Source organism: Micromys minutus, assembly GCF_963924665.1.
Source record: "Micromys minutus genome assembly, chromosome: 2".
NCBI classification, from domain to species: Eukaryota; Metazoa; Chordata; class Mammalia; order Rodentia; family Muridae; genus Micromys; species Micromys minutus.
The window spans coordinates 77592823-77664911 of record NC_137971.1 but is presented as its reverse complement, the minus strand read 5'-3'; the positions used below and the strand labels follow the sequence as shown (position 1 = coordinate 77664911).

Genomic DNA, 72089 nt, shown 5'->3' with positions numbered 1-72089 from the left:
TTTTATTGTGCATCTCTAGAAGGAATGCTAAGCTTTTCATACATTAACTACTGCCATTTTTCTTCCTGTACCAATATCCCAAACATCTGTAATTTCTTTATAATGAAATATTGAGAATCTTCTTTTCCATCTACTTGGAAGCACATTGTATATTATTATTGACTATAACACCCCACTGTGAAGTGTACTGTCAGTTTTAGTTATCTAACTGGATTTTGTGTCCATTTGACAGCTTCTATCCACCCCTCCCTTCTCTACCCTTTCTGTTAGCCACCATTCTCTCTGTTAATGTAAGATCGACTTTTTCCATATTTTATTTCTCAGCAACACTGTATATCATCCATCTTCTGTCACGTGGCATATGTCACCCAACACAATGTCCTTGGGTCCATTCTGTCACAGGTACTGCAATCTCATTTTTATGGCCGTAAAGTATTTCATTACACACACACATACACACACACACACACACACACACACACACGAGACAGAGTTTCTAGACTGGTCTATAACTCTCAGTCCTTTCTTAGCCTACCTAATGTTGGGATTACACATATCACCTCACCTGGCTATAATAATGGGCACAAAGTTATTTCAGCTACAGCTGGTGTTTCAGCTTGTAAAGTCAATGGCAGTCACATGAGGGAGGCTTGAAGTGTAGAGGCTTTATGGAAGGCAGCAGTAAGTGAAATGTAACATCATGCAGGTAACAAAGGAGGGGGTATACTGTCACCAATCACTAACAATAATACTACAAGAAATTAACGAAGTAAATTATTCACCTATAACTCTCAAAGTAATTGGAGATTTTATGTGTTCTGAACACAATACATCCTTATAAACTTAGCAAGCTCACTGCTGAGCCACTCACATCAACATCAACAGTAGCTGCAACACAGCAACAACAACCATAGAAAACACCACTGCCTTCCCACCCCACCATTGATTCCTAAGCTGGGTAATTATCTGAGCAAGTGCTGCAAAGCATTTTAAACAATCAGAGAGAAAGTATATTAACATCTACAATATAAAAGTAAAATGTTAACTCCATTAGTATAAGAGACATAGCTATTTTGATCAAGGGAATTATTAATATCAATCAAAAATGCCAACTCTAGCTGCATGCTAGGAAGAAGCAAACATTTCCTGCTTATTGCTTTTTAAAGATGATTTATTCATTTTTATTTAATGCGCATTAGTGTTTTGTCCACATGTGTATCTGTGTGAAGGTGAACTCTGGATCTGGAGTTAAAGACAGTTAAGTGGGTGCTGGACTTAAACCCATGTGCTCTGGAAGAGCAGTCAACACTCTTATTCACTAAACCATCTCTCCACCCTGTTTATTGCTCTTAATGGAAGCATTTTTTCCACCGAGATGAATTCTGCATGAATTAAGAGGGACTTGAAACTGTCCACTGACAGACCTTAAGTCTGAAAATTAACAAAGAAGATGAAATTGAGAGTAGTAAAAATCACCATAAAGTCCATTAAATCATCCATTGAATGGTATGTGGTGAATACTATAAGTATTTCCTGGCTTTATAGGGACTGAACAACTTTGGAGCAGCTGAAGTTGTGGATGTGTTTCTAGGTCAAGTTACATGAAAGATTTATGCATTTAGGTGTTAGCACTTTCCCATGAATTGAGATGCTCACACTCTGAGAAATACATGGGAAGTCAGGATGGATTCCATCCATTATGTGACAATATGTTTTCTGTCTATGTCCTCTGTGTCTCTGTCTCTATCTTTATGCATGCATGTGTGCAAGCATGCATGTTTGTGTGTGTTAGTTTTACTAAAATTCTACTGGTCCAGATGCCATAGAACACGACCTTCAGAATACATAAGAGGTATAAGCAGGCCAGTGAGTATTTTTAGTAAAACAGCTATTATGAAAGACCAATGAACAATGGATTCAATAAATGTACATTTGTAAAAGAGCCAACCCACAGCAATTACTGATTTTCATGACTTGTTTAGAGTCTATTGCTCATTCAGGCACATCTCTGAGCATTTTGGTATTTGAAAGTAGACTGCTAGCAAATTAACTAGGTAATTAACCAAAAACAAAATCATGAAAGCTAAGCCAAACCAAACCAGCCAACCAAATCAAACCAACCAACCAACCAACTAAACAAACAACAAAACCAAAACAACACCCCAAACCCAAAACAAGTCAAACATACACAAAATACACCGGGAATAATTAATTGAAAGTGTCTAAATTAATCATAAATCATCTTCCCCCATTCCATTCTGTTTTCCTTCCCATCTCACTCAGGAAAGACAGGGCACACAGCAGTGAGATGGCTGAGTTTGGGGAAAACATCATTGCTTTGAGGACGTTTGGGAATATACACATTCTTTGAAGAATGACCACATTATTTGAAAAAAAGAACGCTGAAGGAAATTGTTTGAGTTGGGGGAAGAAACAATGAAATTTGAGAACCCCTTGAAAGTTTAAAAGATGATGAAATGGAGAGCAAGGACTGATTTATCCAGGGTGAAAGAAAGGAATGATTAGGTGTTGAGCTGAGAGCATCTTGCTAAGCGGGCTGTTAAACCTTCATCCCTCCTCTCCTCCCTACCCTAGTGACAATGGCATTGGGGTTAGAAGATAACATCCTTCCTGAAAGAAAGTTGGAAGAAAATGGACATCAACCCTATAAGCATCCATCTCAAAGCTGCTATTAAGAGAGGGGGATGAACAACATGTTTGGAGTCTTCTCCATCCATCCCACTGAGCATCCAGTGGTTCCCAAGAGAGGCTGTGGTGGCTTATGCATCTCTGGACTATTTAAAGTTTCAGTGAGCTAACCCCTCTACTTTGAGGGGATAAAATATCTACTGCTGAAGGTGGCTACAGACAGTCTCTTTGTGAGGAAGAAGAGGTGGTTCTTTTTGAGGAAGAAGAGCTATAACCCCATGCTGGAATCATTTTGCTTTGCAGGAGAGCTCTTGCTTCTGAGCCCTGGTGGTCTTAGCTAGGGGTACACTCATTGAACATTTTTATTCCATTGAGGCTGGATAGGCTATTAGGGCAAGACTTTGGTCTAAAATTGTGGCAGAAAACTAAGAGTCCTTTTAGCGAGATGCTTTAACTCAAAGCAGAATGATCTCTCCAGGTAGACTTATCTCATTAGTTGAGTCCCAGGAAGATTACTGAGTGAATCTTTTCCACCTTTGGCTGAAAACTCTGCCTTTACTTCTGCCTCTGGACTGCTCATGCTGACAGGCAAGATAACCAGATGAGGATAAAGAGGACTGGATCCTCTGCTGCCTTTCGGGGTCATTTCTCCTTTCCTTGTCTGATGACTGCCTTTCCTCGTGACTACTGATGAGGCAATGACCTCACTCTTTGGGGAAGACCATGCCCTTTTCTCTCATGGTGTGGCCTGTCCCTTGTCATAGAACAGCACCATGCCCCAAATAATCAGTTACACTAAGAGGCACATACACATGAAATCTGGGAGTCATTTCCTGGTAGCCTCCTAGAAATCAGATATTTATAAGATCAATTTATAATAATGTGAAGCCCTTTTCTCCTACTGGGGGATATTTGTATTCCAGCTCAGAGCCTTAGAGACACACTTGACATAGTGTGACATAGATGGGTGACCTGTATTAACACTCACCAATAGAGCCACTTACATTTCTATCATCACTGGAACTCAGTGATAGAAACTCTAATGGGTCAGGCCAGCAGCCCTCATGCAACTGTGGCTACTTCATCCTAATGTTTACATTTCAACTGTAGAGATGAGCAGTGTATGAAAGCTGTTTGAAAGAGCTCAGATGGAAGTGAGAGCTGTATCATGACATTGGAATAGAACATACAGTGATAGATGGCTTGTCTTTTTCCTTCCAAACCCCTGATGCTCTGTCTTTTTCAAGGACTGTCACTGGATCATGGCAATGAATGATATACTTTCTCTTCTTTGGAAAAGACAGAGAGCCAGGACACAGTATAGCTAAACCCTTTATCTTGGAAGTGGCCTCATTAATTCAAAGTGGGTCCAGATGATGAGAGAAGTCTCTGAGCATTCAGCATTCTTGTACAGGAAAATATATATGACACATTTTAAACATCTCTGTTAGTAGTTTCTAGAGATTTTCAACACTTTAACCATAATCCCACTAGTTCCCATTTGGAGTCAATAATATTGTTATTTCTATCATATATACAACAGAACGGGAGCTAAGGGACTGGAGGAGGCTTGCTTGACATCCCCCAGCTACACAGTGGAGGAGCCAGGATTTGAAACTGAATCTGCATTGCCCTTTCAACAGGCACCTGCTTCTTGCATGAGTTCCCAAGCTTTATGTGTCCAGTTTGGGTGCCATATTTGCTCATTCCTAAAAGCCCTATTTTGTGTGAGTCACATTCATTTAAAATTAATCTTGATTCTCACAGTTTTAGGAAACTGTGAGAACTTGGAGAGGTGAGGATACCAAGATTAGGGATCTCTGTCCCCAAGGATAGAAGTATGTCTTTGAAGATGTTCACTACTCAAATCATGCTTTGAGGACATAGGACCAGGGAGTATCTTTTCTTTTTTTAAGCTTTACAATATAGGGTACTTGGCTGCTTCTCTGTCAGTTGTGAATTTCCTGGATCTATGTTTTGTTAGACCCCCTAGGTCAGGAGGCATGAATGTAGGGAACCAGGTTCCTTTCCCACTGGTTCTGCATTAGCCTACTACAGGAATTCTTTGTCTTTCTCTTAGTCACTTAAAAGTCAATTTATCTCCATCCCACTCCTTCTCTTCACCTTCAGTGGAAAAGGAAGGCCACCCATCACTCCACATTCAATTTTAACACCATGAAATGTGGTTCCCTGTGCTGTCATTGATTGATTTGTACAGTTTAGAGAAAGGGATGCCTTATGTGTGAGTCAACGCTCTTCACTGTTTCTCAGGCTAGCCTGTCCACAGAAAGAAAGATTTCTTCATACACTCCATCTTCCATTCAGGACATGAGCTGTAAAAGGCTCCAACCGTGGCTTCACAAAGATGTTCTGAAGTCTCATCTCTAACTGTCTTTACTTGGCATCAATCTAGGATGCAGAGCCTCTGCTTGCATTGACAATGACAACTGTTTTCTGTGAAGCCTTTCTTTTGCCCAGGATTTTGTTCTAACATCTAAATTAGTTGAAAAGAATTCCATTGACCTTAGATTCAACCAAGATCATCTAATCCACCTTTCTAGAAACAGAACCTGACCTCAGCCTCTCTCAGTTCATTCATGAATCGGTCTCCCAGCCTGTTCTAGACCCAGAGTAGCCGAGAGACAGCTGTCATTTGTAACCTGGACTTGAGCTTCATGTGTGAGAGGTATACCTATGGTGGAACTCAGCCAAATGTGAATATGGGTTGGTGAGGGGACACATGGCAGACTGTTGGAGAGAGTTGTAATTTGTAAGTTCTTGTGGCTTGCAAAGTGTCACTGAGTAGGTAAAAGTGTTTTCATTTTGGCTGGGTTTTGGACTCACTTGGGCATGATTTTGAAGCCTTGGATTCCTTTTGAAGGTCCCACCTGAACACACGTGGGCATAGCATCTGGAAGCATGTTTTTCACAACACCAGGGGAGTCTAAAGTGCAGCTGAGGCTTAGAAGTCACTAAAAGAAAAATACTGTAAAAGCTTCCTGTAATACATTGGCATTTTTCCCAAGGGGCAGTTCTTATAAGGTTGGAGGTGTGCAACTAGGCTAGGAAGCAAGGGCATGGCCTTCTAACCCTGAGCTATATTGTGAAATAGCTCCCCTATTACTGTCATCAGCCATATACAGGTGACGGAAATGTCTCAACATGGTGATAGCAAGCCTTTAACTCCCAACTTTTGTTTCTTAACTAAGGAGATTAGATGCTTGGTTTAGACAATGGTATGTGTTGAGAATTGGAGTCATTATCAGTGCATCTGTTCCAATGATCTCTGTCTCTGCTGGATGGTGAAGGTCTTCTTTTTATACTGTGGTTATATACTTTTACCTGGAGAAGTCATTGTTTACACTGAAACCATCTCAAATGCTTTAAAGAATACTGATCTCAGGAGTTCATTCTGGAATTGGAATTCTTCAAAGCTCTCCAAGTGTGAGGAATACTTGGTTTAAAGTATGCCAATGTAAGTCTACTGCAGATTTAGTGCCTATAGGAATCACATAGGAATATTTTAAAATCCAGATGTTACATCACTTGACTATGGTTATAGTTCTTTTTAAAAGGTTGCAGGTGATGCGGATGTTGCTGACAGGCGCAAAGTCCTAGTGAGAACATATTTTGTAAGAAAATCTATCCTGAGCTTTCTAAGAAAATAAATAAGAGGAACAAGGTAAACAGCTCTTTCATATGCACAAGGGTTGATGTTTAAGTCCCAGAAATCAGGTAAAAAGCCCAGTATGATGGCAAGCACTTGTGATTCCAGTGATGAGGGGCTGCGGCCAGAAGTAGTTCCTAGGCTGGCAAGTCAGCCTAGTAAAACGAGTTGAGACACAGCAAGAGACTCTGTCTTAAAAAACAAAGTGAAAAAAAAATCCTCAAAAACCAAAATGGACAGTTCCTAAAAACACAGTTGACCTCTTATCTTGATGTTCTCAGTTACACACACACACACACACACACACACACACACACACACACACACACACACACACACACACACACACAACTGCCCAACCCACGATGATAATACCGGTTATTTTTTATGGGAAGAGAGAAGGCAACTTTCAATTTTCATATCTAGAATTTTCTCAGACACTTCCTAAGTCTGGACAGTTTCAGAACCTCGGACAGAGCACAGTGGCTCATCTTAAAGGAGAAAGACAGGCTGGTAAAAATCTGTGTTGAAAGCCTTTGTAAAACAATGACGACATAAAAAATATTACTGAGAGTGATCCAGAGAAGATGTAAAAGTTTCTACTTGTTTTTGCCTTCTTCATTTTTATTTATATTTTATATGTAGTTCTGAAATGCAGCTCCGCCAGATTTCATCAAACACACAAATTGGGTCATGAAGAGGAACCACAGGGTATTATGCCTGGATGATTTCGGATTCCTCATTAATGGGATTGGAGTATGACTGTGGCCTAAATATCAAGTTTGGATGAGGAAAAGGCTAATGGGACCAAAATGCTAATTCAGGACCAGGAACATGGAGCGTCAATGACAACATGTCAAGGTGGCCTGCTGAAGGGGCTTTTGGAAGCAGGCAGGCCTGGACTCAAATACCAACTCATGAGTTACTTATTGTCATCTTGAGTAAATATTTAATTTGATTTCCATGAGACTCTTTTTTTTTTAAACCGGAAAATGGAGTTGAATGCATAAGGATAGGTCACAAGGACGAAGGTGAGGTGACCACAGCGGTCCTTTGCTTGAGGTGCTCAGTGGATTCCGTCCAGGGTCTTGAGCAGGGCACAAAGCCCTGCATGAGCTGGCTCTTGCTACCCTGCCCGGCCTTGTTTCATAACATCCCTTTGCTAGATCATGATGCATCAGCAGTTCTGGTATGCTATCCACCCGGTGATCAAGGTCTTTCCCTTTGACTGTGGCTGTTTTTTTTTTTTTTTTTTTTTTTTTTTTTTTTTTTTTTTTTTTTTTTTTTTTTGTTACACGTGCTCCAGGTCTTTGGCCACCTTCCTAGGTAGTGCTTCCTTGAATGGGTTATCTAATGTTTGTGTGTGACCTGGATGGCTTAGTACTGCTGTTATCAGTGCTCATCCCTGCTGGCTTTAATCCAACCTGCTTTCTCCAGTATTATCTCTCCCCATGGAGAAAACCTGCCACAAGAGGCTTATATGTCTTCTTCACTAACAAATTACTCACTAGAATAGATTTTGACATACAGCATAGTTTAATAAATATCAATCAAATAAATAAACGACTAAAGAAATGCCCAGGGCCCAGTGGTTTTGAATGACTGAATTCTATTCTTAGACATATTTAAGTTGATAGTCTGGTTTTGGAAGTACTGGGGACTTATATGAGAAATTTCTAACCACGAAAGTTTAAAGATAGCCATGAAAGGTATATGATGCATTTTGGATTTTTAGAAAATGTGTAGTGAGGTTATTGGAAGCCATGTTTACCAACACTTAGGCTCTATGTTCTTGAGTAAAGGTAATTTTTTGGTGTTGGGTTTTAGTTGTTTTTTTTTTTTTTTTATTTTGATCTTTGGATGATATAATTTCAAAGAGCCTCACTGTCCCACTCAGAGTTCAATGACAGTAAAATAAAACTCCAACTTTTGCTGTTTATTCTGTAGTTGCTTTTGGTCTCTCAGTCTATCCTTGATTTATTCTACATTTTCTGCTTGGGGATCTGGTATCTACAGCTGAATCACCTGCTCTCTCTTGCTCACAGGCTTCTGTTTGAGGGTTTAGCAGTGGTAGACACCGACAAAAAGCTCAGGGAACATCACACAACCTTCCCCTCTGGCATCTTAAGTGTGACAGCAGTATGTAAGAGCTCCTTCCTGGAAAGCCCCTTTGCCAAGATGCCACCTCACATTCTACTACAATTCTACCCTTTCATTCAGTGTCATGGTAGGGAGTGAGGGGGCTTCCCCATTATTTCTCAGGTGTCCCAACAGTGCTTTCTGGTTTTTAAATCTTGCTCAGACCATTGTAAAACATCTCATGACAGCAGTCTCTACAGTCTGAGTGTGGTTTGGCTCTCTATGATGCAGACTCCTTTTTTGAAATGGAAACAGGGAAGCAGACTCAGAGCGGCCCCTGAAGCTCAGCTGTAGTGTTAATAGACAGCTCTATGCAGGTTTCTTCTTTGGATTCAGTACAAACCCCTCCTGCGGCTGTTTTAACTCACTCGCTCTGGTTACATCTCACTCGGAAAGAAATACTGTGTCACTGTCATTGTGTAGGTAATAGAGCTCATGCACAGGGTGACATGCTGTGCGGAGAGTTCACGACAAGGTCTCTCCTCTCTCTGTTGCCCTATTTGCTCTTTTGAAACTGGGGAACTCTTTTCTTTTCTTTCCTTTTTGGCACCACAGTAACACATTCTCTCAACAAACTCATGATATTCACAGTATCTATTTACTCCTGTAGATTCAAGCCACTCATCCTTCTTGTTGTGTCTGGCAAGTATTTGGATTAATTGCACACCCTTCAAGGAGGCTGAGCCATCATTTAGCAGAATGTATTAATAAAAGGATCATTATCTAACAGTTCAGCCTCCATTGGCTCACTTTTATCCTGACTCTCTGAGCTGGTGAGCAAAATTAATGAGGATCTCTGTCCATGGCTCTCAGATACTGTGACCCTTTCAGCATCTCCCCCACTCCCTTCTGTACTTCTCTTCAGCTATGTCACTTTTAGTCTTTAGGCTGATGCAAAGATGGATTCTGACAATAGTTTGTGGGTGGCTGTCAGAATTGATGGTGGTTTGTGTGGGAAAATGCATAGAGAGTTTGAGAGCTGATAGAATCAATTTAAAGAAAAGTTCCACTTTACAGAGAAATGTCAAGCTTTGTGTTTTAATTATGATGCAGTTATAATATATCTCATGCTTGGGCGATCTGGGCTTGAAGAGCTGTAAAACCACACAGAGTTCCCAACTCTAGAAAAAGGGCATAAAAATAAGGTGACCTTTTGGAGGAAGACCCAGATGGTCCAGTGAGAGACAGTGAAAAGGGTAACAGAAAGAGTGATCTAGGCTTCATTCTGGACATATGCACTCACCTCTTTGTATTCAGCATCCTCACCTGTAAAGTGCTGTACATGGGAAGCTGTAAAATCCTGATACTGATAGGCTCCCTATGAGGTACTTACTGGAAATGTAATCAGCTCCCATTGTGAAGAGGAAATTGAGACTTAGAGAGATTGAGAACATCGTCCAAGGTCACACAGCTTACAGTGTCCCACTCCAAATTATTGGTGTCTTACCCTGAGAGCAGCTACATGCCTTGCAGAGAAATGAAAAATTATAAGTAGTAGTGCTTTCCTGATTAGGACAATTTTTCAGGTTATAGCCTTGAAGACATACTGAAGTCATAATCTGGTCAGTAGTACAGTTAGGGCCTGAATCCATAACTGCCTGATGTGGAAGTCTGAGCACTTTCCCATGTGCTAATTCTATTTATGATTAGAGCCTTCTTTGCCTCAATGATGCACAGAGAACACAATCACAATAGAACCCAGATTTATATCTAGTAATGAGTAATTTAGAATCACATGAGGCAAAATTTTGTGGTCTAACCTTCTGAAATACATATGACCATGAAGAAGGTACGTAGCATTCTGTTTTTTCTTTTAACCTAGCCTTTAATAGCTGAGTCATCTCTCTAGCCTTGAATTCTGTTTTTATGCTAATATTTAACCCAACATAAAAATAAAATGTTCGTTTAAAAACTCTTATCAGTTCCAACGGAGAAATAAAGACAGCAACCTTCCCACCAAACCTTTGGCCCAAAATGTATTCTGCCTATAAGATGTGCAGGGACAAAGATGGAACAGAGACAGAAAGAGACCAATCAATGACTGGCCCAAATTGAGACCTACCCTATGGGCAAGAACCAATTTCTGACACTATTAATGATACTCTGTTATGCTTGCAGACAGGAGGCTAACATAAAACTGTTCTATTAGAGGCTCTACCCAGAAGACAATAGAAAGAGATGCAGAGACTCACAGCCAAATATTAGATGGAGCTCAGGGAATCTCATGGAGGAGTTGGGAGAAGGACTGAGAGGCCCAAAGAGGATAGGAACTCCATAGGAAAACCAATAGAGTCAATCAACTTGAACTCTTGGGGACTTTGAGACTGAACTACCAACCAAAGAACATACAAGAGCTGGACCAAATCCCTCTACACATATGTAGCAGATGCTCAGCTTCATCTTCATGTGGGTCTCCCAACCTCAGGAGCAGGAGGTGCCCCCTGAATCTGTTGTCTACCTACCTGTGGATCCCATTCCCCTAACTGGGCTACCTTGTCTGGCCTCAGTGGGAGAGGATGCACCTAGGCCTGCAGTGACTTAATGTACCGGGGGTCGGGGAGAATATACCCAGAGGGAGGCTCCTCCTTCTCAGAGGGGAAAGGGAGAAATGGTAGGAGAATCTGTATGAGGGGGTCCTGAGAGGAGAGGGAGGGCTGATATTAGGATGTAAAGTGGGTAAATATATACATTTAAAAACTTTTATTGGTATTTTAATATATGGGGACTATTATACTAAATGAAATAACTTAGATCTAGACAAACATTATATAAAACAATAACAAAACCCTTTAACAAACAAACAAACAAACAAACCAAAAAACCTATTGAGCCCATAAAAGTAGAGAATGATATCAGAAGATTGGGGAAGTGGGGGGTGGTTGTTGACTAGGGAGTACAAAAATTCAGTTACACAGAAGAATGTTTTAAGACCTGTTCCTCAGAAGTTCTCTAATCCAAATAATGTAAACTTCAGAATAGACACGAAGGTAAGTTTCAAATGTCTCAGTAAAAATACATGAGGCAATGTGTTAATTTGCTCGATTTAATCATTGCACATTTAATACACATATCAAAACATCACATTGCACCCCATAACTGTATACAATTATGATTTATCAATTAAAAACAATATGAATAAAAACCATCATTCTGCAGTTGGTTGAGCATATACGCAAATAGCAAACACCAAGTGCGCACCATATTAGAATTTATTAGAATACAAACTAGTCCAAACACAATATATTATCTATTTAAGAAAATATGAGCATTTACTGTTTCTTAATGGTAACTTCATGTTCCATTTTTGAGCAGTAGTAATCAACATTAGAGTCATTAATGCACTTCCAAAGGGCTCCTCACGTTGGACAAGTAGGCACCAGCTGTGCAGAATAACCCTTTCCTATTGCAAGGTGGTTGGAAGAGGGATGTTCATTCATTAACATGGCTTATCTTTTATGGTTTGTCTGCTGTCCCCCTTATCTCTTTCCCCAGGCTTCCAGTTGCTAAGAAAAAGACTCAGCATGTACATGTGTGGCATTGTCACCATGTCCAAGGACACAAATCATACAGCAATGGAGGTGATAGTGAGCAGTCTTTGAAAGAAGCACCACAAAAACCCAGGCTAAGGTGTTTGCCCTTAGCAGCAGCTGTTTATGTGACAGGCTTCATCTTCCAAACCTGGCCTGAAAGAAAAGGCTTGCAATCTTTAAAGTTAGAAAGAAAACATCTTCCTCATTGTTTGCTATTATTAATAATATCAATAATAAATAAATATTTCTTCTGAAATCTTAAATCTTAAACTTTAGAATATATATACATACATACATATGTATATATACATACATATACAGGCTATGATTTTCAGCAACCCAACCAAAAGGGTGTCCATGTGTGTTTTAAACAGAAGATATAGCAACTCTCTGGAGTGCTTTTATGGATTAGTTTGAAAACTTGCTTAGAGAAATGGAAATGTAGTCAGAAGAAAGAGATGCTGTCATACCTACCTAATAGAACCTCTACTGTTAAGAAAAGTAATAAAGGAATGTCTGGGGAAAGCATCCCCAGTGCACACCCAGCTTTTAAATTAATTAATTGCTTTTGCTTTACATACAATTAAAAACACAGAGCAGGCAGCATTGAGTCAAAGACTTACTTTTCATCTTGTGTACATTCTCACAAAGGAATTGCTTAACCTTTATACATATTGCACTTTGAATCATTTATCTATAGCTCAAACTAACATTTTCAGAGATATGCATTTTAAAAAATAAGTAAACATACACATATACTATATACTCAGCACAGGTAGCCTTTGGTTAATGTTTACTTATGGGGGAAGTGCAATGGAATTGTGTCACACACACAGCTAATGAACATACATTCAGTTGTACATGCTTGGGGTGGGGGAAGAAAGAAATGCAATTTAAGAGATATGGGGGATTTGCTCGAATTTCACTCTTTGAGCATATGCTCTGGGGAGCAAGTGAGATGAAAGCTAGAACTCAGCTCATCCCTTGCATGAGTAATTTATGCAGACTTTTCAGTGGGTGTGGCTTCCTGTATCCAGGTAGTCCTGATGTTCTCAGATATGTCACAATAATAGTACACCACCTCCCAAACATCAGCTGACTCTGTATTATCTTCAGCCAAAGTATCAGCAACTTGTCCCAAAGCTGGATCAAAATGTAGCTTCTTGGGTGTTCAAAGGTCTTTTTTTCCTAAGGACTGTTTACAGAAACCACAGTCCCATAAGGTCATTCACTTTTACACTGACTTCAGAATCTAACTATTCTCCCATAAACCATCTAATAGGGAAAAGAACAATACAACCTCAAATTGCACTGGGCTAGTATTGAATGGCCTTGTTGGAAGTTTGGGACTAGTGTTGCTTCAGAACCCCTTAAGGTGATAGGGTCATGCCTTCCAATTTAGAGAGAAAATGCATTACAAATTAAGCCTATGGGACCAAGTGTTTCAGGTGACTCTGTTTAGTTTGGTCACCAAAAATTTTATCAGTTTCAAAAATCATTTTGGAAGATTTCTTCAAAACCAGAGATGATTTCAATTACTGAGAATCTAGAAAAGGGGCACAAATAAAATGCAAAATAAGAGTAACTCTAGTGTGGACATCCCTTTTAAAGCACACCACACAACAGTTTAGTATAGTTATGTCTGTGTATGTGTGTGTATGTGTGTGTGTGTTATATGCCTACACATAAATGGTGATTCTCAGGGAAGGCCCTATCCACATGCTTTAAGATTTCTTCTTAACTTAAACAGGAAAGAGAAAAATGATAAATACATTTTAGTATCTTTGAATCATTTGAGTTAAACAATTTTATTGATAACTGGTACCCCTTCCCGACTGAGTCACTTATATCAAAGGACAGACCGGTGGTTGGCACAGCCACCCCTCTATGTCAGTTTGTTTGTATTTAGGTTCTTATATGGCAATGCCAGCTAGGCTGTGTTGGGAGCTACAGTTTCTAACCCCTCAACTAGTATCTCCAGTCAAGACGTCACTTCAAGTAAAGCAATGTTGGTGAGGACTTGAGCAAGCAAGGGGCAGGACTAATGACTTGACACATAAAAGGCTTTTCTGGGAGGCATGTGTGGTGCCACAGGAAGATGATTTTGAATGCAAAGGTTGTATATAGCTGACATGGGAATGAATCGAAACAGTAGCAAGGGTGGGCTTGATTTTTTTGTTTTTCTGGGCTCAAGAATTCCTCCTTTACCCCCACGCACCAGGCAGGGTCTTTGTTTTAGAGGAGACATAAAGTCTATACAATATGGCAAATAGAAAACTGCACCTTAGACCCCAAGTCTAAGGGACATAGTCATGTTGGTTTGAAGCCTCCCCATAGACATTCCAGCAAGAGTTTGGATGGGATGTGACATGTCCCTTTCCCCATGTTGTCAGTCTTCAGCCAGAGTGGCCAGGGCCACTTGGAGATCACAACTCTGTCTAGGACAAAGGGCACCTTTGAAAATAATCCCAAATCAGTCAGCCCTGTAACTGCTGGCAATGGCACAGGGAAATGATAGATGACTTCAACTCTTAGAAGAAGAGTGTGACTCAGCTACACACCATGGCGGCTTGGTGGACCACACACATGAGTGGTTGGTTCCTAGTGGCTGTGGATGGTACCAGTACTAACTACTTCTCTACTGTGGTCTTTATTGGTCACAATATGATGGCATTTGTAAGTGCCAATGGCGTCTTCAAGCCAGCAGGAACTTTGGCTATCAGTGTGACTTTGTGAAAATAAGTGCATTAAAAAAAAGAAAAAGAAAAAAAACCATAAAACACCAAGATTCATGCCCTCCTTTCTTCTCTTCTGTCTCTTCTCATCTGCCAGTCTGAGAGCCGCTCAGTCTGTGGAGATTGGAAATCAGGTTAGCACTCTTAAGGAGAGCTGTTCAGCCAGAGGATGGGATACCCTCTCATCTGGAAATAGATTATACACAGAGGCACAAGTGCCAGCTCTGTGGGATCACGGGGATACTTTTATAGGCTTTCCATGTTTGTCATACTGGTACACCAGCATCTTGATGCAGTGTGAGTTTGCTGGTGATATCCAGGGACTACTTGTTATGGAAAAGTTATGGTTGGTGTAGAACTGTACAGGCTGCTTCTGGCACTTGAACAAGGCCTTGAGTGTAGCAGCTGCCATGGTACGGAAGCGCTTACTGATAAAGCAGTAGAGGAAGAAGTTGATGGCTGTGTTCAGTAGAGCCAGCATGTTGGCAACATCCAACATAATGTGGACCAGCCAAGGGTTCTGGATGGGTGCTCCATAGAGGTGGTAGAGAATCATGATGATGCGGGGAGCCCAGAGGGTGGCAAAGATGGAGGTGATGGTGAACAAGATGGCAGTGGTCTTCCCTGTGGAATAGCCACGGAGGCGGAAATTGCTCTTTCTCCTAAGCTTGTACACGATGATTGAGTTCAAGATGAAGAAGATAGAGCAGGGCACCAGGTACACGGTGAAGCAGTGGATCCAGACAAGGACATGGTGCATGGAGGTGCTGATGTAGTCTTCAGTCCAGATGTTAGGCCACCAGTAGTAGGGGATGCTGGTCAGGAAGCAGATGATGTAAACACTCAGAATGACTTTCCGGGTCCTGGCTGGGTAGGAGACTGTGTGGTATTTGAGTGGGTGACAGACAGCGATGTACCTATCAACTGTTAAGGGGACCGTAATCCAAATAGAAGTGTGGATGGAGGAGAACTCTAGCACTTCTATGATCTTGTCAGGGATCGGAGGCATCTGCATGGTCAAAATGAAATCTTCCAACAAGAAATCCACAAAGACGATGAAAAAGAGGACCAAGATGTCAGCAGCAGCAAGTGCCAGAAGATAGTTATAGGAGGACTTCTGTCTTCTGGCTACCAGCTGAGAGAGGATAATGACTGTCAATATATTTGCTGTGGAGAAAAGAGAATCAAGGTTATCCCCAAGGCAAAGATGACTGTTGCCTACCAGTGAGGCCTTGAGGTTTTTGAGGTTCACCAACAGATGTCAGAGGCTCACATGGGTGTTTCTGGGGGGACACTCAGCACCACAAATCCCACAAATCAAACAGCTGGACACAATCTGAATATATACTCAGGTTGTAGCTTATTTTTGCTTCGTGCAATTGTTAGAGGTGTTGCTGACATTATCCTACAATAGATGTGAGGCTGGATCCCTGAAAGCTCAGGAGATTCAGTGCTGTACCACCGAATCAAATCCTTCATCCCAAATGTTCGTCTGACTGACTGTGGAAATATAGGAGTGAAGGTTAATCCTGATTACCAACTGGGCGATCTGGCATTACCCAGAGACAAGCCTCTGGGCATACCTATAAAGAATGGATCGAGACAGGAAGACCCATCTTAAACATGGGTGGCACTGGTCCTTGGATTGGGGTCCTGGATGAATACAAAGGGGAAAGCCAGCTGAGTATCCATCTCTCTCTACCCCTAACTCTGCATGTCATATGACTGGCAGCTTCATGCTCCTGCTTCAGTGACTTTCCCTCCATGACAGGGTGTGACCCCAAAACAAACCCTCCTTCTCTCCAGTTGCCTCCCTCTCTAGATAATATATAACAGCGCCAAGACAAGTGGGTATTGCAACAGGGGTATGATGCCACTGCCTCCAGGCTCCTCGCTGCATCCCTTCCTTGTTACAGTGTTGGAGATAGAATCCAGGGTTTTACATATTGACACATGCCCTCCCACTTGGCTACATCTTCAGCAGCATGACCTTTTAATAACCTTTATGGAACTTAGATTCTAGGACCTCCTTTTAAGCGCATTTAAAGATGACCTTCACATTAATTTTAAAGTGAATCATATTGATTTTTGGAACAAGTGATCAACATACATTGTGCACACTTAAAAACAATCACAAAGACATAGACATTTCTCTACTATTTGTGTTTTCTAATCATCCAGTCCTGGTTTCTTAGGGTAATCACAGCCAATAAATAATTTAGACACACACACACATTTATATATACCAAGATATCACACACATGTATGGTTTTTGCTCAAGTAATAGTATTTTTGTTCCTAAGATCAGATGGGAAATGGGTATTTAAAATACATTAACACATGTATGCACCTACACACACACACACACACACACACACACATATACACACACACACAATCGCTGATTAGTTTTATAAACATGAATTTCCCTGAAAAAGATGCATTTAGAAAGGCATTAGGGAATAAGCCAAAAGCAATAACTGCATGGGTGATGTCTGAAAGTTATTTAGATAAAAGTGATTCTCATTCATTCTTACGATCAACTCTGGATGCTGTCAGTCTTGCTTGCAAATGAGGGTCACGGAGAGCTTATGTCCTTTGTCCAGGAACAAAGCCAGAATCTGCCCCCCCTCTCTCACACACTTACCCTTCCTCCTCCCTCCTCCCTTCCCTTTATCCCCTGCCTTGCTCTCATTCCTTTATTTCCTCTCTTCCTCCCATTTCTTATTTCTCGGTAGCCATTTAAAACATTACCCACGTCTGATGTCACGGTGCATGCCATAACTGCCGCATGTGGGAGGCTAAAACGAAAGGATTGGCAAGGAGCTCGAGGCTAGGCAGGGCTGCATGACAGGACTCTGCACCCAAACACAAGGCAAAGCGTAGTTCACATAGAGAACCTTCTATCTTCAAGCCCACCCACACAGCCTGGTGCACTTGTCCTGAAACTAAGGGCACTTGAACATTTTCTTATATTTGGTTCATTACTTTATAAAAAAAGGAATGGCACTGTAGGCAGATGCAAAGTCACTCTTTCCTCTCCTCTCTTTCTCTCTCTAGGGGTAACCAGAGTCTGCCCAGGGTGATGTTTGCTGCTGTTGCTCCTCCACACAGTCAATATCCGAGTCATCCCATTCTTTTCTATTGTTATTCAGCACTGTGTTTTTGAGGCCTAGCTATGTAAATGTTTGGAGTTCTGACAACTTCATAAAGTTGTATCTTACGTGTGTATTACATATAGTTTATTCTTTAGTCTCTCTCTCTCTCCAGCACTTTTATTTCAGGATTTTTCCATTATGAGTATACTGGTTCATATCTCATTATGACTCTCACCGAGAAGCATGTCTATGTGAGATTTTACTGGGTAGCACTCTTAGAAGTGCATCTATGTTTTAGCTGTCGTTATTCTTACAGTCGCCAGATACCGGACAAGAAGCAACTTAACTGAGGAATGGTTTATTTTAGCTCTCAGTCTAAGCCACAGTAGTGAGATCATGAGGTAGCAGATTACATTGTCTCTGCAGTGGGGAAGCAGAGACACAGTAGGCCATAAAGCTTGCCTCTCAGGCATCAGGGTCTGTCCTAACACTCAGGTTCTAGAACAAGGCTCTCCTCTCAAGGATTTCACAACCTTCCATGCTCTGACTGACTGGTGATTGATTGCTGAAATACGTGATTCTACAGAGCACATCTTCTGTATTAGATAATGAGAACTAACGGTAAGATGGTTTTACTAATTCACATCCCCAACAGTTGAACATGAAAAGTCCAGCTCAGCTGCTCTAGATCCTCTCAGAAGCTGGCACTGCCAACTGTTGTTCTGTTTAACTCTGTGTCCTTCTTGCTCTTGAAGTGCTTGGGTATAAGCACAGTGCTGGTTATATTAGCCAGGTTCTATTGGTCAAGCCCAGGATCAAGGTTCATGCCAAGATCATCATTTAATAATATTTATGCCAAGGGGATGGGGACCCACTCACTGTACCTGACAGTGAACAGCGGTGAGTGTACACTCCATGAGGATTCTACCTCAGAACACATCACCCTTTAAACAACGGTTTGCATTTGTATGCTTGATATCCCAAAAGTTTGTGCATTCAGCAACTTTTAAAAACGTATTTATTCATTTACTAGTTTATTTTTTTGGCAATATTTTTTAAGAACCTGTATGTGGGTTGCATACAGTGTGGAGATGGTAAATGAGACAGATGTTGTCTATTTTGCTTTAATCAATCTTGGAATTTAAGGATGGAGAAAAACATTGGCCAAAGAACTATAGAAGAAAGTGCATAAAATCAGGTTATAGTGTGTGCCAGGAAGGAGTGGCTGGGAGCATTTCTGAGGTGGTGATGATGTTCAAGCTGAGATCAAGGGACAAACAGGGAGGTAAAGAGGGAAAAGGTGTGGAAGGAGAAGGCATTTCAATAAAGGAAACAACATGTGCAAAGGCCCAGTGGTGGGAACACACGAAGCATTGGGCTTATTAAGGCGAGAACACTTCTATTGATTTGTGCTTGCTCTGTAAGCATTTTTGCACTTAATAGCTCTCTTTTATTAAACAGCTTTGTTGTGCTTTCTTCAAGAGCATTTCAAAAATGTTTTATTCATCTGGAAATCCTTCCACCAAGTATTTAGCATCTCTATTTGCAGGCAATGACCCGTGCATGGGCTGAAGGTGGGCACAAATTGGCACTGCAGACAGTCAGGGTCTCCACTTAGAGTGGAAATAGCCTGCAAATGGCTACATATTGATGAGGTTAATGAGAACGCACACAGTGGGCATAGGGAAGATTGTGAGCAGGCATAGAGCTGAAGGCAAAGGCTCGGAAAATGTGTCTGGATCAAAGGCTGCTTTCTGGTCCTTGCTTGCTCTGACTTAATCTCATACAATTAGAGTTCCTTGGAAATAAGTCTGTAGGCCTTTATAGCACTAATGACTTTGGGCACCCAATAACCAAGTATGTGGGGTCTGGAGCAGGACCTATCTCTCTGGGGTTCCATTCTGGCTCTATTACTACTTACTGGTTCATAGATTTGAGGCAAATTTATTCAATTGCCGTGTGCTTCAGTTTCCTTCTTTATAAAAAGAGGTTAATAAGAGCATCCTCTTCATGAGGTTGATTTCAGATGGAAGAACTAGTAAATAGTTTTCACAAGGAGAACAGTACCCAGTACAGGATAAGTTCTTGGTGAGTGTGACCGGTTGTCATTCATTCAATCTTGATTCATTCATTCATTTGTTTGTTCAAGGATAGATACTGCATGAAGTGCTGAAGATATGGGGATGATAGAGTAAAAGAAGGCACAATAAATGAGTAATAAATAAATAAATGAGTAAATAAATGGGTTGATACACATCAATACAGAAGAAAAATCCCAGACCATGATACCATGAAGCGTAAAAGCAAAGGATGGGAAGCAACATGTGAGCTCAGTTGAGGTGAGAAGAAAGATGGAAAATGATTCTGGGAAGTGAGGATGACGTGTGCAAAGGTTTGAGAATGACTTAGGCGGTGAGAGAGAATGGAAAAAAAATGAGCATAGTCTGCCATTTTACAGATGAGGAAACCGAGGCTTGGACATTTGGATCAGTTGTCCAAAGAAACCAAGCAAGTGAGGAAAGTAGAAAGAGATTCTAGCTCTTTTTGACTTTACTCCACATTAAACTCTTCCTTCTTTCCCCTTCCCTTCTTATCCCTCCATCTCTCCCTTCCACTCTGCCTCCTTCCTTTCTCCTTGTGTGTGTATGGTTTGGTGCATGTGGTAGATGAATGTAAGTGTGTGGGTGTATGCTTGCGTAAGCACCATGGAGAGGTCAATGCAGGATACCTTGTGTCTTCTGCTGCTGGGCTCTATCCTATTGCCTTGAGATAAGGTCTCTCATGGAAGTGGAAGCTTTTCACTTTAGCTAGGCTGGTTGGACAGAGAGCTCTTGGAATTCATCTGTCTTCCCCAGAGTGCCATCATTATAGGCCCTGCAGCTATGATGTTTGGCTATTTCTTTTTAGATGTGTGCTGGGGGATATGAACTCAGATTCTTGGGCTTGCACAGCAGATGCTCTTATATGCTGGGCCATCTCCTTGGTCTCTACTTTGTTAGGCCATAGGTAAAGGTTTTTTAGCCAGTGACTTAAATTGAGAAGAGTCATTTCCCACAGCCTTTCTTCATTCATTGAGCAATGCCCACATGTTCTCTCTGCCTGTGGTCAGAGATTGGTAAATTCCAGGGTGTCCCCAGAAGATGTTCTGAGCATGCTCTCTAGAATGACATGGTCCTTGTCTCTTCCTCCCCAGTTGAACCCAGTTTCAAGCATGGTGCTAAAAATTCTTCAAGTTGAAACGCTGCAAAAAATATCCCAGCCCCACCTAATGAGTGCTTTAAGTCAAACCAGCCATCAAAGACAACAAAATTGCCAGGTATTCATACTTGACATTTCCTGAAGTTTCTAGTAATTGCCTCTCTTGAGAAACTAATATGTAGACACAGAGTTTCTCATTTCTTTTGTGTGAGCAGAGAGATTGCCCCAATCCCAAGCTAATATTGGGGACACTTAGGAGACCTTGAGGTGAGCTTGGGGGAGCTGGAGGGAACGGTATATTGATTTTTTTTCCAGAAAAAATGTAGGAACGCTCAGGACTTGATGTTGCTCTAACTTCCCTTATGAAAACAATCTATCTTTTCCACCGTCACACATTTTCCCGCAAAGGGAAAGTGGTGTTGACAGAGTTGAGGCACCTTTGCAAGGGGTGAATGAGCTGAGAAAGCCGGATCACCGCTGCCTGAAATTGCATCCCACAGCTTTTCTTTAAAGCCAGCTGGCTCAGGGCTCTATTCTGTTCTGGAGCAGATGGACAGGCTGAAGTTTGGAGGGAACCGAAAGCCCATGCTCTGGATCCCAGAAGCACCTCTGATATTCTTAGGAGAATTCATCCCCTGCACCTGCCATTTATAGTCAGTCCTCAGACTGGGGAAGATCTAGAGAAGGAATACCAAAGTTCTGGATTTCAAACCATCCCACCAACTGGTCTACTAGCTGTGGAGAAAGAGATAGTTTTGGTGTCTGCAATGGCTACGCAGTTCCTGTGGGTTCCTTATGAGAGACAGCTAGTTGGCTGGGCAGACAGAGCACTTGGAGCACTGAGTCATTTCTCTTAGTTCAGCTATTCTTTTTCCCCAATTTTTAATTTTAACAGTTAATTTTTCAATGACTTAATTATCCTAGTGCATAGTAACTAACATTTATTCCACACTTCCTATGTCCTGGGCATTTCATAACATCTCCTTTGATCTTATTTTCCATGTGAGGGCATTAGTATGATTGGAAAGCTTTGAGACTCAGAGAAGTTAAATCCATTGTTGAGGACACACAGCTAAAGGGTGGGGAGCCAGGAGGCAGTACTAGACCTTTGGTATCTGAGTTTATACCTTTAATCAATACATTATGGACAGGTAGAGTTGAGGGGATGGCTCGGTGGGTAAGAGCACTTGCTGTACAAGCATAGGGACCTGAGTTCTGGTTCCCAGCACCCATGCTAAATCTCAGCTGTGCCTGCATGTGTCTTTAACTACGGCATGATGGGTGGAGGTGGTGGTGGTGAGACAAGAGAATTGCTAAGGGTTGTTAACCAATAATCTAGCTTAAAAAACAGAGCTCCAAGTCAGTAAGGATCAGCATAGAGAGAGATCCTGAATGACACCAGGTAACCTAACTTCCTAGGTATGTGTATTTTTACACAATGTGCAAACACAACACAGACACAGTGAAAAATAAACGAGGAAATTATGGTGGTTTGAAAATACTTGGCCCAAAGAATGGCCCTATTAGGACATGTGGCCTTGTTGGAGGAAGTGTGTCACTGTGGGGATGGGCAATAAAATCCTATTCATAAACAGTCTTCTCCTAACTGCCTTTGGAACAAGAGGTAGGACTCTCAGTTTCTCCAGCACCAAGTCTGCCTGCACGCTGCCATGCTTCCTGCCATAATGACAATGGACTAAACCTCTGAACCTGTAAGCAAACCCCGATTAAATGTTGTCCTTTAGAAGAGCTACTGTGTTCACTGTGTCTGTTCACAGCAGTAAAACCCTAAGACAGAAGGTAAGTCTGACAACACTTCTCCATGCCAATAATGTGATAGCTCGTCTCCCTGACAGTCCTTGATAAACCACATCTCCTGATTTCCATCCATGCCTATGTATACCCTTTGCCATGATCTGGACTTGTGACTGACCTGTTACGGCGACAAGAAGGATTTGTGTGACTGTTGATGCTATTGAATACCTGCTTTGGGACTATGATGCCTTCTGAGAGCCCATTTTTTATTCTATGGTTTCCACATCACTTGGAGGCCATATGTGAGGACTTGCAGTGAGAGGTTCAGTTAAGCTCCTAGCATCAGTGGTCTTCAGCTATGAGTTTCCATCTTTGGTGCTTAGGCCTATAGAGCTCCAGGTGATCACAACCCACATACTCCCTGGATGCAACACCAAACTGAAACCTGTTCCATGGAACTCCTTCTGTCTGTGAACTATGGGCACATTACCACATAGCCACAAACCTTAGCTTTCAGCTTCCGTGTCATGGGGGGTTTTTAAATGCTGCAAAAGATAAGCAGGGCAGGTGTTTGCTAGTGTCTGCAGGAGGTTTGAACCTATGATAATAACATAATTAAGTAATAATGATTAGTGCCACAAGATGGGATTAAGAGGAACACCACTGCTCAACTCAAACATTTTAAGTTAGAGAGAGATCCTAGATTTAATCTTTCTCCATGTCTATATGACTTATGAAGTATCTTTATGCTGTTGGACATTGTTTATTATCATTCTTGCTCTGGGGAGAACAGCATGGTGCTTCATGAAGCACTTTGTGTATTTTTACAAGGTGAATCACACTAAATAGAAATGTTGGCTTAGAGAATAATACTTTTCTTCCTTCTTGTTCTTTGTTTCTTTTCACTTCTTTCCTACAGGAAGAGACTTTGTAAAAAGAGAGAGAGAGCAAGTGAGAGAGGGAGGGAGGGAGGTAGATAGATAGATAGAAAGAGATAGATAGATAGATAGATAGATAGATAGATAGAGAGAGAGAGAGAGAGAGAGAGAGAGAGAGAGAGAGAGAGAGAGAGAGAGAGAGTTGCTTATCTGGGCTAATTAAATTCCTGGTCTAACCTTTCACAAATCCTGTCTCTCTGCATCCTAAATTACATCCTTGTGAATTTCCAGAGAGGCAGCCTTCACCTCTCTGTTGCTACTTAAATGCACCCCTAGTTGTCTATCCCTCCAATGAGGAGTGTCAGCTCACATGCTGTGCTGGCCTCTGGCATTTTGAGCTAATCTGGTGGTGTGGTTACCTACTCCTCAGGATCCCCAAGACTGGGTTGTTAAGAAGGGCAATCATGCAGTCTCCTGGGTAGGAAACTGGCCATAACCTTGATTAGATCGGGTGAGGAGAGCAGATGTGGAACTGAGTGTTGGGCGCTGCCACCTTCCTCTTTGATGATACTAGTATACTCTGACTTTTGGTGAGGTTGGGGTGGGTGGTGGGTGGGAGAGGAGAAGGAAATATGAGATGCATGCAAGATTTGTTTGAGGGCCTCTGCGGTGGTGTTTGAAGGTTTCCAGGGGATTCTACTGTGAACTTTGAGGGAACGGGGCGTGTTCATAACAGAAGTAACATAGGAGCTCCCAAGAGTAGTTGTCTTATCTTGTATCTCCAGTCTCAAAGTTGCCAACTGGCCAGTAGCTGTCTTTGTTTCCCATGATTCCACTTCTACCAATGAAGAGCTCTGGAAAGCAGAGCTTTCTTCCAGTTGCTGGTTATGAGGAGCATACAATACAGTTAACTGTGAACAAGTGGATTAACACTTAAGAATGCAACCGCAGCCCAAGGGATGGACAACACTGGGGAATGGCCTTGCTACTCCAAGAAAGCATCTGAAGGTTCAAATGGTCTTGTTCTGTCTTTACAAGCTGAACCTCACTCGGCGTATCAAGACATCTCAAAACCTTCCCTTATAAGAGCAGGGAGCAGGCTGCCTGCGGTCTAATTGCGAGAGTAAGATTCCTGTAAATGCTTAGCGAGTGTCCTAACACTGGGTCCTCAATATCATCCAGGAAATGGGACTCATAGCTTTAAGAGCCCTTTGAGATTGTTGTGAGGTTGTATGAAATAATGTATGCACAATGTTTAGCATGCTTCCTGCAATAGAGTGAACACTGAAACAACTAGCTATTGTTGTGTGTTAAGAACCAGCCAGTTGGTACCAGTTAAAAATCACAGAGCATGTATAAGAGGCTTGACCTGTGCTAGATACAGAAATGAATGCCCAAGGAAAGAGGAAGAAAGAAAGGAATGAAGGAAGAAAAAAAATGGAATAATCTGAGCATTGGAATCTCCTTGGGGGAGATACTGATTTTCCTGGCCCATTGCTTCTAATATAAGCCTTTAATTGTAGCTGATGTAGCTTCTGTCCTCTTTGTTTTTGTCCTTGTTGGGAATATTGATCGTTATCTATAGAATTAAGCCTTTAACAGCCATCACTGAGTAACGACTCACTTGTCTCTTACATCCTCTGATATAGTGTTTTTTTTTTTTTTTTTCTTTTCTTAAAAATTTTAGTTCCTGGAGAGAAGGTATAGCTAGGTAAGCTGTTGGCAACTGATGTTGCTGTGAGAGGGAGAAGAAATTTCTCTCAGAGATGCATCTTTTGAGAAAATGCTCCCGACACATGTACATACAATCAGCACCAAGTAGACTCAGTGGGTTTACAATAGAGAATATATGAGGTTTGAAGGGTAAAGTGATTGGGGAAGGGAGTTGGAGGGGAGAAAATAGATTTGGTCAGAATATACATGTATGAATGAAATTATCTGTAAAGTACAAAGACAGTTACTATCTTGACAGCTCTTCAATTTATTTGCAGCTTCTTATATGTTTATTTACTATGTTTTTTTTCTTTGTGGGTATGATGCCCTTGTACAGTCATAGCACCTTAATTCTTGAGTGGATTCTTTCCAAACCAGTGCTTCCCTTCCTTTTACATATAAAAAGTTTCACTTGAATTCTTTTGTTAGTAGCTACTTTGCCACCGTATTGGAAGTATCCTTTGAACTGCAGCTGGGATCAGTGGGACGAAGATGAATTGGTCTACCAAGGAGGTGAGGATGCTGTGGATTTGGCCTGTGGGATCTTGACTGTGGGGTTCATGCAGTCCTTCCGGGCTTGACTCTAGAAATTAACAAAGCAGTAGTTTCTTGTGTAGACTAGACCGGCAAGAGCAAAGATGGCTGCTGTCCCAGGAAAGGTTGACTCAGGGCAGTGGGACAGTGAGTCAGCATCCACGCTGCAGGCTAGAGTTTGTCCTGCCAATCAATTGACCTTCTCTTGACAGCAGAATTGGTTTTGGCTTTTTGACCACAGGCAACTTCCTTGAGTAACCATAGCAACTTTAGACCTTGATCATAAAGACACATTCGAGCAGCCAACAGACCCCAAACCTTTCACATTATACTTAGTGAAGAAGTTCATTTTCTTCTGCTGAGAAACTATTGTGCATTGGTGGCTTTGTATAGAATTTACTGATGATCGTTCTTACCTCGGAAATTATAAATGTAGTTAATTTGTTTGTAACTTTACTAAATTCTATTATAAAGAATTTGCCAAAAATCATACTATGCTCTGAAATGAAATAGTTCAGGGGCTATCACAGGAACATTATTTTCCACTTGGAGCAGTGGTGTTTGCTTATAAAGTAAACTCCTCTTATTTTAGAAGAGACACAATCCATGGGAAACCATAGGGAGATGACAATGCAGGTGGAACGCGGGACCTGCTCACTGAAAACAAATGAGAAAACTGATATTCAGAGAGAAGATGCCACCTGGCCGAGACAGCATGGCTGGCAAAATGAAGAAGCATCTTGTGAGCACTTGATAGTGCCATTCTGGGTCAAGTTCTGAACACAGTGATGGATGTACTGCACCTTCTCAGCTCTGAGAGTCTGTCAGAAAGACAGATGGGGCAGGGCTTTACAGGGGCCAGTCTTGGGCAGACAGGTGGCTCTGCGGCAGTCACTGAGTAGGAGAGTCACCAGAATGGTTAGGACACTTACAAGCAGAGACATAGTTTTGGATTCTGGAGCACCTAGTTGGTTTCCTAAACATTTCTTAAAATGTCGTTAAAAGTCAACATTTGAATGAGTTATCTGAGAATTTCATATATTTTGAACATAATCATTCCCTCACTCTTATCTCCTCCCTTAACTACTTTCTCTCTACCTTCCCATCCAACTTTAAAATTTATTTATTTTTCATTTCTACCATCAAGTTTAGTTAGTTCTGGCAGTGGAGCCTTACATGGCATGTGATCAATCTGCCAGGTGTTATATTATTAAATAAACAGACATTCCCTCATCCAGCAGCTTTCCAATGCTGATAACTCCTCAGCTACTGGTGGGATCTCCATGCTGGGATTTTGTCTGAGGGCTTATGAGGGTGCTATCACAATCTCCGTGAGTTTCTATGTGCACCGGCCCAGTTGTGTATAGAAAATATTGTTTCTTTATGGTATCCCCTACATTTGACTTTTAACAATCTTTCTTCTTCCCCCTTTGCTAAGGTTTGTGAGCCTTGTGTGAGCATGTGTTAGTGTGTGCATGTTTGTGCATGGGTTTGTGCTTGTGCATGTATATGTGTGTATGTTGGGGGGTGATGTATCATTTAGAAAGGAGAACTTTACAGTTTATTATTCCCTGGATATGACCAATTTAAGGTCTCTGTGTTAGTTGCCATCTGCTGCAAGTAAAGTTTCTCTAATGAGAGATAAGAGAGGCTTTGATTTATGGGCACAGCAACAAAACAGTAGAGGACATTTTAACATTACTACTTGGCAAAATAATAGTATTGGGCTCTCCCATAAAGCTTATGACCTAACTAGGATCAGGTTCTTGACCCTTTTAGCAGTGCCAGGTATGGGATCCATCTCATGGAGCCCCAAACCCTCATTTTTCTAGTGGGCATTCTCAGTCAAATTTTGTAAACACAGGATTTACATACCCCATCAGTGAATGAGAGTAAGAATGACTACTGGCTCATGGTCTACTGTGAAGATTAATGCCATCTGGACATATAAAGCTCTTGGCTAGAGCCAGGCTCAAAGAAGTATTCAACCAGCAGTCATGTTTGTCACATATAACTATCCAAATTGAGTTTTCTAAGGAGAGACAATGAACGTTGGGAGATCCCATGAAGCACTGGCCATCTTGATTGAGACTCCTCCTGGTCTATGGGGCAGGAAAACTAACTCTGGAAAAGACTCAAGTGTCAAGTTCAGTCAATACAAGTGCTCTTAGACTGAAGTGCCATAGGAGATACCTCCTTGCTAGACTGGATTCTGATGTGTCCCTAGGTGCCCAGGACAACCTCTGTTTCTTATCAGATCCTCAATTTCCATATCTATAATCAAAGCAAGTTAGTAAGGGAGTGTTAACCTTCAATGTGGCATCATGGCTCACATCCGGGGAGGACAAGTATGAACTTCACTGGTCCACAGGGGAAAAGAGTGAAAGCATGGACCAAAGATATCATGAGGCAGGGAATGTGAGGATCCTTACCATTCTTTCAGATCAGCTAACAGCTATTTAGTGCTTACTAAGTACCAGGCACTGAACTTACTTCTTCACACACAATAGTTGTAGTATGACACTGTCTAATGTCATAGTATCCTTATTGTATTAGTTTTTCTTATTATGGCACCTAAATACTTATACCAAGAAGTGAAAGGAGAAATGGTTTGTTTTGGCTCACAGCTTCAGAGGGTTTAGCCTATCATGATGGGCAAACATGGTAGGCCAGGAAATAAGCAAAACAAGAAATAGATAGGGATAATGTATTCACCCAAAGCTGCTTCCAGTGACTTCCTTAATGTAACTAAAAGCCACCTCCTGAAATTTCCAGAATTTTCTTAGATAGTATTATTAGTTGGGAAAGAAGTGTTCAGAACAAACACTTCATTATGAAGGCAGGAAGGTGATTATGCATTCAGTGGAAGCCATACTTGGATACTGTTATGTGATTTGAAATACAACCCTGTCTCTAAATGCTCAGTGATGACAGCAAATACACCTCTAAGGCCTGGAATTGTAAAGAAAAACAACCAAGAGTCTATGGTGTGTTGATAAGAGGATCCTCTGTGGGTTGGATAAATTAACCGATTACCACCTTTTCATAGTTTCAGCTTACTGTGAGCACTGCAGATCTATCAGGATGTAATACTACTGCAAGTTGAGGACCATTTGCATATAGCACTTAGTCCATACTAATGAAGTGGGTAAGATTTTCACCCACTTATAGATGAAGAGGTCTGGAAGAGGGACATGACCATATCTAATGCCCCAGCCAGCTTTCTCATCTTCCGGCATAAGGCCTACAAGATTTGTACATTTAAAACAGAGCAAAGAAGGTACACTTAAAATAATAGTTTCCAAGGTCTGAGAATGTAACCCAGAGTAGAGAGGTTGCCTAGCATGTATGTCCCATCACCCAGAAGGCTCCTCTTTGTTGAATACTCATTGTATGCATCTCACCTTCTGAAGTTATAATATATATTGAATTTAACCTTCAGACAATGAAGTGGATTTATAATTATTTCTGTTCTAGAGATGGGAATACTGAGGCTCTGAGGGGTAACTTGTGAATCAACAAGGATATGCGGGATCCTGGATTTGAGCACAGTCTATGAGACTCTAAAGTTTATTTGTTGTACCAACTTGTTCACATGCTTATTTTTTTTTTTTTTTGATCAGCTTGGGAAAATGGACAATTATGTATATCAGCAATGTGTATGGCATGAGAGATTCAGTGAAAGAAAAGAATGCCCTTCAGAGGAGCCATATGGCCTTCAGGAACTCCTGGGGATTAGAAGAAGGAGAGGATAAAGGGATTTCTGGATCTAATGGTTTTCTTGAACTCCACTGCACATGACTGAGATGACCCCATTGTCTCTTCCGCTACCCAGTGATGTTCCCCACTGGTTATTCTCCATGGCATCCATCCCATGTGTTCTCTTCCTGCCTGTCCTACCCATCTGCTCCAGCTGGTGTCTGCCTTGGGCAGAGGATGCTCATTTATTCTTTTGCTGTTTTGCAGACCCAGGGTGATGGTCATTGGGTGCCAGGGGACTAACAGGAAGTCAGAAGCTTCCGGGCTGTTCATCTGGAGTTCACTGGGGTGTCAGAGGCTAATTGTGGCTCTGCTTGGGTTGTCGCTGTTTGATTAAACATCTTGAGCTAAGCATTATCTATCCAGTCATTGCCAGAGGTATGTATTTTTAGCAGTGGGCAAATAGCTTATCAATTGTGCATATAAAATGCAGCCAACATAAAGCTATCGTTTTCTGTGACCCTGCCTTGTTCTCCCATCATAAGGACAAAAGAAGCAATAAACAATGTTGGTATTCACATATCCATTCAACAAACCACCTATTATGTAACAGGCATTGTCTCAGAGACAAGGATGCAAAGATGGGCAGACATACAGAACTTGCTGTCCACAGGAAGCTCATATCTTACTCTGGCCTGTAGGCCTGTGCTCTTCTTTCCTATAGCTCTGTGGCCCTGAGTAAGTCATATTTTTCTCTGAACTTGCTTCTTTCCTTTGAGGGAACACATGTTAAATACATGTCTTGTGCTGTTCATGCACTGAGAGCAGAAAGGACATTGGACGTGCAGCAAGTATGGCTCAAGAGATACAGTCACTTACTGGTCCATGGTCAGGGTCCAGGGAAGGCTTCTTTGTGGCATAAAGGATGAGACCATGGAAAGTAGACTTAAAAATTCTAGAATAGCCTGATCAAAGGCATGGACACATGACTGTGAGAAACACACCAGTAAATAGAAACAAGCGAAATACAGTAAAACTATAGTTCTTTAGTCATTGACTCAAGCTGTCTTTTTAGCCTCAAGGCTATTACTTTCAGGGGCTACTTCATAAAGATGGCCCACTGACTAATAACCAAAGCTTTGTGTAAACATTAGTGATCAACATGGCTTCAAAATCCCAGCTGTTTCCTAGTATTGGGTTTGTATCTAGTATCCTCAGTCACATGAGACATTAGGTGGGGAGCCATGAGCTGGTATGAACATGCCAGGATATCTCTCCTGTTGCAGGCACTGCAAGAGCTGACCACAAGAACCATAGACCCCATTTTTATGATCAAGAATGTAGCTCAAGGACTCCTGGCATCATCTAAGAAAGACACATGTAACAGATAGAAATGAGATCTGAACATACCTCTGCTACTTTCTGGCTATGTGACTGGGGGTAATCACTCTAGTTACTCTGTGCACTAGTTTGCTCATCTCTGAGAAACAACATGATGTGGCACTCACAAGCTGTTGTGAGGATCTCATGAATTACAGTATGGGGACAGTGCCCACAGCAGCACCTGGGACCACAAAGTATATACACTGCTATTACACAAGAAAACAGGCTTGGAGTAGATGCATCAGGTCTAGTTTACTAATAATTGTTAATGTAACTCCAACTTCTTAATGTTTGGTGTTTGGCGAGTACTCTACACAGACATGCAGAGGGCCTGGTGTATTGCAAATGCACTGGAAGATTTCTAAGGGGTTCTTGTGGAAATAAATTGGATGACGCAATCAAATGTGTTGGCGATTAATTGAAAATTAATTTGGTATTGTGTTTGAGGCATTATTTTTCTAATCCAACGCATTTACTTTAATTCAACATAAAACTTGGGATGTCTGACAACATACCCAAGTGTAGGTCAAGTTCTCATAGTGTGGGATCCAGGCTTACAGTACTCAGAACATAGGAACAGAACCACTCCAAGGCAACAGGAAGGCTTGTTTCAAAATCCCTGCCCCCTTCAGTAGCTCTGTGCTAGAGCTTTTATAGAACACCAGGTTGGCCAAGAGTGTGCCTGTGTGAGGAAGGCATGGAACTCCCAGGGAACAACTTAACCCCTACCCCTTCCAAGAGTGCAGTTGTTGAGCGGTTTCACTTGGGAAAGCAGTCATCTATGCTCATATCCTCAAATGTGTTGAGAAAGACTTAGAAGCAGCACACACACACACACACACACACACACACACACACACACACACACACACACACACACCATATTCATACAAGTATGTGTGCAAGTGTCTACAGTCTTGCTCATGTGATACTGGTTTGATTCCTATGCTCCACAGGCCTCAGTCTTCCTTGGATGACCAGCAGGCCTCCTTCCAGGTGTCAGCTCCTTTTTCACTCTTGTTTTAGCACGCACACTCCAGAACACCAAGCTCTTCCTTACTGTTGAAGCATTGTCTGGGATGCCTTCTCTACCCCTAGTCTTTTGCCTGTCAGGCTTTATTTCTAAATGCTTCCCAGAGCTCTGCATGGCAGAGTGACGTTCACCTTCTTACTCTGCCTTCCAATATAGATGCTGGTTCTGTTTAGCTCTCATGCCCGTCACTGGGGCTACATATGACTTAGTAGGCCTGAGACTCCGAGTTGGGTAGAAAGCCATATAGATCCTCAGAGAGGTGTGCCACAGTGTCAGAAGACCATGTGTGGTGAAACCAACTCAGGAGAGAGAACACATCTGACCCAAAGACTATGACAGGAAGGCATCCTGGAGGAAGTGTCATGTGTGTAGCCATTAAGAGAAGGAGCCTACCAAATAGACTGCCATGTTTTAAAGTTGTCTATTTCATGCCTATGTTAGGATTTAGGCTTCATTTGAAAACCACACAGGAAAGACCAGGAGATGGCTCAGCTGGTAAAGTTCTAGCTAGCCCGAAATCCTGATGACTCAAGTTACACATGTAACGAGCTGGGTGTGGTGGTGAGCAACAGTAATCCCAGCACTCCTACAGCAAGATGGAAGGGAGACAGGAGAATTCCCTGGAAACTCATGGGTCACTAGTCTAGAGGGAGCAGTGCAGCAACAGAATCGAAGGAAAGACCCTGCCTGCCACAAGTTGGAAGGCAAGAATGTTGAGACACAGAAAGTTGTTCTTTGGCTTCCGTGTGCACATTCCTGCACTCACATACACACAGAATCAATACATTACAAAAAGAAGAAAACCAGAAGGGAAGGTCACACTGACCCACACTTCCATGTAGGTTTTTCCTTCCAGCTCAAGTTGTCCTTATTAGGCCCCCCTTATCATCCCATCTTTCCCCTTTGCTCAGGAGAAGTGTGAGGAGGGGTTTCTGGGTAAAAAGTGGAAACAGTCTATCACTTCAATGGCCTTGCAGTCATGTTGAAGGGGCTTTGGGGAGTCACAAAGAAGTTTTGAGCATTGAGGGGCTCAGTATAAAACTTATTATTTGTGTCAAACCACAGGCATCTCTGAAGGGTAATGAGGTGTGTGTGTGTGTGTGTGTGTGTGTCTGTGTGTGTAACTGAGGTTCTGCCATGAATATCAACAAAGCTGTTAAGTATAGCTGACCACTGGAGTCCCTCATTCATGTGATATGACAAGAGTGACCGGGTTGATGAGAAGCAACCTCTTCCCATGCAGTGCAAGCCGTCTTGGCTTAGCAGAGGAAGGATCCAAGGGATCTGAATATTCAAGAATATTTGAAAACTCCCCTGCACACACAGCCTGGGCATCCACCTCCAAGGCTGCCCTCCCCAGGATGTTCTGTTCCACAGGGGAACCTGTTCAGATGCAGGGTAGAACTGGTGCTGTCTGTGCTGGAGATGTGGACAGGCAGGGAACAGGCTATACCTAGAGGACAATGTCTAATTACCGGGGGGCCTTGGGAAGCAATTTGCTATTGTTGAAGAAATTGAAAATTGTGTGTGTGTGTGTGTTTAAGTATGTTCCAGCCTATGCTTACAACTGAATAGCATGTAGGTCAAGGAGGCATAATTATTTGGAAATGGTCTTAGTTTGGGAGCTTCTAAAAACCCACCTCTGTACTCTGAAATAACGAAGAGGAAGGGGCTTTGGACCTTCCCAAGATGAGATGAACAGGCAGCAGATGGTTTCCTCGGCACTTGGGAGCAGTTTGTTTCTCTCTGGCTTCAGGACCCAGCCTGTGTGCCACAGAGGGAAAAGCTCTATTTTTCCAGCTCAGCCATGATGGGGCACATGATAGGTTCAGCTCTAATTTGTATGGCTTAGATAAGGCTGGTTGTCCTGCGAGCTTGGTTTTCCCAAGTGATATAAAAAACTTATGGGACTCTTAAGAGGTGGGGTTTGGTGGTTGGTGGTTAACTCATGACTGTTCTTTTTCTTTTAAACATTTATTTACTTTCTCTCTCTCTCTCTCTCTCTCTCTCTCTCTCTCTCTCTCTCTCTCTCTCTCTCTCTGTGTGTGTGTGTGTGTGTGTATTTAAAGTATGTTTCAGCTTAAGCTCACAACTGAATGGCATGTGGGTCAAGAAGGCATAATTGTATGAAAATGGATTTAGTTTGGGAGCTTTTGAAAACCTGCCTCTGTGCTTTCTGGGACTCTTGTCACCATCATGTGACTTTCAGGGACTGATTTCAGGCCTTCAGCCTTGGTGGCATGCACTTTATCTGCTGAGATATTTCACTAGCCCACACTTCTGGGCCGACTGGTTCAGGTCTCCCGGGAGTTAGTTCCTGTGAGGGTGGGTTTCATAGAGCAAGCCTGGACTCACTGGCTTCTTCTCACATCACCTGGCTTCCCTCTTCAGAATGCACACTCTCTGCATCAGTGTTTGCTGTTGTTATGGCACAGCCAGGACGCCCTTGCCAGATGTTGATATGGTTGGTGATTATTTGCACCCAACAGGGTCACAGGTTAACTAAAACCTTTTTAATTTATACGTGATCCAGCCTTGGATCCTTTGTTATAGCAACACAAATCTGTTTAAGCTAGTGACCTTGGGAAAGTTAATGAAATTTCTGTCTGTTTTTTTTTTCTCCCTCTGAAAAATGGGACTGAAAACATATTCTGTGTAGAAAGGAGACTTTGAAGAGTTGGGCATAGACATCAGGCAGGGCTTTGAAGGGTTGAACATAAATGCCAGGCAGGGCTGGAATTTGTCCTCTGTTCAAGAATCCTGGTTTTATTCACTATTCTTGTCTACTCTATGGAGAAACAAAGCTGTCCAAACACGCCACACTGTTTCCAGCTTTGGTCTTTGCCTGCACACTCTTCTTTTCCTATAGTCTTTCTCTTCATCATCTGGATGACTCCTTGCCTGTCCTTCATGAATCAGCTTGTTCACCTACCATCAGTGACAGCCTGATGTCCCCCAGCCTTGCTATAACCTTGCCTATGACGAAGCAAACTCATTTTAAGCTCTGAGCAAAAAATGCCACATGCAAGACAGGATACTGATTATCTGTGGGAAAAGGACTTGCCCCCCCCTCCCTAGAAATAAGAGAAACAAGTAATTATGACTTCAGGAGCAGTAGAAATGAGGAGTGTGGCAGTAAATGATTTTATGTCCTTTCCTGCCACAAAGGAAGTGGGCATGATCATCAGAGTAGTCTTTATTTGGCATTCTCTTATGACAAGCTAGAAATTGTGCACAGAGCTTCAAAATCAGTGGTCACTTTGTGCCCCTCACTCTGAAGATGGGGAGTATTAGACCCTTCCTGTAATGGAGAGCATGTGGGTTTAGGTTTAGTGACGTCCTCAAAGTCACTTCTTACTAAGTAGCAGTATAAGTTTGAACCCATGTCTTCCCTGATTGCAGTGTCAGTTGCTAGGATTCTTAAAGGGAGCACTACAGTTTCCACTGAGAGCCACACAATCTGCTCTCGGTTCCACTGGGAAGCTCCTATCATGGGTACCGACATCAGCTATTCACAATTTTAGGGGGCTCCACCCTTTCCTTGCTTTCTGATTCTCCAAAATGAGTAAAGATACTAAAAGAGTGGGGTTTCTTTCCTGGTGGTGGAGTCCTAAGTGCAAAGTCACAGAAGTGTGACCATATACTGTGTTTGCAGAGCTGTAAGACAACAGGCAGGGCTGGTGCTGGACCACAGAGGAATGAAGGATGAGGATTCAAGAGTCCAGTGTGATAACTTCGGTGAAATTGCTTTGCAAACTTCCAAGGTTGTTTTGGGAACTGTCAGAGGTAATGCCCGTGAAGTGGCTTTGCAAACTGGAAAAGCGGTAGGCAAATGTTAATTATCATGAGATATTTTGGAGGTAGCCTGATTTGGTATGGGGAACGAGATTGTAGGAAATTAAAATAGCTGCTAATTTCTCTGGAATCCGCATTCTCAAAAGCATTCATACATGAAACACTTTAATCCCATTGCTCTCGTCTCTTCCCGTTCTCAGATAAATAGATTATAATAGATTTTAGAAGCTAATAAAAATTCAGCCAGTTTCCTGGTTATTATTGATTTCACAGCCGGCTTTAGCATCCTGGAGTAATATTTTGCCTCCTGCCCGTAAGACCACATCCAGTTAATTCTTCACCAAAATACTTTTACTCATATGTGGTTGTCTCCTTTCTTTGTGGTCCTGATACTGGAGCTCTTACAAGGATATCTCTATGTCCTTTGGTCTTGTTTAGGGACATTTGCTCAGTCTGTAGCCTGATACCCTAAGCACAGCAGTACTTAGTGACAAATATTTTTTCAGAATGTAGCATCTGAGTCTAGATACTCATTCCATATGAGGTGCTTGCTGTGTGTCAGCGATTGTCACTGCTGCATAGGGACATGGAGAACAATGAATATAAGAGTTACCACTCATTGGGGCTGTGAGATCATCCAGAGGTCTTTCTCTAAAGTGACCCACTCTACTGTATGGTAAGGATCAATGCCACACACAAAGGATATTGTAAAAGGTAAAACATAACTAAATATTGAATATTATTCCATTAGTCCCCATGACATACTAATAGTTTGTCAGTTCACTTATTTTTGCCTACTGGACAGGACACATCTTACAAGTAAGGACAAAGATCATTCATTGCTTAGCTATAAATCTTATGGGAGAGCTGAACAAATTTTTGGTCAGCACACGCAGGGCATGGTGGGTCTCAGAATGTAGGAGGGTGGGTTCCAGAGATCATCGAGAGAACACATCTGCCCCTTCCCACCCTCTCCTCAACACTGTCACCAACCCACAACTGGTACTGACAAGGCACATCTTTGGCTCACTGCATACTTAGCTTCATCTCTTCAACTAGACTGTTGCTTCCCCAAGAGCATAAGCTGAGCTCTATCTGCCTCTGTGGCACCAGTAGCCAGTAGAGATTTCACAAGAGAATGAACAATAGAAAAACCCCACATGATTCACAGGGTGGGCTTACACAAGTCATGGAAGATACAGCTCTGGGTTTGATGTCCTGGCATATAGTTGCATTTTTTTTTAAACAAAAAGCATAGTTTTATTTTTCTCTATGCATGTGCAAAGGAATTAGGGGCAACATTTTAAAATAAAAAAACGAAGAAAACTCCCCTGTGGAAAACATGACATTGGAATGGGAACAGAGTTACTGAGACTGGTTGGTACATTAGCCCTGACGAGCTACAGCATCTCTGATCCAAGAAATGAAGATACAGGGAGAAAAAAAGAAGGAGACAAAGGATGGCAATTTACTGAGGAACTAATTTTACCCCGAAGCAGACTACAAGGTGAAACTGGGGATCGTAGAGTGGGTGTGGGTGAAGGGAGGGGCCCTAGCTGGTAGCCATAGGGATGGGGTCTTAGAAGACCTGTGTATCCATGAGAGGACATTAATGGAGGAGGCCCATGCATACCATGTGGAGGTATGGGACCTGGGTGACTCATGGGAGATCCAAAAGGAGGCACTTAGGGGGAGCCTGCCTGCCAGAGGAGGTCCAGGATGATGCATTCCAAGAGATGACTGGGGTGGTGGCTTTTCCCAAGAGCCTGGAGGCCCAGCATGGGGTGTCTTAGGCCATGGGGGCCATAGTGGGCCAGTTGCATCTGGGGTATCCCTGGATGGAACATCCCACCTGGTGGGAATGAATGAGAATGTGAATGTCCATGACCAGGATGTCCAGTCCCTGGAGTTCCTGCTGCTGGGGGCCATGCCCTCCATCCCCAGGTGGCATAGGGGGTGGGGGTATGGCTGGGAGTATCCCAGAAGGGAGGGCCCTAGGAGGTGGCACTGGAGGTGGGAACAAGGTAGGAGGTAGCATGCCTGGTGGAGAAAGCCCAGAACCCAGGGATGAAACCACTGGATTGGGGGTAGAGTGCGGAGGGGGTGCATCAACAAACAGCTGGTAAGAGTGATAAGCCTGGAACAGTATGTTCTGGGCTGCCAGAAGTCGTTCAGCTGCTGAACCATGGCATTTACCCTTAGAGTCCTTTGTGAAGGCATAAGATAGAGTGATAGGGCAGTTACACAGGTACTCCCCATTCATGGCCTCAATTGCTGCATCCAAAACATCAAATGAAGCAAAATTAATGAAGGCATAACCCTTGGCGTTGCCTGTGTCAGGATCCCACATAATATTGGGGGTCTGTAAGATGACTCCAAAGGCACTGAAAATATGGTAGAGCAGCTTCTCATCAATTTCTGGGTCCAAATTTCCAATGAAAAGTTTGGCTCCAACATCCTTTTTTTTTTTTTTTTTTGTGAGTCGAGGCCTTGTTCACCCGTATTGGCTTCCCATAGAGTTTGAGCATGTTTATAAGCTTAATGGCATAGTCAGCATCTTCCTCACCCAAGAATTCAACAAACCCATAGCCTTAGTGCTGGCTAGGGACTCTATCCTTTGGTCTGTGGGTGTTGACCACCAGCCTTGCTTGAAGACAGAAGTCCCACACCAGTGGTTTACTCACTTTCTCTTTTAGATCTCTCACGTACACCGTGGCATCCTGAGACCTTTCAGAGATCAGTTCAGCCGCCATGCACAAAGCACTCTCACCATCTCTAAGCTATAGTTGCAGTTTTTTTTTTCTTTTTAAATTAGATACTCTGTATTTACATTTGAGATGTTATCCCTTTACCCTGCCCTGCTCCCATACCCCACTCCCCATCCAGTTGCCTTCACAAAGGTGCACTCCCTTCTGATCCCCCTCTCCACCCCATTGCCTTGGTATTCCACTATATTGGGAAAACATGCCCTCCCTGGACCAAAAGCCTCTTCTCACATTGATGCCAAACACTGCTATCTTCAGCTACATACACAACTGAATCAATAGGTCTCTCAAAGTGTGCACAAAGGTTGGTGTTTTACTGCATGGGAGTTTTGGAGGATTTGGTTGGTTGATAATGTTGTTCTTCCCATGAGGCTGCAGCCCCTTCAGTTCCTTAGGTCCTTTCTTTAGCAGCCTCATTGGGATCCCCAAGTTCAGACTGATGGTTAGCTGCAAGCATGCTCAGCTGTATCTATCTATATAAGTGTAGCATAGTCCCTGAGGGAGCATCTCTGTCTGGCTCCTGCCAGTAAGTACTTTTTGGGATCATCTATAGTGCTTGGATTTAGTGGCTGCATATGTGGTGGGTCCCCAGGTGAGGTGGCTTCTGAGTGATCTTTTCTTCAATCCCTGTTTCCCTATTTGACCTTGCACTTCCTCCCACGAGAGTTTTGTTCTCTTTTTAAAGAAGGACTGAGGCATCCCCATTTTGACCTTCCTTTTTTTTTTGAGCTTCATAATGTCTGTGAATTGTTTCTTGGGTATTGGGTATTCAGAGCTTTCTGGGGCTAGTTATCTGTTTATCAGTGAATGCATACCATGTGTGTTTTTTTGTGACTGGGTTACCTCACTCAGGATAATATTTCCTAATTCCATCCACTTGCCTATGAATTCCATGAAGTCATTTTTTTAAATAACTGAGTAGTACTTCACTGTGTAAATGTACCACACTTTCTGTATTCATTCATCTGTTGATGGACATCTGGGTTCTTTTTAGCTTCTAGCTATTATAAATAAGGCTGCTATAAACATGGTGGAGCATGTGTCCTTGTTATGTGTTGGAACATCTTTGGGGTATATGCCAAGGGGTGGAATAGCTGGGTTTTCAAGTAGTACTCTGTTCAGTATTCTGAGGGACCACTAGATTTATTTCCAGAGTGGTTGAGCTTACAATCCCATCAACAGTGGAGGAGTGTTTCTTTTATAATTGCAGTTTTAACTCTGTCTTCTACAAGTAGCTTAGGAAAGCCACTTAACTCTGCTGAGCTTCTGTTTCATAATGGATGAGTTCTTTGTAAGTTTTAATTTACTTTGCATATTGGTCAGCATTGTATTAATGTTAGTGATTCTTATTGATAACTCTATAAACATTAGGAATAGCAATCTGGCACAGAATAGGTGGCCAACGAACATTCTCTATATAAACTGGATTTAGAATTCTGAGTCTTGCCTGATACTGAACCCCTTTATGGGTGACAAGGGAAACTGGAAGGATCTGGACAAGGAAAAGAATTTCTAGGAGAATTGTTTGGTTACAATATGTTAGCTTATGGGGGAAAAAAAAAGAAGCAACTCAATTTCAATTTTGTAACTTAGTATGGAGCAGAGAGGAAATTCACCTGTATGTCCTTGGTTTAAAAAAAAAAAAAAAACGATTTCAAGTAATTAAACCATCTGCTTAGGGAGAGGGCAAAGGGAACATTAGGAGAGTCCTCAGTCAAAAAGAAAGACATAGTTCCTTAGAATGTCTGCAAAGACCAGGATGGGAGGGTGAACCAAGAGAGAGGTCAGTAGACACGGCATTTGTCTTGTTCTGTGTGCCCTGAATGTCAACCTCTGCAGCAGGCTCATGGGCAAGCATAGAACATGAACAGTGATGGGCAGGCTCATCTCACCTCGCTTTGCTGCCTGTTGGCTGGGTGACCTTGGGAAGGTCACTTCCTTGTACAATCTGTTTCCTTATCTGTTAAGTAGACATGATGGAAGTGCCGGGCTCTCAGGCATAGCTGTGAATATTAAGTGGGGCAGCATGGAGCAAAATACCTAGCAGATACTAAGTCCTCAGGAAATGCTCTGCTTGCTGCTGATATAAGGAAGATACTTTTCATTTGCAGCGTCTCAAGGTTTTTAGAGGCTGTTTTCAAATTTCTAAAAATTGAAAGGCAGTTACCTATTTATCTTTCCATCTATCTACCTACCCACTCACCCACCTGTCCACTCATAAACTCATCTGTACATCCACTTATCTCCATCTGTCTGTCCTTTTGCCCATCCATCCATCCATACATCCATCCATCCACCCATCCATCATTTATCCATCCACCCATCCATCATCCATCCATCCATCCATCCATCCACCCATCCATTTACCCATCCATCCATCCACCCATCCATCATTCATCCAACCATTCATCCATCCATCCATCCATCCATCCATCCATCCATCCATCCATCCATCTATCCAATATTTTCCAACTCATAACTATGAGTCAAGGACATCAGAAGAAATTTGAGTGTAAGCTATGACTATTGTCAAGGACTCCTAGTTGAATGACATCATCTTGACATTCCCAGGCAAAGACAAACCCCTCTCATTTTGAATCCCCACAGGAATTTAAACACTTTACTTCTCCAGCATCCCACCCCTGATATAAAGCAAGTCTCCTACTGTTATGAGTTTTGATTTGTGGTTTGGTCTTAGAAGCATGTGTATTTAAGGGCAAAGAGTACACACTATGATCATTTTGTCTTCTCTTCCCTTGTTTCCCTCCCTAACTGAAAGCTGAATCTCATAGAAATGAACTCAGTTCGTGATGCAGCCTGAATAGCTGATAGGAAATCCTTGTGTGGCTTAAGAAAGGAAGTCTTCTATTTGTTAACTGTTGTGTGCATTGCCTCATGTACTGCCCCCAGCCAGATGGGCATTCTCCCTATTTTACAGATGATGACATGAAAATTTATAGATGTTAATTACACACAAACAGGAAATCCAGTTGGAACTCAAGTCCAAATATTGTAAGCTTCCATTTTTATAAGAAATCCTTTTAGAATGGCTGAAGCAGTGTGGTAAGGTCAAATTATGATGGCTTGATTGTGTGTGTGTGTATGTGTGTGTGTGTGTGTGTGTGTGTATGTGTGTGTGTGTGTGTGTGTGTGTTTACATGTGATACATATGATACATGTAGATAAATAGGAGGTAGAAATAAAAATGGTCAACTTAAACTTTTTTAGAGGGGAAAAATGAGGGGAAAAACATTAGACAGAAAAAGTCCCCTGTGTACTGTGAGGTAATGAGGAGAGGCACGGGGTATGCATAGCATAAACCTCTCCTAAGGAGGCTACTGGTCTTGGCTCTAAGTTTTAGGTGACAGTGTGGGAAGTGTCATCAGGAGAAATACAGATAATTTTGGAGACTGTGTCCTGTTGTATATTCCTACTGTCCTGGCTTTGAGCACATGATCCTCTTGTCTATCTCCTAAATGTAGCCATACTTGCATTTAGAACTATGAATTGCTTTGCTTGGTCTCCAAGTGTCACTTAAGCAAAGGTGTTGCTATTAAACAAGCTTAAGTGGACATTTCCTATATGTCAGAATGTATCTTGTGCTTCCTGATGGATGGTGGGGGCCTGGGGCTGGTTCAAATGTCTTTAAGAAAGGAAGTGAAGGTGGTTGAGGGGTGAGGAAACCAGTGTGCATCTGACTACAATTTTGAGGAAAGTATTAAGTGCTCAGAACAATAAAAACATCTTATCTCAAAGGATAACCTTTTGTGGCCAGGTCTATGCTGAGATCCAGGAAGCAACCAGCCATGCCCTTTCTTGAACTACAGCTGTTCATACAAGATGCTCTTGGAATTTCTACCTCAGTTTTGGGATAGAAATTCCTTGCTAGATTTTGTATCATCAGAGCTGAATGCAGTCATGATGACAATGTCCCTCTGCCTGGCTGGTCAGACCTCCATTCCACTCATTATTCAAATGACAATGCTGAAGGTGACCTTATCTGTCCTGCTCACCTCTGTCAGCTCAGAGTCTGTCTTCTCTCCTCTTATTGCCATCCACAGTTTGATAATAAGGAGGACTTATCCATGATCACAGTCAAGATGTTAGCTCTCCCCTGTGCCATGGAAACATATCCACAGCTCCCAAGAGCAAGGCAGAAATGTCCTTGCGGTGTGAGGGCATTGTAGACTTGCCCATTGCTTCTGGTTGTCTCTGACTTCCCTAGAATCTGCAACTGATGATGAACAGGGCAGATTTTGGATGTGCGAGGTTGCCCATGATATCATCTCTGACCCTCACTCCTGCTGAGTCCCAGTGGTTGTACTGTGCTTGCTGTGCAGTTTCCTCTCTCCTGCCTGTGTCCTTCAGGTCTCTTTTACTTCAGCGGTCCAGGCCCTCTTAAGTTTTTCTTCTATCACTGTCAATCAACACAACCAATGGAGATTTCTTATTGTGCAGAGCACCTTTAGAAGACAGCATATGCATTTGCCTCTGACCAACTTTTCTCGTTCAGTGTGATCCAGTCACTGGTCTTTCGTGCTGGCTCATTCACCATCTCTGAATCTCCACCATGCCCATTTCTCCTGCCTGTCATGTCTTCTCCTGGTGTTCCCTGCACCTAGTGCCTTCTTGCTATTCAAACCTCACCCAGACATCACTGTTTCCTGGCCTATATTGTGTAGCAGCCTTTCCCTGTATATGATTGCCAGAATGCACATCAGTACCTCAAATGGTTTTTGTCTTTGATTTGCCCACTGGCTTGTCGTTTGTCTCTTAAGTAGTATGGAGAAGTGCAAGGACCTCCTGGAACTCTTTGTTATTCTTAACGTATAGAGCATGTCTGGTATAGGAAAGGTTCTGGCATGTAAGAAAGACATGATATAGGAGCATATTCTGTGAGGGGCAGGAGTATGGACCTTAGATTCCTTAATCAATGGTTCTCAACCAGTTCTCAAGACCTCTTTGAGGATCAAATGACTCTTTCTCAGGGTCACAAACATATCAGATATCTTGCATATAAGATTTATATCATGATTCACAACAACAGCAAAATTGCAGTTATGAAGTAGTAGCTAAAATAATTTTATAATTGTGGGTCACTACAACTCGGGGAACTATATTGAAGGGTTGCAGTGTCAGGGATGTTGAAAACCAGTGATATAGGAAATGCTCAGCCTTGTCCTGTTTATGGCCCTGTTCTCTCTGGAACTTTCAAGTGCTGTACCAATCCATACATTTTAGGGAGGCCACTGTATTTCTTCATAGAAGCACAAAGGAGTGTGTGTGTGTGTGTGTGTGTGTGTGTGTGTGTGTGTGGTGAGTATTCTGAGGAGCTGAACTATGTAGGCGAGGGTGTGAATGCTAAGAGTAGGGAGCTGAAGCCAGGACAGAGTCACAATCTATTCTATATCTTTGGCTGTGGCATGAGTGTACACATGTATGTGCATAAGCCTCTGTGAGTTTCTCTGTGTGTGTGCATGCTGTATTTATGTATGCATGCATGAGCCTGCTGTATGCCTATATGTATCTCTCCATGTGTCACATCTGCGTGTTTGTGTGTCTGGCTAGAGTCCCTTGGTTGAAATGATAGGGCTGATAGCTTGCTTTGCACTTAGCTGAAATGATAAGAAATGTCTGTTGCAGAAAAGCAATTCCCCGAGATCCGCTGACTGCCAAGTATTCTGGCAAATAAGGAAGAGAGGAGTCACTGGCGGATGCATTGGTTTAGACCTCAGAAAATGGCTTGTCCCAGCTCAGAGCAATTCACCTGGGCTTTGTAATGGGCTGGCTTCTTGTGTCTCTTTTCTTGCTCCCACTCCCTGTCATTCTAGACGGTCTGGCCTTCTTTCTGCCCTGGTTTATTCTGTCCCTTCCTGCCAGAGACCTGTCCCAGCTTATTTGCTTTGTCCTCTCTCCTTCTTCTCTCCCTCCACCTATCCCTTCCCCTGTCCTTCCCTCTTGTTCTCTCTCCTTTCTTCTCCTTTCCCCTTTTCTTCCCCTCCTTCCCTCCCTTCTTCCTCCTTTTCCCTCCCTGTCATTCTACTGAAAATATTTCTTTTGGAGAGGAGTTTTTCTTGGCCACTTGGTATGAGTCAAGTTCTTCAGTGATGAACTGGCATTTACACAGCTGAAGTTTTACATTTGAGTGGGTTGCTGATATTGTGTGTGTGTGTGTGTGTGTGTGTGTGTGTGTGTGTATGTGTGTTTTCGAGTTCGTGCATGTGTATGCTCATGCACACTAGCTTGGTGGACTTGGTGGTATGTCAAAGTTACAAAGAAAGAAATGAGTCTTTGGGGGCTTGTCATGCAGCTAACACATTGCCCAGTACTTGGTAATGTTTTCTGAGTTGTCATCCCCTCTTTGTTGGGGCAAAAATGAAAGGACACATTTGAGGAGAAAAGTTCTTATCGTCTTTGTAATGTATGTCAACATATTTGTAACCTTTATGGAAGAGAAGCCAGGACACTCTCCATTCAGATTCTAGGATGCAAAGGTACTTGATTATCCATTCACATAGGGATGCCCCCTTCTTTATCCCATAGAGGACCCACCCTGTGCTCCATCTTCTTTACTTTTCTTTAGGGTGGTATTGGGCATGGTACAGGTGTTGAGGGTGGTCAGTAATTTCTTGGGCTACAATGATCAAAACACACAGGATTTGGAATCTGGGTCCAACTGTGTCTGGAGGGGGAGCTTGTTTGGTCTTTTAGTGTCCGGTTTTCTATTTAGAGTATTGCATTTGCTGAGTTTCCCCAGACTTTAGTCTTGGCTCTATTTCGGGGGATGTCCCTCTCCTCCTATATTTATTTGTAAGTGGGCTTCCTCATCCGAGTGGGACCTATTAGAGGCAGGCCCCTTGAGAGGTGAGGAGGTCAGAAAGGTGGATCGGTGTCTCTACAAAAGGACCCCAGCACTCCCGTGGCCTTTGCCTGTCGTAGAAGCATCTGACAAGAAGTTGGCAGTCTGCAGCCTGCACAGATCCCTCGCTGGAGTCAGATCATGCTGGTTCCATGATCTTGGACTTTTAGCCTCCAGAAAATAGTGAGGAAATAAACGTCTGGTGCCACAGGCCATGAGCCCGTGATACTTTTGTTACAGCGCCCCAACCTGCTGAAATGCCTGTAGGACTTGGGATTTTTGTTTCATTTAAAAGTCTGTTTCTGCTATTATATTATTTATTTTATGTTTTGTTTGAAAATTATTTGTCTTCTTTTCTTAAATTTATTATATTTTTGGAAATGGAGATAGAGAGATATGTAGATCAGGCTGGCCTCAAACTCCTGATGTCTGCCCAGCTCGGCTTCCTCGGCGCTGAGATGACACTATGCCCAGCTCCTAGATTTACACTTTTATATTACAGTGCTCCCCAGAAGCCTGCTGACTTACAGCCTTGGGATGGGCAAGCTGCAAGAATCGTCAAGAAATGGCAGTGTAGATCACAGTAGAAAACAAAACACTCCATCTCGATGGAGAATGTAATGTAAATGTTACATGAATCATATATGCAGTTAAAATTTAGTAGCCACAATAAAACAGTAAAGAGAAGCAGAAGTTTAACACTATATATTAAGCCCCCCATACATGTAATTCACATGAGTTATTGAGATGTTGAGCCTTTTCCTCCTGTGCTCAGTCTTCAGAATCCCATATGTGTGCTGATTTTTTTCTTGTGTGTGCCCTGTGTTTAGAGGTCACAAAACAGAGCTGAATGAATAAATTCATACTCGAGTTGTCCCAACCAGACAGTTATTTTCTAATAAGTGAAAGATCAGATTTTAATTGCAAATTAATTGAAATGAAATAAAAAAAAATTAGCATCTTGCTTGCTCTCGTCCAATGTCAAGTGCTCGATAGCCTTACATAGCTGGCGTCACTGTGAGAGAGGGCATAGAGCTATGACTCACAAGCCAGCTTCCTTGCTGTAAAGAACAGGTAGCCTTAAAAACAAACACATGGCCCTGGTGTGGCTCAGTGTTATGGCACGTGCCTAGTGCAAGGCCCTGGGTTTGGTTCCTAGCACTGGGGAAAACATGTAATAACAGAACAAGATGAACATTAGATTTAAGTCGGACACTACTGCCAGCCACAGTGCTGAGCCCAGGAAACTTAGCACATACTGAGAAGGTGTTAAAGACATACTGTGCCGAGCTGAAATATTTCTTTGATGGAATCAGGAAGTTTAAGAGAAGGAACAGATGCTACACATGAGTACTATTAAAAACCATTCTAGATGCAAACCGGACAAAACCCCAGAGCCAGGTGGTTACTGTGCATCGGCTGCAGGCTATCTATCTTCATCCTGATCACTTACTTGCTCGTGGACATCAGTAGCAGTTGACTGAGAAAAAGGGAGCCAAGATCAGGAGGCTGAATTCTGTTGAAGACCCTGCTGATTCTGGCCCTGCATCTTCAGGAGGAGCCTTGTGAAGTGAGTGTATTTGGCCTCAGCAAAGAAGACAACTCACAAATCCAAACTATCCAGAAGCCATGGACTGTTAGATTCCATGCCCTGTGCTAGTCATGAATGATCTCACTGAGATCATCTAAGTCATACATCATGAGAAAGGCACTGTATCCATTCTGTGGGCTGAACGTGGACGTCACTTGCCACAGTCCTGTTAACATAAAGCCATGAGGTTGTAAATTTGAGTACAGGTTGGCGTCCCACATCCTAATCCCCCATACTGGCAGGTTTGAAGGACTATTTTGCTTCCCCAAAATGATGTATCTGTGTTCCAAGGGCTGTCAACATGCAGTTTGTAGTATGTATTTCTTGGAGAACTTTCTTCTATCTTAAGCTAATCAGGGAGTTGGTATGCCTTCCTTCGGCCACATATTTCTTTGGGTCTCCTGAATTATTCTCATCTAGATGGTGTGTTTTGTTTTCTACCCTGATCCACACTGGTGTTTTTTGATGATTCTTGCAGCTTTCCCATCCCAGGTTGTAAGGCAGCAGGCTGGTGGGCTATAGCAGGCCTGCACGTAGATGTGTTTGGTTTGGCTCAGGAAGTGTTGGCTCACAGGATTTTTTTTTTTTTTAAATTTTGAATTAGTTGCCAACATTGAAACATTGGTGGTTTCACATAAATCTGGATCTCTAGGTTTTGGAACAATTTGGCAACACTGAGTTGTTGGCCAGAACACCAAATGGCAGAGGACTTTCTGACATTTAGTCTAGGCCTTCCTGTGGCCACTTCCTCTTGAGTTCCACTCATCATTGGGATGTGTGTGTGTGTGTGTGTGTGTGTGTGTGTGTGTATGTGTGTGTGTGTGTGTGTGTGTGGTCATTTCTTTGTGATAAAGCTGGGTAGTAGCACACAAGGATGTTCTACTATTTCCCAGATGTGTGAGCTTGGGTAGGTGACCCGAAATCTCACCTGAAAATGCTTGATGATATACGCAGGCCCAAAGAATCATCATAAGAATTAAATAAGTTCACATATGAGGATTGCCTTGACAAATGCCCATCACACAGTAGGTGTCATGTGAGAGCCAGCGGCTATTAAGATTGGTTGGCATCCTCTTTCAGACTTGCCCTATGTCTCTTGGATACTGCACATGAAAGCTTGCTGATGGGACCCTGTCTTTTCATGACCCTGGATACTTTTTCCAGGCAACAAAATGTGGTACTTGCTCGCGTTTTCTGGTTTCAACCAGTACTGTTCTTGAAAGGTGCACAGAAATCCAGTTAAGCTTTTTAGGGAGGTCCATTGCCTAGGCTTATGAAGGAATTTATTGCCAACTCATGGGAGCTTTCTTCTTTGTCTTGCTAGGGCACAGTTTTATCATTATTGTGAATAGAACCGTGTATTTGTGAAAAAGACCCATGTATAAAGTGTGCCTATAGGGCATAGACAAAGGCTTGAACACAGGGACATATTAGACAATGAAACAGTGTCAGTAGTTTATGGATCTCCAGCCATGTATGAGAGACTGTGACAAGTCCTTGTATGTTTTATTTCTAATTAGCCCAGCAACAAACATTATCAAACTCTTACTCCAAGTGAGAGCAAGCATGCCAAGATGAAACTAAGGATTTTCACATTTTAATTTATTTCCAAAATAGCCCTTTGGAACAGGCACTGTTAATATCTTCCTCATGCCCGAGGAAGCTAAGGCTTGGAGACAGCGAGAGATTTGCCTAAAGTAGCAGATGATTAAGTAGAGGAGCCAGGATTCGAATTCGGGCAGGAAGATATCAGAAACTACTGCTTAATCAATCACTGCTGTAGATGGAAGATCTTGGGCTCAGAGAGGTGTCACATTATACTTAAGGTCACAATAGACACAAGATGCAAATCCATAGCCAGTTTTCATGCATTACTTTGAAAACTCGAACCAAACTGATGCTCACAAGACTGCATGAAGGTGTGGTCTAGAAAGCAATTGCTCTGGACCCCATTCCAAGGCCATGACGGACAGCTTTTAGTAGAGCTGCACCGTGTGTTTGCGTCTAATCATTTGTATTGCTATATTCCTTCTAAGTGTCATGTCTCCAGTTGGAGCTCAGGCAGAAACTGCTTCCCTTGTGGCTTTGACGACCCCATCAAAAGTGACCTCATAAGGTCATGTAAGCAGTTATTGCCAGAGGAGCCTGGAATCCAGAATTCCAAATCTGTTCTTTGTCTGGCTTGTATGTGAAGACCCAGTTGTCTGTGGTCAACTGGGTCTGAGGATGGCACAGACGGGACACAGGGTGATTTAGGTGCAGCACGCAGGGCTGTTTAGAAACTCAGTGTGTGTGTGTGTGTGTGTGTGTGTGTGTGTGTGTGTTTGTGTGTGTGTGTGTGTGTGTGTGTTTGTGTGTGTGTGTGTGTGTGTGTGTGTGTTGAATAGGAGCAAGGAAGGCGGTTCTTTCTGTCTGGCTCCAGCTCATAGGGATTGGGGGAGCCCCGAGTCTTCAGCTCCTGTGGGTAATAGAGTCCTAAGTTATTTGTGGATTTCGTTTTTCATTAAAGAAATCCCCTTTATCACTTGTCTGATAAATTTTTACTGCAAGTGTATGTTAAGAGTAACTTGGTCATTCCTGTTTATTAGCTTATAGTTTTATTTTCTTATAATGTCCTGTCTTATTTTGATGACAGAGTAAAGCTGGTGTCACCAAGCCGATTGGGAAATTACGCTACATTTTAAAGGATGATGATTTAACTTGCAGAGTGCTTACTGTGCTCAAAATGTGTCTAGTGCTTAACTCAGTCTTCCCAACACAGTAGTATGGAAGGTTATTATCATTGTTCCATTTTTAAAGGCCAGGAACTGGAAGCATAGGGAAGTTAACATCTCTTGCCCACAGTTACACAGGATATAAGCATCAAGGGCAGGCCATAACCCTGAAGTTCATTCTCACTGAGCCTGGTCTCTACACCTTCTCTAATCCAAGCTGTTTTCAGATTAAAGAAAACATATCTGCATAGCTCAGTCCAGCCCCAGGGCTACTAGTGTCCTGACCTTTGGTTAACAACCATGGTAACTGCCATGTGTCAGGCTGCCTTCCTCATCTCAGCGATCGGAGACAGAGCTCCTCACCCTGCTAGGCAGCCATGGAAACCTTCCACTCTGTAGGGTGGGCTGCCAGCTATCATCTCCTTCCTCAGTCTGCTTTCCTTCCTTCCTGTCTAGGGCACTTTTCAGAAAGTCAAAGTAACAAATCTTTCAAAACCCGCTTAGCTTTGCACCTTTCCTTTCTTATCAGGGCGGCTCACCCACCATCCCCTTGCTGTCTTCCCCCTGGGCGTTCAGTCATACTTGTATCTCTCCTTGTTTATAATGCCTCGTCTCCACTAAGCCAACCAGCACGAGGTTTGCTTACTTAGTTCCTGTGTCTTGAGAAATAAGAAACACCTTCCTCACTTAGAAAGGAGGAGGGAGAGAAACGGATGGGAATTTATGAGGGGTAGGGGCACAAATGTTCTTTGCTATGTCTTTTTAGCATGGGGCAGGGGGCGAGGCAAGTTAAAACATCTTTCTGGTGGGAGGGAGGAAATTCAACTCAACGGAGCGTACAGGTGAGTTTATCTCTGGTTTGATGCTATGATTGTAGGGCAGATGCAGCACTTCTTGGTGCCTCAGTTTTCTCAGCCATAAAGTGGGTTCACGTGCATCTGTGGGTGAAAAGGTATGGTGTGGAGAAGCCTTTTTGGACCAGATGCTATCCTGGATGTTTTGTGGGCTGAGTTTTGGCTATGCTGTCTAAGCTGCTTTTCAACTTCTCATCTCAAGAAACCCCTGCCTTGTGAGTAGCTGATACCACAGGTATGACTTAAGCTATTTTCACTCAGAGTATCTTAATTAATAGATGCTACCCAGGGAGGTAATTACACTTGAATTTTCACCCATTTTGACGATGCGGCAAACTGTGGAACCGACCAGCTAAGAATGCTTTGAGTGGTTATCTCTGCTCACACTCCACATAGCAATGCTTGTTGCATTGGTCACACAGGCAATTACCTGAAGTAGGGGGCTGGACCACGTGACTTCTTCTTCTTCTTCTTCTTTTTTTTTTTTCAAGCTCTTTCTGCCAACTGTGTGTCTGTATGTGGCCAGAGACACCTGCCACTTCCCTGTAATTACTGGATCCCTCTTGGCAAATATCCAGGCGTTCCCTACCCGACTCTCCATTTCCACTACATCTCTAACAGCACTGGGGCAGAGGGAAGGATTTGGAAAACTTGAGAGTGAATTCACTACTGGGAATAGTGACTCCATTAAAATCTCAGTTTTCAACAATATTAACAAGGTCCATGTTCTTCTGTTGCATCGCACCCCACATGGCCGTGTCTCTCCATCAGCAGTGGTGACAAGGGCTTGCTAACTGATGGTCACTCTGGGTTGAGGAGGAGACCACTGTGGTGAACTTGCAGGCCTCCCTCACATGCCAGGCTAAGTGCTCTCCCCTGGGCATGTCCTGCACCCTCTGCTGCTTCCCTGATTGTGCTGAGCAGCCCCTGTCCCGACAGTCCATGGGATGACAAATATAACTGCAGCCACATGGTGTCAATCGGTGTATGTGGCAACCACCGAGCCACATGCTTTATCACTTCCTCAGCTTCACCAAAGCTGTCACCTTTGCTACCATCCTAGGGAAGCCACTCTCATAATGTCTACTTTACAGATAGAAACTGAGGCACAGAGCCACCACACTGCCTGAGTCTGGTGGGAGGCTGGACTGACCCCTCATCAGTAATCTTATTTGCTGGGCTATTCTTGATTCCCTGTATGACTTGAACACAGTGACTCTCAACCTTCCTAATGCTGTTCCTCACGTTGTGGCGACGCACGGCCACAAAAGTGTTTTTGTTGCTGTTTCGTAACTGTACCTTTGCTACTGTTATGAATCACAATGAAATGGTTGCATTTTCTGATGGTCATATATAACTCCTGTGAAAGGGTCCTTCGAGTCCTACACGTTGAGAACCATCCACTGCTTTATAGCAATGGCAAGGACTCTCTGCCTTTGAACCAGACTTCCAGGTTGCTAGTAAAACTGCTTTTGGCTCATGGTTTTGGATAAGACTCATCTCCCTCTCACCCTTCTCTAGAAAGCTTGATCCTTCCACATTCAACTGTTGTTCTAAAATCAGAAGCTTCCATTCATGAGTTCCTCTGAAGACTCATTTGGAGCCCTTCGGCACATCCTTAGTGTTTGCACACAGTATAGGTGGTCAAAACTCTTACTAAAGTCTATGAAAACATCCACACCACCTCAGTTCAAATCTCAACCCTTCTCTCTCTTAAATCCTTTACCCCTGAACTAACCATATGCTAAACACAGTGCCTGGTATACTGTGCCAAAGCTATGGGTGGGAAAGACCTTATTCATTCATAGGCGTTAGACTGTGACCGTTCATGACACTTTGACTTGAGGTCATAGACAGTCTGAGCATTCTCTGTTCTCCTAACCTCATGTCCTGTTTTGTACTCTTGGAGGTCATCCTCCTCTTTGTCTTCCCAGCTTAGAAAATGCCCAAGAGAGTGAAAGACTAGCACAGCAGTGGGGGAGATGGGGTGAACAGGATGGGAGTTACACTCTGACAAGGGGGACTGAGGAAGAGGGAGGTCTGGCTCTTCTTCACTTCAGCAAGCATCACACAGAACCAGCCTCTCAAAAACTGAGTTTCCAACAGAGAGCCCAGGGGACAGGCTTTGGAGGGCGAGAGGGGGAGGTGCAGCCTGGATGGAAATCAATTTCAGTTCCAGGTAACTCCAGGAGCATCCTACTTGGCAGGGTATGCAGAGGTGGAGCCCCTCTTCTAGGGAGGCATAATTTAGGGAGAGAGCTTCTCTCCACATGGGAGACAGGAGCCCATGTTAGAAAACTTGTGCTTGTCTGGGCTAGGAGTGGAGATTGTTGCAGACCATCCTTACAGGGGCTCTGGATTCCCTAAGTGTTTGAGGAGGGGAGGGCTCTCAAATCTGCAGAGTACCGAAGCCCAGCTTCTCAGCATCCCAGGATGCTCAAGTTCACGGGGAAGAGGTGGTAAGTAGTGGATGCTTAAAGTCTAGCTTTCTCTTCCTGAGCCTTTCTGTCTCTAGCTCTCTCTTCTGTCTGCAGGTGACTCCAGGAATGTCTATGACATTGTGTGGATGACAGGATTATCCAAAGATTCCCCCAAACTGAAGCCAACTCCCCCACCACAGGGGGTTGGGGGCTGCTATCCCTGGCCCCATTTGCTCTCCCTCATAGACCAGACATACATCCGTCCTCTCCCTCAGTAGCTCATCTCTCTTCAGGAATTCACTACAAGTCTCAGCTTCACTTTCCAAAGGGCATTAAGTCGGACCAGCCAGCCACTCTTCTGCAGCGCTGGGAGCTGCCGGGGTAGGAGGGAGGACTGGGGTTGACCTGCAGGCAAAGCCAGAGGAAGCAGACAGAAACTCAAGGAGACTGCCATCCTCTGTGGTGCCAGTGTGCATCTCTGCACAGTTGCCCCATACATCCCAGACCCAGAGGCAGCCCTTTGACACTTCCTAGCCACTGGGAAGACATTTCGCTCCCTAAGGCAGATAGTGGATAGCAAGGGCTCACCTCATTGTCTCTTGAACGAGTAGTCATGATCAAGGTCTCGGCTTTCTGTAGCATTAGCTCAGGCGGGGAAGTACTAAGTGTGACAAGTATTCTCAGCTGAGGTGACAGAATGGGGCAAAAGCTAAAAAGAAGCCTTCCCTAAGCTTTCTGCCCAGAAGCTGCGGTCAAGTCTCACACAGCCCTTCTAGGATCCCTCAGAGATGCGACCCCCTACGTGCGCGCGCGCACACACACACACACACACACACACACGCACACACACACACACACACACACACACACACACACACACAGGCAAGCTTTGGAATGGATGCACACCCACAAGTCACAATGCCCCAGAGCCACACAAGCACTGTCTCCGCCAAGCCACAAGCTACGCGACGATGTCCCTTCATCCTGATCTGGAAACATCCACAGTTGCCACCAAGGTTTAAACTTTATACTTTTTTGAAGGGGTGTTCCAGGGTACGTCTCAAGAAGGTGTCTGGGACCCCCGAGATTCTGGACAGCCTTGTTCTGCAACTTGGGACTTCTGACTTCCCTCCCTCTCCCGCATACCCCTCACCTGGTAACCCGAGGCACAGCAAGAAGCTATAGTAGACCACCGGCACGAAGCCCAAGCCGCAAGCCGAGCTATTCGCAGCGAGGTGGGCGTGCATGTGCTCCATGAGCGCGCCCCTCGCCGGGCTGGGCTCGGCGCAGCTGCCAAATGGCTGGGGACCAGGCAGCCCTGGAGAGGATCACCGCACCGCGGGACCCGCTGCTAGCCCAGGCTGGTGTCCTCTGGTGGCTCTGCACCTGTCCTCCTAGATAGGCAGCTCCGTTCTCTGGCAGGGCGCGGGGGACGCGGGAGGGGCTCCAGGAGCTAGAGTGTGCACCTCCCTCCTAGGACCGCTCAGCTCCCGCCTCACAACCGGGGCCGGGACGCCGCTCCCCGTGGCCAATCAGCAGCTTCCTGGATGGTGTGTGTGTGTGTGTGTGTGTGTGTGTGTGTGTGTGTGTGTGTGTGTGTGTATCCCCGCGTGCGCGCGCGCACACACAGACATATACACACTCGCGAGCGCGCGGTGCAGGTTTTTTTTTTTTTTTTTTTTTTTTGAGGGGGGCTCAGAGGGGATCGAGTGGGATGTTAGCCTAATTCGGTCCCAGTAGCGTTTTCTGGCTCCAGTTTTTGGAGGAAAAGACCTGGTTAACTTGGGAACCCCAGAGGAAGACCGGGATGGAGAACAGGCTCTTCTGAGCTTCCAACCCCTGTGGGAGGGGCGTGGTGTGAATATGACTTGCGTCTCCCTGAGCAGCTCCTTTCCCCTCCAGCATGTCCTCAGTTTTTCTTCTGACTCTCCTCATAGCTATTTGTCTTCGCTTCCCATCAATGCCTTGAGCCCATCTTCGCGTAGAGGATTCTACAGCCCGGTATGGGGGATGGGGTCGCGACTGTTCGAGCCCTGAGAATGTTGAAAGGTTTTTTGCTTTCCTGGATCAGGGAGCTGAGCCTGTGGGTCTGACGGAAGGGTGAGAATATCTTTGTGAATGCCACCAGGTTGTTGGTGCTATCCCTGAACTTGGAAGGGAAGCAGGCTGGCTAAAAGAAGCCCACCACACACAGCCTTCATCCTGGGATAAGGCTGTTGGAGCCACTGAGACACACCCGCACGCACACAAAGGCACACAATGCCCAGCCATGCGGATGCACTCACACACCCATGCACGCGGATGCTCTCATCTTCCACACCTAGCTGGGCTGGTGAAGACAGGCAGACACTCTCATCAATATGCACGAGGGCGCAGCAGGCTCAGGCGGAGCCTCGAACAAGTACACAAACGCACGTAGGGGGTAGGGGGCTGGGTAGTCTGGAGTAGTTTGAAGGTTGTGTGAAGGAGAGTATGGGCAGAGCAGGTGGGATCCCGGAAGTGAGGGGGCGCTCCCTTTGCAGGAGGGGTAGGCAGAGCTCTGCGAGAGCTTCGTTTTTCAAGGGTACCCAAGCATCTGCCAAGGAGAGACGTCTGTCCCAGACTCAAGTCAAGACCGTGTGTTAAAGGCACTTGAAGAGCACAGAGGCAAGCCTTTCCAGGAGCAAGCTGAAGCAAGATGTTAGAAAGCCCACCCCCCTCAGAATCCTCCCCTAACATCTGTTCCTAAGAGAAGAAAAACGGAGCTTCTTCTGGGTCTCCAGCAATAGCCCAGTGTCCTGTCCCCATCTCTGTTAGGCACTCCCTCTGGGAAGTGAATGGAGGAGGGGAAGGCTGGAGAGCCAACAGTGTAGAGAGATCTTTAAGCCTCAGCGGGGTCTGTGGTGGACAGACAGGCATCCAACCTCCTAAAGGGGCCGGTTATTACAGAGTCCCATGCACACACAGTAGCCCAGCACCGTTAGATATGAAAATTTTATTGTGACCTCTCTTACCGTCTCATCTTCTGTTTTATTTTTATTTTCGGTTGACACACATCATCATGCATTCTTCTTGGGGTATAATGTGATAAATGCATGTGTAATGACCAAATCAAGGTAATGACCACACTTGTCACCTTAAGCATGTGTCATTTCTCTTGGGGGAAGTGCACTCACAATCCTCTCTTGAGGCCAGGATGTAGCTCAGTTGGCAAAGTGCTTGCCTAGTAAGCACAAAGCTCTGGACCAGAGACTTGGCCCAGTGGTTCAAGTCTTTAGTCCTAGAGACATCCTTGGCCACTTAGAATTCTTTCTTACGGTGATTTTGAATGTGACCACCCTCCCTCTAAAAATTTAAAATGCAAACCAAAACCCCATGAGCTTAAATAAAGCAGCCCGTAACTTCTGCAAAAGCTCAAGATGGGATTGGCCTGCAGGTGGCGCTGCATTAAGATGAGAAGCTGGGGTGGGGTGGGGGTGGGGGAAGGGGGAGGGGTTGGGGAGTGGGGAGGGATACATGCATGGCTGGGCAAAGCCTCCAGCGTTTTTGAGGTCTCCCCTAATGCCTGAGCTTTTGCATAGGCACGCTGCATGGCCCGCCTCCTCGCCTTCCTGTCTCTGCTCATTTGCCTGCTTCTCACTGACAATCCTATTTAAGACTGGCATCTCAATTATTCTTCACTCCCAACCTTGTGCTCCTCCTGTCCTCATCCCTGTGGGCTTAGTGCCATCCACCCTATCCATTGTCTCTTTCCTTGTCCATTCCCTCCGCGGAAGGTCAGACCTTTGGTCTGTGGGGTTCTTGGATGCATCCACAGCTTTACACAACACCTGTAGGTTGCAGAGTCAAAACACAGGGGAAGAGTGAAATCTGCAGTAGTTGAGGCTGCAAAGCATGAGTTTATCTTTGCAGCACAGGTGGGTCAGCATAGCTGGAGTTGGGGACACAGCCTCAGACTTAGCATGTAATGACCATATTTGGTATTACACTTCCAAGTTCCAGCGCCCATTGCTAGAGAGCCTTTATAGAACCTAGCTGGGCAAAGGCACTGCATGAGGGCTAATGAAGGACCTACTTGTACCCACATGTTTACTTCTTCATCTGTAAAATGGGATGAAGCAAAACAGGAGTGCTGTCGTCCTGGAGATGCTGAGCAGAAAGAACAGGGGTGTGATGGGAAAAGAGCAGACAGCAGCCCCAGGAGAGTGGAGAGATATTCTCTATCACCTCCGGGCCCCCTTAGGATGGTTGGCAGCTGGTCAGTTATAGTCTATTCCTCAAGAAATGCATGTTTGCATGGGAATGTGCCTAAGGTGTTGAGACTGGCTTGAGATATTCTGGGTGTTAGGTAAGAGCATAGTAAATCCACATAGTCTATTTGAATTGGGCATGGGACATCCCAGCACTGGGGAGGCTGAGGCAGAAGAATTATGGGTTGGAGGTCAGCCTGGGCTATGTAGTGAGACCCTGTGCTCCCAGGAAAAGCCAAACTCTTGAAGGTAGAAATTTGCTCTAAAGCTGACCCCTTAGGCTGGGTATGAAGAGCAATGGTGTGAGAGCCGATGTGAAAGACTGGAGACAGCGATCCATTCTCACGTTGAGCAGACTTTGCACAGTTCTTCATGTGTGCTGTTACTTCCTGATGCTAAACATGTAACATCCCATGTGTGGAAAAGATTAGGTGTTTAAAAGGTCACAGCAAAGCGGTAAATGGAGTGTGGCACCCTTCTTGTTGTGGAGCCCTGGGTAAATCACACAAGTGATACACCTGTGTAACTGGTTTTGCTGTGAGTGCACAGCTGTAAACCTTGTAGTCAGATTTCCTGCATGCCGAGAGTTTACTAACAGGCTTCTGTCTGGTAAATTAGCCTCACGGTTGCAGTGAAAGCAGTGATCCTAAGCTCCATTCTACAGACGAGAAAGCTGAGGTACAGAGAGGTCCAGTAACTTGGCAAGGACTTCCTGACTGAGAGTCAGCCCAAGGTACTCTGACACTATGCTGAAGTCATTGAGGGGCTTGGGCAGGTGCAAGGACAGGCATGTGACAGAATGGTCCTGCTGCCATGTAGCCCTCATGTGCCCTCCTGTATCTGTTCTGTCTTCACTTGAAGTCTCAGTACAGTATCAGAGAAGATTCCAGAAACAAACCCTGAGTGAATCCAAAAGTGACTGAGCTAGAAATATAGGCATGATGTCAGAGCAGGAGCTGAGCACCTATATGTAGGCAGCCTGGTGGACAGTGACCACCAGTGAATCAGGGATGCGCTCATTTCCCCATGTTCACAGGGAAGTGTTCCTGAGCGTCCTCACCCTTCTCTGTCCAAACTCCATTTCTCCACCCTTTGGTAGGTGGAGATAAATCTAAAGAACAAGTCTTTAACAGAACCAGCAGCACCAACACAAGCTACAACTAACAGAGTTGGGAACACAACTTGGAGAGGTGGGGATTGTAACAACTCAGCGGTTGCTCAGACAGTATGCTGGCCACTGTAGTGGGTTTTGAACATTATTTAAGAAAGGTCTCTGATCTGCAGGGTCTTAAACCTCAACACAAATGATCAACATGAATCAATGTACACACATGTATACAACACACACACACACACACACACACACACACACACACACACACACACACAACCTTGGGTAAGTATTGTGAAGAACAAGTTAAATGAGGAAGTGTACTGGAAGGTGTTCTATGTTTTGGCATTCAGGGAAGGCTTCCTTGAGGAAGTGACATTTAGTTGCCATGTGAAGGGTGAATAAGAGTTGAGTTAAGTAAATAAGACAGGAAACAGGACTATGCAGAAGCAGAGGCCTAGGCTGTGGGAGATACAAGGCGCTTATTGCAAATGGTTAGTAGGCAGTGTGTTGTTGACCATGTGAGTGGTTGGACTTTTACTCTGTTTTATTTTTTAAGGGGAGCAGTGGATTGTATTATTAGCTTTGTGTTTTTAGATATTCATTTTGTTAGGGCAGTAAAGGAGATGATGGATGGATGGATGGATGGATGGATGGATGCATGCATGCATGTATGGATGGGGATGGACTGGCAGACAGATGGAGGGAGGGATAGATGGAGAGATATGTATGTAGGTATGTGTGTATGTATGTATGTACAGATGGGCAAATGGATGGATGGAGAGAGGAGGGGTTATGGTAACTGGGATCAGCCTGGGTGGGAGGCTCTCTAAGCTCACTTTGGTGGCCCATCCTTCCCCTCTCATCTCTTTCCACAGTGCAACTCACCCTCTGGTTTATCCTTACTTTTGAAGTCTTAAGGTTCACTCAGTCTGGAAGCCTTTTCTGTCCTTTCCCCTGACCCAGACACTCTCCTCTATGGCATCTCTTACCAGACACTGCCACCAGGAGGTTGTCTGTCACCTGTCCTTCTAGATTCAGATACACCTGGCCAGGGTATACTGCTTTATTTATGACTCTTTATTGCAGGATTGCTGTATGTCCTGTGTCACTATCAAACAAGACTTTAAAGTCCTGCTCAACTCCCAAATAACTGTGCATGCCTTAGGTCCCTCTTGATGGGATTGTTAGAGAAGAGCTTCAATGGCTCCAGCTAGTCCAGTTATGTAAGAGGTGCATGGGTTCTCATCACCGAAAGTGCAGAAATCTGCCTGATTGGAGCCTGCTAGGTCCTTGTCTCTTTCCATCAGGAGACTGCTTTCTCAGGATTAACCACATTTTTAGCAGGTGCTTACAGCAGAATGAGGGGTAGATGCTCGCACCCCTGGGTCTGCCCTGCTAGCTTAATAACTGAACTCAAAGAGGATTTCAGGAAAACTCCCAGGGAAAGCTCTATTTTAGCCTGGTTAGAAGCTCATCTCAGCCCAAATTTCCCCTTTCAGATGAATTTCTGTGGCCAGCAAAAATGGGCTGGAAAAGTACAGCTCCCACGTCCAGCAATGGAATTGAGACAGTGGCTCACAAGCATGGCTTGAGTGTTCAGCAATAGAGTCGAAACAAGGGATCAATTCTTTCCAAGATATGCGAACTGTGAGAGTCGATGGTTCATCTATCGAAAGGAAAATAAGGAGGAATGGCATAGATGCTGGGGTGGGGAGGGGGAAATTCATGGCTGCAACCTGAATTTGGCTTGTAGGATGCCAGTCAGCCAGTGCGCTCTTAGATCTCTTGTCTGCTTTATGTCTTAAATAAATAAAGTTGTTGTTGTTGTTGATTTTAAGGCTAAGGTTTAAGTTCATAGCGAAACTGAGTAAAGTGTACTGAGTCTCCATCCATCCCCTGCCCACACAAACTGTAGCCTCCCTCCTCATCAACATCCTGCTACACAGTGATCCGTTTGCGCCCTACTAAGCTTTATATTAGTAGAATAGAAGTGCCCAGGGCAACTAACTTGTAAACAGACAAGGTTGGTTTTGGAGATTCTGGTTCAAGTTGCTCTAGACTTCTGTAATGACTGTAGCATGTTGTGGTGTGACCATGTGCAAGCAAACCACTCTTCCCATGAGCGAGGAAGAAGGGCAGAAGAAAGAGGAAGGGGGAGGGAGAAGGGCCTGGGGAAGGAGAGGGAAAGAGGAAAGGGAGGAGGGGGAAGAGAAAGACGAAAAAGACACTTTATAATTTTCTTTAAGGAGATACCTTCAATGGCCTAAATATCTTTCATAGTGTCCTAAACGTCCACAAGTATTTCCCCATAGAATCACTCTGGGACCAAACCTTTAACACATGGAATCATATTAAATTTCACAGCTGGTTGACCTACAATGACACACAGACCTACCACCAAGGATCTTCCAGCCCAGCTCTGGATGTTCTTCGTGTTCTACTTATTTATCCCTTCAAGTCCCTCACTGCCTTATTATTTTTTGTAAGAATTACTTCCAGGGGCTATAGAAATATCCCAGTTTAGGTAAAAAGCTTAGCATGCAAGTATGAGATATGAGTACCATCTTCAGAACCTACATTAAAAAAAAAATCTAGTTGTGTTGGGGAGGCAGAGACAGCAGAAATTCCAAGACCTAATGACAGGCCAGCCCAGCCATGTCAGGGAGCTCCAGGTCTCAAATGAACAAGATTGACAGCACCTGTAGGTGAATGACACCAGAGGTTTCCTTCCGACCTCCACACATGCATGTGCATGCACGCCTGCATGCTCACGTGTGTAACCTCTCCCCCAAACACATACTTGTACACATATACACAGAGATGTCTTCTGTATTCAGGATAGACAAACAGTAGTCTCCATTTCTAGTCTGTGCTGAATCTCTGAAGTAAGGAGTGGAATGGATTGGAAAACTTGAAAGTGTTGTCATGAAAACAGCACTGGATAGAGCTGGATTGCAGAACAGGAAAGAGACACTAGCAACATATTCCAGGTCCCATGTGCACATGCTTTCAAGGTAAAGGTCTTCAGTTTTTATGTGTGCTCGACAATTCTCATCATAAGATAGAAGAAGACAATGATGTTTAATTGGTCTCCGTCAAGGATGTTATCACAAGCAATCGAAACCAACATCTCCTCATGGTGTCGCAATCCTTTAGAAATTTAACCTTCAGAGTTGTTGCAAAGACAATTCCTTCACAGCTATTAGCCTGTCAAAACGCCACTGGTATTTCCCCGGATGCTTTGCTCCTCCGCTGACCTTGGCTAGCTCTGTCAGAGTGTTTTCCAGTCTGTCTTTGTGGGCAGGCTCCTGCTTGCTGTCCAGCAAGGACGACACTGTTCTCCCCTCTGCTCCTTTGCTCAAGCAAAGCTTGCAGTTCAAGGTGTTTTGGGAGCTGCCAAGGAATTTTTTCTGCATCCCTTGTAACAGTCACTCGCCCAGGCCTGTCGATGCCCAGAGACTTTAGACTGAGCCTTTTGTTGTCTGTCACTGACCTGTCAGAATGGTCAGGAGCGGCCACTGAATATGATGGGGATTCTTCCACAGTTGCATGTCTCTCAGCTTCAACACTCCCGTGCAGGGGAAGGCAAAGAATCTGAGTTGCACCTGGACAAATTTCATCAGATCAAGGTGTGCAACTGCAATGAAGTGAAGAAAATGAAGTCTTTGCCTTAGAGGATGGGGAAAGTAGAGGCTAAGGGTGTGTATATACATATGTATGTGTCTAGTGTATTTAAAAGATTTTATGAATGTGTATGTATACACATATGTGTTTTTATGAATCTGTGTATGTAGTCATTTCTATATGTGCAAACATGTATGAGCAAATAATGCAGAAGTATATGCGTATGTGTATGTATATATTCATATATGTATGTATACATGAAGTGTACAGAATATACACATGTGTATGTATGATGTATTATAATACACAAGTGTGTTTATTTATGCATGAGTGTGTATGAATGTGTGTGGAGAATGGGAAAAAAGTACAGAAGAGGAAAGAGAAATATGTATACATATATGCATGTACAAATATTAACACTTGTGTTTGTATGCATGAATATATGTGTGTATTTGCATGTTGCAAGAGTGCGTACATGTATTCACATATGTGTTTGTATGCTTGAGTATTGTGTACATGTATTTGAGCAGGCATGTATATGTGTTACTATATGCATGAATATGTACATGTATGCACACATGCATACGAGCAAATGCATACAGGCACATGCTGATGTGCAAGTGTGGATCTTTGTATGCATATGTGAATACCGTGTGGGAGAGTATAACTTACTTGGATGTTGGTGTTTCTATAGACAGTTGTTTCTTCTCAGGGAGATGAAGACTTTGAAGTACACACCAAATCTTACTTTGCTCTGGGGAGACAGAGAAAAGGGGAAAGAAGGGTATGTGAAGGGAGAATGGAAGAAAAAAGTAAAGATGAGGGAAAAGAAGTAGAATAAAGGGAGAATAAGAGAAGGAGAGCAGGAGGCAGATGGGAAAGCCCTCACCAAGCCACAGTAGCCTGTCACCAAAGGACTGTATCTGTAGGTAAAGCTCTGAATGGTAAACAAGGGCACCCGCCCACAGAGGGCAGGGCACCAAGTTGTTCCACAGGTCTGTGAACAATATTAGTTTGCACTTCAAGGCTGCTCAGTACTTTACTCTCTTTCTTATGTCCAAATTTCTTTGGGAAAATGACCTCTTCTTCCTTCTGTGGTCTTAAATGGACAGTGAGTGCAGACATCTGTCATCCTGAGGCCACTAGATCCTGAAGTTCAGACTGTCAGGGGCAACAGGTAGGTATCCTAAACCTGGCCAAGTAGGGACTGTCTTCTGGGGCTTATCATCCTAAATGAATGAAAGAAGTAAAGCAAAATGTGTGCTGTTTTGTTCACCTAAGTGGGGACCGTCCACTAGGACTTGTCTTGGCTCTTACTGTTTTCTGTGAGATGGGGCTTCATTGTCCTCTATGAGTCCCTAATGTCCCCTCACCATTGTTTTTAGTGTGTCATTGCTCTTGACAGTCAAGGTGGAGACATAAGCTTGGTGTTCACCATTGAATAAATGCACAAGAAAAATGTGGCACCAAGTGTGATGGATTATTACTCAACATAGACGAAGAAAAAAAATCTTGCCATGTGCAGGGACCATGGTGAATGTGAATAATATGGTAGCTGAAATAAACCTGGCCAGATTATCTTTCTAAAGGATTCCTGCGGAAGGAGTTATCCGAATCAAAGTCATAGGAACAGATGGTCAAAGTAGTTAGCAATGGCAGCATGAAGTAGGTAAGAGAGAGTTACTGTGTAGCGAGTGGAGGTTTAAGTTTTAGTTAAGCAAGAGGAATGCCTCTAGAGACTTGCCAACAGTGGTGAGCACACAAAACACAGTAGTGTGCACTAGAAAACAGAAGGGTGGGTAATGTTCTTGTTATAAATACAATCAAATACAACACACACAAACACACACACACAACACACACACATACACACACACACACACACACACACACACACACACACACACACCACTGTCCGAAGGAGACTCCGAAGAGATAAAAATAGTGTTTATCTAAAGCAAATAAATTACAAAATTCTTTTTGTATTTGTCCCCTAGATCAGATTTATTGAGCCAGTAACCCAAAGGTATGCCCTGATCAGGGAGCGACCCTAGGATTGTTACTCTTGCCTCTTAGCTGACAGGACTTCACTTAAAAAAAAAGATGGCTGTGTGTATTCTTACACTTTAATCCCTTTAAAATTTTATTTTATGCATGTGAGTACACTGTCGCTCTTTTCAGATGCACTAGAAGAGGGCATCTAACTCCATGACAGATGGTTGTGAGCCACCATGTGGCTGCTGGGAATTGAACTCAGGACCTCTGAAAAAGCATTCAGTGCTCTTAACCACTGAGCCATTTCTCCAGCCCTACATTTTAATCTTATTATTACTCACATGGACTGGCCAGGGCTGATAGCATCAGCTCATTTCACAGATGAGAAAATCTGCAGCTTGGAGAAAGCAAGTGTGGTGTCAAGAATCACCTAGTGTTTGATTCCACCCAGTCCTACCCTTATGCAGCAGACAAGGGAAAGAAACTGAGGCCAGAGATCTATGAGGGTGTCAAAGGTGACCTACAATATCAGAGTAGCCACACAGGTCAATTTATGTATCACATATCTTTCTGTCTGTCTACCTCCCACCCTCCTTCCCTACCTACCTATCCACCTGCCCACCCACTCACCCACCCTTACATCTATCTATTTGTCTATCTGTCTGTTTATCTATCTAATAATTGTGTGTTTGTGTGTGCTTGTGTGTGTTTGAGTGTGTGCATGTGCCAGATGACAACCTCTAGCCATTATTCCTCAGGAGTGATCACCTTGCTTTTTGAGACAGTGTCTCTCATTACCAAAACCTTAAAGATTCCATCTGACTGGTTACTGAGCCCCAGGGCTCTGCCAGTCTCTTCGTCCCAAGCACTGGGGTTACAAGTACCTGCCATTATGCCCAAGGATTTTCACATTGGTTATGGGCAGCACTTTACTGATAGAGCCTTCTCCCCAGGCCCTCAAAATCTAACTTTTGTATTAAACCAGAGCGTAATGTCTTGGCCACCCGCTGTATAACTGAGAGCGAACTCCTAAAATTGCAATGAGAGTAATTTGCTATTGGCATCCTGTTTGTATGCTGTGTGGGTAGAATGCTAATAAATTTCATTGCATTGTTTCTTCTTGATGCATATGGAATCAGAAGCCAAGGAGTCTTACACCTTGTGTTTATAGCTTGATACCAGCTACTCAATTAGTCAAGCTGGAAGAAAGTTTGGGTATGTGCTCCCATCAGTTAACCACAAGAAGATTCCCTAGTCCCCATTTTCTCTTTTTTTCTTTTCCTTTCCCCCTCTTCCTCTATCACTGTACCACTCCAAATGCCAAAAAGTTCAATTTTCTTTAAGAGACCCAAAAATAGTCCTAAGAGGGAGGCAGGGAACATTAGGAGCCTGAGAGTAGAGGGGTTTACCAGAATCCACCCTGTAGGGATAAAACATTGGAATGTACAAAGGTGTGAGTCATCAGTGCTCAATTAAAGCCAGTTCAGCCAAGCAGGACAAAGATAAAGGCAGCATCCTGAGAGAGGCCAGCAGGTAGGCAAAATAGCTCTGAGTAGGGGCTGAGCAATGAGCTGTCCTGCTTAGTAAAGCAGGGGAAGTTTCTCTTTAACAACTCTCCGGGATGCTGCAGCAGGGATCTGAGGGCAAATAATAATGCAAGGTGGGTTACAGGGTCACTGTGCCTGTCTCTAAAACCGACTCTATTGGGTGGGGGGTCGGGAGGGCAGGAGAAGAAGGGTAATGGGGAAGTGTCTTTTGGACTTCTGGTCAAGCCTCAGTAGATGAGGAGTCTGAAGCCAGCATGTTGCTGGGGTTTGAGCAGTGAAAAGGAGAGTATTATAGTCTGTCCTTGTGGGATGGGGTGGTTTCAGCTGCCTAAGGTCATACAGACCTGGGTTTAAGAGACCTGAATAACCTTGGTAAAAAAATAGTTGTTATCAGGATAAAAGATAACTCACCCATCCCAAGGGTCTAGCCATCTCAGAACCACATATATGATGCTTTGTCATTTGCAAGATCACGTATATGACATTCTGTTTAAATAGACTCATGTAAAATAGCTCTATTAAGAAAAATAACTTAAAATTTTATTTAAGAATTAAATTTTACCATATATATGCAAACTGGTCTCTCTTGGTCTATAAAGAAGGGAACCATTTAAAAACTCATAGGAGGGAAAAATAAGGCATTAAAATTCTAGCAAGTGCCTTAGCTTGCCAAGTTTCTCAGTGTCAGATTTTCATTCTTTGTTGAAAGCAGGAGTTAGCAAATGTTACAGGGGCGTTGGAGGCACATTAGCACCCTCCTGAGACTCACCCTGGATGATATGTGAACGGGATGAGTTCTCTCACTGTGAGTCAATATTATTCCACACTGGGTCTGAGGAGCCCTAAAGTGATTTCCTCCTTGGCATCTCCTGACGGTATTAGGAACAACACTGAGACAGTGTCTGTGCCTGACCTGGGGCCTGACCCATTCATTCAATGGAGTCGTTATGAACTTACTTTCTTTCCCTTCTCCTCTTGTTGTTGTTTTAAGAGGGAATGTTGGAGGTTCAGACTTGGTAGCCATATCTCCATTAGTGATGATAGAAGTCCCACCTTTTCTCTAATTCTTCTGTTTTAATTATCTATGGTCAGCCTCTGCCTCAGAGGATTAAATGGAAAGTTTCAGAGGGTTCACTCCTCAAGCTGTACATTTTATGCTATTGTGAACAGCGTGGTGAGATCAGGTAGTAGCTTGCCCCATCCTGTCTGAAATATATACATCTTTGTTCAGTGTGTACAGGCATTATATACTACCCACCCTTAGTACCCACCTATGTTATCAGAATGACTGTCACAGTATTATGGTGCCCCAAAGATCAAGAGCAGGGATGCTATGGGACGATAGGCTGTAAAAACCAGAAAAATGGTTGACTCTGGTATCGTGGCAGTGCTGTAGGGAACATGAGAAAGAGCACAGTATTGCATATGTATTGCAGATGCACCTATGTCTGCAGCTCTGGGCATCTACTGTGGACATTGGAATGTATGCCTAGAGGATAAGGGAGGACAGCTGGACAGCTCTTTCAAAATCAGCAGCCCAGGCTGGTTTAGTTTGTAAATGGCAGATGAAGAATAGTGATGAGAGTACAATGTTTCAGTGAAATGTGGAAGGTGGACAGGTATTGGAATAGAAATGATAAAGTAACATTTTTGAGTTCTCTGCTTATAATTTATTTTCATGGCTTTCCAAAATGGGACACGTTGCCCTCATCTAACAGATAACACACACAGACATGGTCCTAGTTTGCTTTTTGCTATGGTGACAAAGACCACAACAAAGAGTAACTTGAAGAGGAAAGGGTTTTTTTATCTTACATGTCCTGATTATAGTCTGACACTGATGGAAGGAAGCTAAGGCAGGAACTCAAGCAGAGCAGGAACCTGGAGGCAGGAACTGAAACAGAAGCCATGGAGTACTGCTACGTACAGGCAGTTCTGAACAGCCTGCTCAACCTGCTTTCTTATACAACCTGGGACCACATGTACCAGTCACAATGGGATGGGACCTCTCAGGTCAATATTAATAAAAAAAAAATGCCCCAAACAGTTGCCTGAAGTCCACCTAATGGATTTTTTTGTTAAGGTTTCCTCTTCTTTAAGGACTCTAGCTTGTATCAAGTTGACAGAAAACTTACTAGCACAGACACCAAGTATGAAAAGCTTTTGTCTCAATAGTCACCTTAACAAGAACAATTTTATTGTCAAAAACCATTTTATTGTAAAAAGAAGCATCTCTGATGAGGATTAAGAGGTGCTCTAAGTTGTCAGCATAAAGATAAGAACTTCGGAGGCAGTTTATTACTGTGTCAATTTAGCAGACTACTAATACTAGATTCTCCCCTAAGTCTAGCCATGTTTTTTTGGTCCAGTTAATGGTACCACCTATGAGTCCCATCTTGTGTAGTAAACTTTAAGTCAATCAGAATGGTTTGCTACTCTCATGACAGTTGTGCTGCTATTGCTCCAGTAGACACATCTTGCCAATATGGTTGTTTTTGTACCTTGAGAGTTAATATCTGGGTAAGAGTGATGGTAACTCTTCTCCTGCAGTAGTGTGTGTAGCTATAAAAGTATCATGCAGCACTATAAAAGCTAACCAATAGAGATGAAGCCTCCAGGTTAATATCAGTTTGGTTTCTTCATGTTCTATGACTCAAGTGTGTGGTGTCTTTAGTGATATTACTATCTTATCATCAAATTCTGGAGGGTGACCAAGAGTGATAGAAATAATCTACAATGATTGGGTATCTCCTGGAACTCACTGACCAATATGTCCAAAAGAGATGACCCACATCATCTAGTACTGAGCTTTTATTTTATAGTATATGATATCTGGGGGAAGCATTGCTGTTCCATTTCATGTGTTGCCTCATTAAACCCCTTTCTCTTTATGTGTGCAAATATATTTTCGAATGCTTCTATGGCAGTGGGTTTCTGTGCAGCATTTTAAAAGAGTTTTGGTGTTGGTGATCCCTCCCCATTTTTACTTATTTATCCTGCCCTCCTATCCCAACTCCACTTAACACTTCCTGTCTCATTTTTCCTGCATCCTCCTTCACATAACCTGTGTTCTGTTGCTACTTTCTATCTGTATGCTCCCTTATCAATTTCCTGCTTTTTACTGATACTTCAGTTTTAATTTACAGATATATGGAGCTTCAAAGGGGCACCTACATATAAGAGAAGCTTCTTGAAGTAGATTGTGATTATTACAGAGACTCTCAACTAGTCAATGTGAAGGAAATAAAAAGTGTTCAACTCTAAATGAGACATCTGTATACCCCTACTTCCAAGGTTCAGGACCCACATTGGAGAGGGCACAAAAAGAGTCTAAGGGCTGGAGGGAGTCACTGTCTGCAGCAAAAACAGTATTTACTGGTTATGGCAGTGCCATTACATACATGAACTTATGTCTGCATGTACGAGACCTACACAAGACCAAGCAAAGATATGGGAAGAATTATTGAAATTCTACTCTTATCTGAGGAGCTCTTGGCAGCTGTTGGCTGCCGGTGGAGGGGAGAATGGTTTTTCTTCAGGGATGCTGTCCCTGAGCAACTACCCGTTCTCCAATAGATAACCCATACCCATGCATATGTACACAATACAAAGTGGTCTCAGTGGGCTTTGAAAAAAGGACACATAAAGGTGGGAGGAAAAATGGTTGTGGGAATGGGAGTGGTATTGGAAATACTTTAAGAACACGCATGATATTCCCAAACAACATCAAACAAAGAGATTATACATGATATGAAGGGGGAAGTAAAAAAAAAATGGAACATGGGATTTCATTGGGGATCGTGGAGGGGGAACAATACTGAAGGACAGGGTTGGAAGAAGCATAAATGATAAAAAGGATGTTTGATATAGCCACTGGGAATCATTATTCTAAATTTACATATAATACACATAAATGTATGTGCATATATATGTATTTTAAATGAAATTATGCTCTTTAGGGTAATAATGCTTGTCCCCAAAGCTATGGACTATCTAATAAAAACTCCAGTAGCATGAATGAGAAGCTTCCTCTTGAGTTGTTGGTTTCCCAAAACAATTGAGGCTCTTGCTATTGTCCTTGTTTGCTTTCCAGATGTTATTGATAAATCCTATTGCAGAAGACATCACACACTTTGAACACATAGATCAGGGGATTCGAGCTGGATCTGATTTGAAAGCCTCCATGAAGAATTAACTTTTACAGTACCAAAGGACTGTACAAGTTTTCAAGGGAGGAAAGCAATCACTAATCCTACCTAGCTGTAATGCCCATGAACCATAACAGAGACCAGTATGGCAAGATAGCTATACAGGTGCAGTAGTGGTACTGAAATATTGGTAGTAACTAACAAGTGACTAATTAGATTTCAGGCTTATTTAATAAAAGAGAAATCATGCCTAGTACCGTAAACCTAAAAAATTACCTGTGACTAGTGTGGGCATATATATTAGAAGCAAACAGATTATGGCCACTTTCATAAGCCAGTGTAATTTTTAATTTTCTTTTTCTAAATGTTTATCTTCACACCCACAAATAAGTGTAACTCTTACCTCTCATCAAAGAAACTTCTTTGTTTCCTTTCAGCAGAGGACATGGTAGAAATTCACAATGATTTAAAATGTAGAGAACATTCTGCATTTCTGACTGTGGGATTCTCAGACATAATTGATACATCTTCAACATGATCCCTAAAACTGACACAATCTCTATAACTAAGGCTCAGGGAACATCCTGGAAGATGGAGTGTAAAGACTATAAGGAACAGAATGTGATGGGACAAGACAGTACAGAGGTTTCTCCATCTCATATTCTTGCTGAGATTTTTTTTCAAGGTTTAACTAAAATTTGATCATCTGGATGGAAGGCCCCATGGAAAATTACCCAACTCTATTGTAGGACCTTGAATACAACATGTCCCCAGTTAACTTATCTTACCTTCTGTCCAACTGCTTGCTTGCACAAAATTGCCTCCCACAGCTGTCAAGTGAGCTACCAAAATGTGTTTTTTACCTTTCAGAATCATTTATTCTAAATAATAAGCACTGCACTTGAGTTTTGAATACCTCAGTGTAGTTCCAGCTGGCTAGAATAAAGACTTTCAGTTGGCTATAAACTTGTTTGAGTAGTTATCTCTGTGGGCTCCCTGAAACAAAAGGACCAGAAAGTCTGCTGCAAGACTGTGTCTTCTAGATATGACGGGAAGGTACACACCGAACCTTCAACAATAAGGCTAATTGAAGAAGATCTGAATGATTATATCAGTTGACATGTATACATGAATGACAGATATTATTTCCAGCCCTATCCAAGGCAAAGATCTACAGGAAATTAAAGACTAATGTGAGAGAGAGAGAGAGAGAGAGAGAGAGAGAGAGAGAGAGAGAGAGAGAGAGAGAGAGAATCAGTCTTCACCATGGATGGACTTCTGAAATGGTTACCCAATAAAAAATAGTCAGCCCTAAAAGCATGCATACAAGTAATACTAAATGGACTCATCAGTAAAAATTTCTATATTTATAGGTGTGCACATGTGCACAATGTGCGCACGCACACATACACGTATACATACACGTATACATATACATATACATATATACATACACATACACATACAAATACACATACACACACACACACACACACACACACACACACACACATATATCCCTGAATTTGAGAGGAAATGGGATGGGGAGCAATTGGAGGAAGAACAGGAAAAGGACAAATGTTGTGATCATATTTTAATTAAAAAATTACAAAGTAAACAAAGCTAAACCATTTAAAATAAAACAATATATATTTTCAATTACTTTTTATTAAACACAAGCATATTTGATGTCTGTGTGATTACTATCAATGAGTTTGTTACATTTCTTTCCTGATAATAAGCTTAATAAACTTTCATAATAGACAAAAACATCATTGTACTTCAAAATCTCTGCCATCTCCTTGCAGTTTTGAGTAGAAAAAAATATAAATACCAACAAATGTAAAGAGTCTCCCAGAATTAATAGGGTCTCACTTCACTAACCCTGCTTCTTCTAGCTGTCTGTGGGTCCACATATGCTGGACTTAACTTTCCTCTATAAACACACCAACTCCTATCTTACCTGAGGACCTTTGTGCTTGCTATTGCCCTGTTTGATTATCACTCTTCAAACCATCAGTCTAACTCTATCATCAGCACCCAAAGCAGCTATGCCTTAATTAGTGCTTGAATCATGTCATTTTTATATCTGCTGTTTATCCTTTATCATTCATCCTTTTCTACTTTATTGTTAGCTCTATGAAACATAGACCATGTCACCAACAGAATGCCTGACTACACTCTTCTCATTGTCGATGAATCATTGACTGGCTGTTATCATTTCATTTCCATCTTAATGGGTAGGCCTGAGCACTTTCTATGTTTTATGAGCAAGAAGTAGAGAGCCCAGGTGCTTATAAGTACCTTATCTTAGGTTATACCACTAGTAAATGTGTGACAGGCATAGGATTTGAATCTCATAGTCTATTTCTTGGGCCATCATACAGAAGTCCCAAGGGTAAAGTTGCATATTTATTTATGTT

At 43.1% G+C, this 72089-nt stretch overlaps 1 protein-coding gene and 1 pseudogene across 2 annotated transcripts; both read right to left on the bottom strand.

The window, feature by feature from the left end:
- Window positions 1-14952: 14952 nt before the first annotated feature.
- On the bottom strand, window positions 14953-54265 carry GPR139 (G protein-coupled receptor 139; the record flags this gene model as incomplete). Its single annotated transcript, XM_080911555.1, has 2 exons — window positions 14953-15887; window positions 54163-54265. 2 exons carry the CDS (start codon window positions 54263-54265, stop codon window positions 14953-14955), a joined length of 1038 nt encoding a protein of 345 aa, XP_080767681.1.
- Window positions 37207-38559, bottom strand: LOC308416954 (splicing factor 3B subunit 4-like; annotated as a pseudogene). Its single transcript has one exon. The product of its transcript is annotated as a splicing factor 3B subunit 4-like (transcript).
- Window positions 54266-72089: the final 17824 nt, after the last annotated feature.